Genomic DNA, 72089 nt, shown 5'->3' with positions numbered 1-72089 from the left:
AAAGAAAAATAGTGTAAAAGAAAAGTAAACAAAAGTAACCAATACTTTCAGTTTTACTGTACCAGTTAGAAGAACTTTCTGTAAAATGAGAAGAAAAGCAACAATTTTTTGAGCACCTACCAGGTAACACTTGTCATTAGAAAAACTAGGAATGAGGATGCTCTGCCTAGCTGCCCCTTTGATGAAGGACTTTTTGGCCAGCTGTTGGTAGAGCTGTCAGCAGACCACGCTCTGCGGCGAGTTCTTTCAGGGATGGCCTCAGGTGTAGACAGCCACCCTGCCCATGTTCACGCCTTTCCCAGGGTGACCATATGCAATGACATATTAGCTTTCCATGTTGCCCCACCTGGGACAACTCTGAAGTCAGTCTAGTGTCAGCACTCCCCATGGGATCGGCTGGAGCTTCCACTGAGACAACATCACAGCTCAACATCTTCCTCTGCATATGCTCTCTCTCTCTTCCCTTCCTCCCATAGATCTCAAGAGCATCCCATCGTCAATATTCTGCACACTGAACATCTCTCAGGGGCCGCATCTCGGGGACCCCAGCCTATGACACAATTTCTAGAGTGAAGAAAACATAAGTGTAGAAAGGTTGACTAATGTACTCAAAGCCACATCTATTGAGCAGTTGTCTCCCTCCAGGGCCCAGTGCTTGCTCACACTGGGCTCTACGTCTTCTGGAACTTCATCAAGTGAAAGTCACAGAATAAGGGTCTCATGCAAGGCCACTTTTACTCAATTACCAGAAATTTAAAACACTATTTTTATTTTTTTTATTTTTTAAGATTTTATTTATTTATTGAAGAGAGAGAGGGAGAGAGAGAGATTGAGAGAACAGCAGGAGGAGGAGCAGAGAGAGAAGCAGACTCCCTGCTCTGCCCAGAATGCAATGCGAGACTGGATCCCAGGATCCCAGGACCCTGAGATCATGACCTGAGCCAAAGGCAGACACTTAACTGACTTAGCCACCCAGGAGCCCTAAAACACTGTTTTTAAATTAACAATATCAGAGTAGAGTGTAAAACGCAGTGAGTTTTTACTTTAAAGCATGACCCTTCCAAAAATAATTTCTTATTTATAGCTAGTTGCTTTACCACGTCAGACTACTCGAGTTGGCATCCATGTTTTGCCAGTTATGCAAGTGCTTGCCCTTTTAATCACAGCCTCTCCACCTAAAAGTAAAATCATAAGAATATATATACATACCATTGGGATATTGAGAGAGGTTAAATTAGATAGTCCATGTAAAGTTCTTAGAACAATTTTGATACACTTTAAGTACTCAGGAAGTGCTTAAAATTCATTGAAACCTCATAGCTACATTCTTTTTCCTCTGCGGTTAGAGTACCTGATTAATTAATATACCTGTAGGAATCATATAATAGCAACACGATGCACCACCTCTGCCTGCATTTTAATTTCTAACTTCATAGGGATAGGTTCCTCTCTTCTTCAGTGCACTCCACTGCTCTAGAAACCAAATTGACAGTAAGTTCTTAACCATAAGTAAATTTAATTTAACATTTAAATTTGGCAAGAAGTAAATCTTGAATAGTCTCTTAGTGCCTGACAAATCAAGACCAAACTGAAGGCAGCTTTCAAGTGCTCTCTGTTTGCGGATGAATCGTGTCCACCTAAAATTATATGTTGAAGCCCTGGCTCCTAGTACCTCAAAATGTGGCCTTATGTGGAAATAAGATCATTATAAATGTCATTATCTAAAATGAGGCCATCCTGGAGTACGTTGGGCTCCTAATAGAACACGTCCTTATAAAAATGGGAAATCTGGACAAAAACAGGCACACACTAGGAGAATGCCATGTGAACATGAAGCAGAGATCAGGGTGATATGCCTATAAGCAAGGTGAAGAATGCAAAAGATTTCCAACAAACCACCAGAACCTATGACAGAGGCATGGAATTGATTCTCCTTCACAGCCCTTAGAAGGGACCAACCCTGCCAACACCTTGATTTTAGACTTCTAGCTTCCAGAACTGTGACATGAGAAATTTCTGTTGTCTGAGCTACTCGGTTTGTGGTATATGGTTATGGCAGCCCAAGGAATAACACACCTTCTGTGGTCTGACTTACAACCCCCTTTCCAGTCCATTTCCTGGCTTCCTGTTGTCTATTCCAGCCAAGTTAACATAGTCCTTGGTCCTCCTTCCTTCTGCAAGAATGCATTAACTCAAGCTAGTTTCCATGTTTGAAAAGTCCCCCCACTCTCTGTGTATCACTTGTGAAGTCTTCTAAGCCCAGTTTCTCCATGAAGGTTGTTCTTCCCTCTGAACCTGCCTTCATCTCTGCCCCCACCAGCATGTATTGTTTGGAATAACCATTTTTTCTCTTTTGTTTAAGAACTACGTATGGTTATTGATCATTTTAAACAAGCGTGGCTTCTGTGTAAACTTTACTGTTCATGCCTTAGGGAGGGGGAGTCTGTATTTTATCCCTTTTCCCATAGAAAGAAGTATAGTAATTATTCTTATCATAGATACTCAATAACTAGCTATTGATGTCCTTTGAATGGTAGTATTTACATAATAATTTTTTTCATTGTTGAAAAAAATATCAGCTATAACTTGAACAAAAGTATAAACAGAGAATTTTTGTCTCTTCATTGTGGGATATCAACTCCTTGTGTTTGTGTAGGGATTTGTGCAGTTTACTGTGTTGGCTAAATGTTTGAATGTATATTTACCATAGATTAATCAAGTAATGACATTTTAAGAAAAGCATGTCCCATCTTTTACTGAAATGCAGATGTTATTTTGTGCATGTATTTAAATGGAATATAATTGATTCAAATGAGTCTGAGCTGATTTGACATGAAAATCTTATTTTAGGGTATTAGATATAAATGGAATAAATGGGATAAAATGGAGTATTATATAGGTCTGTGTAGAGGGCTTCAGGACCAGAGAACAACAGGAAAAAAATGAAAGCTGACAAGAGCTGGTAGGTATTAGAAACATGTTTTGATAGGAGAAAAGCCTGCTGGAGACTAAATAAGTTTCTATATTATTTTCTCAGGGAATAGTTTGGTCTTAAAGGTGAAGAAGATTGGATCACATGAAAGTCAAGAGAAGGGTGATAAATTGGCTAGTGTTAGGAATAATTAGCGACGTGCATTGCAAAATGGGAGGGGTTAGTTACACTTGGAAATTCGAAAACTTCCATATTCTTGGCTTATGGTGGTTCCTTGGCTTTGGCAACCCCATTTTGGAGATTCAATAAGGAGGATGATTTCTAATCATCTCTGACTTGCTGCCTCAGAAATGTAATTTCCAACCAATGTTCCTAGGGCCCTGCTGACTCCTGGATGTGTTAGCTGCAGGTAAGCAGTAAAGATTGGAGGTCAGAGGCACCGGGCTCTCTTCTTGTCCATTGCCTAGCCTCGCTTTCTCAGGAGCATCCCTTTCTTTTGTCATGCTTTGCTTTCCGAACAAATGCTACTGACACTAATGAGATGCATGCACTCCTGAGAAATGTCGCAGCTATCAGAGAGTGATAGTAACCTTAATGCCGTGTAATAATTTGAGGATTAAGGGATTACACTGTGAATATTTGGATGACCTATAAGGTTTGGGCATTGAAAACTGATGTTATAAATAGACTGAAACCACGGATAAGAGGGAAGCATTTGTATGTTCTTACTATGCTTAGTTCATATCTACCTAAAACATGCAAGACTGGATCCTAAAATTTAAACCACATAGAACAATGTCTTTATGCTGCTCTGTAAGAAAAAGAAATTGTGCAGGACATTGAAATGGACCAAAAAGATTACTGGATGGTGGGTAGAATCCTAGAGATCATTCTCCCAAGATTCTGGTTTCCTGCTTATGTAATCAACACTAATAGAGGAATTGCTATGAAGATATTTTGCAGTTGTAATTGAAGTCCTAAACCCATTGACCTTAAAATATGGAAATTATCTACATGGGCCTAATCTAATCACAAGCCCTTAAAAGCAGAGATCTTTCTCCAGTGGGTTCCAGAAGATGGAGGCAGATAGATTCAGAGCAGTAGAAGGATTCAAAAAGCCATTGTAGGTGTGAAGATGGGGAGGATCACATGAGAAGAAATACGAGTGGATCCAGGAGAGAGAGCATCCCTGGGCCAACAATAAGGAAGGAAATGGGACCTCAGTCCTACAGCCACATGGAATTGAATTCTGCCAGTGATTGAATGAGCTTGGAAGGAAAGACGTCCTTAGAGCTTCCAAATAAGAGTCCGGCCCTGGGGAACTCTTGTGAAACCCTAAGCAAAGAAGCCGGGTAAGCCATGCTGGCCTTCTGATTGATAGAACTATGAGCTAATAAATGGGTATTTTAAGCCATTGAGTTTGTGATAATTTGTACACAGAAACAGAAAACCAATATACTGGGTGTCAACCCTCAGGCTTTTTATTTTATGGAGTACCTGGGCCTTTCATTTTCCTTGAATTATTGTACAATTCTGTAAGTCATAGATAATTGATAATATAAATGATTTTTGTCCACAGACATGCAAATGAATTTTGTCCATCAGAAATACAATCTCCCTCTACTCCAAGGAATAAGCTATTTTGCATCTATTTGTAAATTCATTTCAGAATTTCTTATCTGCCTGTATATGGCTGATACATTAAATTCTCTTTTGATCCAGTTGTAACATCCTACTGGTTCCCTTATTAATTAATGAGTTAAATGAAATATTTAACATGTATTCATTTTATGTCTGAATAAGAGTCCTAATTTAGAAATGTTTCATTGAACAGTGATCCATTCAGGGGTTTCCAAATGTTATATGGCAGGGACAAATATTTATGGATCTCATATCTTCAGACTAGACCCCCAAGTCTGGCAAGAGGAGTCCCCATTTCTGCTCAGGAAACCAAGATTCAGACATATCACAACATTTATTGGAGAACACACAATTTTGGAGTCTTGGAGCTGAGCCTTTATCAAACTGAAATTTGAGGGTACCTTCATTTCCATTCTGTCATATAGTTTTCTAATGCCAAATGGAGCTCATCTCCTTTCATCATATTCAACACCCCTTCCCCCATTTCCCTCAGACCATTCTTGATGCCAACATCTTCCTAATCACTCAAGCTTCACAACTCAGAAGCACTTTATCCTTCCATTTTTCTTTCTCCCTATATCCAATTGGTTAGCAAAGGCTGTGAATTCGGCATATACCACTTCCTTTGCAGCCACTCCTTATTTCTGTCTCTGCTTCCAATCATCCTCATTTTTTCTTATACTAATAGAAGCTCAAAAAGAGCCAGGTCCAGTTTTGGGTGCCTGGCATTTCTACCATTTGGAGGGCCATTTGGGGAGGGGGTAACATATTAAGAATAAAACAATTAGATAGTCCTTCAGAATGAGATAAAAAATCATAACAAACTAACAAAATCATAAAATTTCATGCCCCTTCTTTTTGAGATCTCTTATGGCAATTCACCACAAATGTTTATATAGAAATGATTCCTGACCATAACTTGTCCCCCTCCCCACTCTAAACTTCCAGCAACTCTGAACATTCATGGGGCCATGAAAATAAGGCTCTAAAACTTATGTTTCTTTAGAGCTCACTGTTAATTCTTTCTGCATTCTTAGTAAAGGCAATAAGTTATACAATGCGAGGTGCCAAAAGTTATCTGGAGCTTCATGGAGATGGGGGAAGTTACAAACCTAGGAGATTTTAAATACATGGAGCCCTAAATGGCAGCTTAGTCTCCTGAATCTGTGCTTTTAAAAAAGTCTCACAGGTGAAATGGATGCAGCTGGCCCATGTATGAAGTTTGAAAACCACTGCTCTAACTCAAGAAGTAACTTGATCCTATGTCTCCAAGCTCAGCTAACGCTCACAAGGACAACAGTCCTCCAACATTTCCTGAGCACGGGCTCGGCACAGTAAAGAATGCAGACGCCATAAAAAATGCAGGTAGAAAGAGCTTTGATTCAAGTCTGAAATTGAAACTTCTTTTCTGTCTTTGAAGTAACTACATTGGCTTTGATTCAAGTAAGGCAATGAGCTTGATGAAAATCATCACAACCCAGAAAATGACCCGGTACTCAGAGGAGATGAGGAAAGAAATCTCAAGTATAAGAGGAGTCCGACAGGACCAGAAAAGAGATGTTTCCGACAGCCACATCCAACTCAAGATTTCACTGAACCCTTAGCTAGAAGAGCTTGGGCATACACATCAGGGCTACACTGTGAGTAGGTCTACGTATCATTTGCGATTTATTGCTTATATCTTTATACCGTTCAATTAGGTATATGCAATCGATTTTAAAGTGTAAATTCTGTCATTCCCAGTTATACACTGACTTTCTAAAGCCCATCATTTAAATAATAATTTCAGATACTGGGAAAGAGAAAATTCCTTAAAAACGGGACACTGATATGAAGAACCCAGATCTGTCATCCAGACAGGGAAGATCAGTCACCGGCATGATGTTTACATTCCCACCACAGACACCCATCCCATATGAAATGCACGTTAGAGGGTCCTCTGTACTTCCAAAACGATAAGAATAAATCTTCCTGTCACTTTAGGTCACAGTCTCACAGTCCTCAAATAACCACCCGTATATAGAGCCCTTGGCAAGTTTGTTATCAGAGGTATGTGTTTACACATGGCAAGTCTCTGAGAAATAATGAAAAAAAAAGACAATATTGTCAGTGAAAAGAAAGTTCTTCCTTCCAGAAACTAATATGATGAGTTTTTAAAACACAGCAGAACATAAAACTATTTTTATATTCAAAACAAACTAGGATATGATTAGTATTAAGTGCAATGAAAGTTGTTGTAAATACATATTTTTTGTTCATTTGCTCTGTCAACACACATTCCATTGTTTCCCACAGCTACTTGGTAGTGCATCTCTATTTGCCCCTCCTTGTATCCTTCTACACTCCCTGCTCTTGTCTCAGGCAGTAGACCAGGAGCCTTAAAGGCTCCCAAACACTCTAGCTTCTGGTTGGGTTCAGCCCTTAGGGTGCCCTGGCTCAAGTTGAGAGGGAGCAGAAGAGGGAGATGGAATGTTTAAGCTGCTTCCCAGAGTCCTGGCTGCAGTTAGGTTCAGTCCTTGACCAAAGGTCACTTCCAACTCTTGCCCTCTGTGCATCCACCCCTTCACCCTCAACACCTGCTAGGTTCCACCAGCTGCTCTTCCTTTATTTCTTTGGGCTTCAGGATTGCCCAGTTGGCTATGCTGTTACTAGCTTGAGAGAGTGTAGTATTTCTTATGGTTTCTCTATATGCTTTGCAAATAGCACCTTTATTAAACTCTTCTCAAATTACCGAGGGTGTGTATTCCATATCTTTCTGACTTGGCCCCTGATTGATATATTAATCGAATGTTATTATACTGGTAAGCCTACTGTTATAAACTCCCTCAAAGTTGCTTAGCTTCTAGCACAGAATTTATCTTACTTTATTATCAAAGTTTTAAAAAGATGTACTTATTTCTCATTTGTTTCAAAAATGGATTTATCGGTTTTTTTCTTTTAGGTTATACATTAGTCCATTAAAGGAAGATGATAGGTAAAATCAGTAATATTTCTATGACTTGTGACATTTTAAGTAATTTTATGCCTATATAAATCAGTAGCAACTTCTTCTTCCAAATCATAGACTAAGTATTACTCAATCTTTTAATAATATGAAAATTTGGGAAACTTGGTTAATGACTTAACTTTTGATGTAATGTTTTTGCTCAATGGCTTAAATCCATGACAATGTTTACATTTGTTATATTGTATTGAAACCCATTAGGCTAAGAAAGCATGTGCTCCTAAACATTGTTTATTATAAAAGAACAATCTATTCCAAAATAACAACCCTCAGAGAGTAAAAACAGAGTATGCCTGAGTCAACAATTGCGAAGATCTTGGACAGAATGGTGAGTAATGGAGTTAATAATCTAGAAATATGGAATATTGACACTACCAAAACCAAATTTGTTGACTAAATTAATGTCACACTTTTCACCTTCCTGCATAACTTTAATGTATTTGATGACATTTAATGTATTTGACGATTTGTTTTGTCTAATATCGAAGTATGCTTACACCATTCCACCATATAATACTTTCATCGAATGCTAATTATTTTACTAATTTTAACATAATTAAATATAAATGGTAAACTTCTGTCAAGATGTATTAATCATTTTTTTTTCCTTTTTTTCAGTTAAAAAAGTATTGTTCCTGAAAGAGAACTGGACCAAATTCAAAATGTGATACTCCAGAAGAAAAAAAAAAAAAACAACAACCGCTAAAGGAAACATTAAGCCAAGAGAAGTGACAAATCACAACAAATAACAGACGATATATCCCTACTGAGAAAGACATTGCAATTCAATTTGCTAAATTATTTTATTTATCTCTGAGTGGCAATATGAATGATCTATTTGTTTTGATGAACACTCAAACTTTGCAGAATGGAAAATTGTACTGCTTCTAACATGTCAAATTTGGATACAGTAAAAGAATGTGTGAATTAAATTGGTTTTGAATATACTGCATTAGAAGATGAATTGTCAGCTTAAAAATATCTTTCCAGTAGCTTTATTTGAACCAAACACTTTTCTTAAGAAGAATCGCATAAGTGTGCAAACTAAAATAATAATTGATTATGCCTTGGTCCCTACATTTGAAATGTTTTTGAAATTCTAAATGCAGTAAAAGGCTAAGAAGATTATACAAAAAGAACTATCTAGTTTGATCAAAGACATTGGCAGTGAATTAGAAAGGGTTTTATAGTCCTAGACTAAACAATTTGGCAAAATCCTAAATTTCAGTGTCTTTCTTCCTTCATGCATTTATGCATTTTAGAAATACTCTGAAGTGCAAAGTTTGTCTTAGGAAGTAGGGATTAGATATGGAAACTTCCCTGTCTTCAAAGAAAAGAAAAATGGTCTGAGGATTTCATGTGAGTAATTGGAACGGTCATATATCTGAAAACGATCTGAATATTCCAGAACTATGTCTTTGGAGCCTCTGCCCTACTGTTGAGGAGCCTGGGAAATGAATTCTAAGTTGAGACCTAAAAGATGCAGAGGAATGACCTAAGTGAACAGAGAAGGGTTCAAGTGAAGGAGTTTCCAAGCAGAGGTAGTAATATCTTCAAAAGGCCAGAAATGAGAGGGCCCTATACCACCTGCAAATCTGAAGAAGTTGAGTTTGGCAAGAACAAAGATGTGAATTTTGACAGAGGACATTGCTGACATAAAGTTAGTTGTGGAAAGAATTTTTAGAATGGTGAGGTGAAAAAAAGTTATTAGTGGTTGTCTCTAAAGTCTTTGTTGGGATAGAAACTAGCTTTGGTTACGGCTATACCCAACTTTGGGCTAAGAAGCAAGACTCTGAGGAAGGCTGGTAGCAAGCAGCAAAGTCAAGAATAGAGAAAGCTAATCAATCTGCATGGGAAATAAACAGGCTTTTATGGTTTGAGGACATGAGAAAATGAGGAGTGGGGAGATAAAAGAGCAGGGATAGAAATATGAGTGGGGACAAAGAAGTGATAAAACAGGTAATTTATTTCTTTCACTGTATTGAAAATGCCCTTTATCACCTTTCCCCAAAACATTCAGTATTGTCTACCAGGAAGACAAAAGACATGTAAGATTTTTACTATTTTGTCTTGTATTTGTTGAAATCAAAGGAAGAGTCCAAGTTCCACATCTATTGTGATACCAGGGCAGAGATGAACAGACCCGTTAGAATCAATACATAGAATAAAACAGTAATTCAATGGAAAGAGGGTGTAGGAGTGAGAGGTGAAGCTGGAAACTGCAGAAATGTGGGAGAGAGTGTGAGGCTGTTCATGAGACAATGTGCAGGAGTTGGAGCCAATCCTTGAAATTCCAGGGACTGGGAGCTCTAGCTGATGCTTAGGGTATACAGAACTTGGGGAAGCTTGGGATTGACTTAAGGATGATGGCGGTGTTAAGCAGAGTAGCACCTGACTCCATTTGTGCTCATAATACATGGTGGAAACAAGCATGGAGGAAGGCAAGACTGAGACTGGGAGGCCAGTCAGGGAAGCATCTACGTAGGGTCACTTGCAAAACCACCCTTGAGTCCGATTTACTGGAAGGGCTCCCCTGACTATGATATCAATTAGCCTGGTCCCATCCTGGGAACTTGGACCAGGTGCTGAGACCTTAGTAAAAGCCATTACCCTGTCTTGGAGAAGTGTCCAGTATAGCTGGGTGATCATGTGTATGTGAATGTATGCATTGGGGAGGGAATTAATTATAAATGGATCAAGAAATAACAATATCATTCAACTAGTTATTATTCCGAGGCAATTTGCGAGTATAAAATTGTGTGTGTGTGTGTGTTTACTCATTCAATAAGAAAATTGTTGAGAGCTCAATTGAATCAAATTGGGAATTTATAAGCCCCATATTCGGTAATTCTGCCCTGGTAGAATAGTAGACCTCAAATCAGAGACTATCAGTCTTAATAAGCAGTTAATGAAGGAGCTTGAAATAAAGGCAATCTGTTCACTTGGGTGCTTTGAAAAGACAAGCCCCAAGCTAGCCATTACTTCTTGTTAATAGACACAGAAGCTAATGAATATAAAATTTATATCCCTGTTACCATAACATTTAAGTTACATCTTTCTACTCATTCTGTATCTTGTCATCATAGAGTTATGTTTCTATCTAAATATCTACTTCCTAAGAAGGACAAAGAGCCTTCCCATAATATTAAAAAGTCTCTTTTCAATAATTGCAAGGACTATATAGACTCTAAACTTAAGATTAGTGATGTGTGTGTTAAAAGAAAGTATCTTTGTTAGAACGATTGCAAGAAAATTTTCTTCCTTAAAGATTTAAATGTAGCTTGTCATAAGAGGTTGACTTTAAATGAATCATAGAGACAATGACAGTATTGATCAAACTCTAAGTAATTCAGTTTGTATGAAAGAACCATGAATATTCTATTAAAATTAAAACAATAACTAATGACTTTTACAGGCTCCCACAACCATATCTGGCTCTTGGCTCTCTGTCTCTGTCTACTCAGGCTGCCACAACAAAATAACATAGATTGCCTCACTTTAACAACAGAAATTTATTTTTCACAGCTCTGGAGGCTGGCAAGTCCAAGATCAGGATGCCAGCACTGTCTGGTTCCAAGGTTCCTGGCTTGCAGATAGCTGCCGACTAGCTGTGTCCACACATAATGGAGAGAGAAAGAGAGCAAGTTCCCTCATGTCTCTTCTTCTAAAGATACCAATTCCATTGCCAGGGCCCCATCCTCATGCCCTCTTCTAAACCAATTTATCTCCCAAAGGCTCCACCTCCAAATCCCATCAGATTGGGGCACAGGCCTCAGCATATGAATTTTGGGGGTGGAGACACAATTCAGTCCATAGCAGTCCCCCTGTGCTTGTATGATAGCCTTTCCTTCCCTTCCTGCAGATGAAGGCTGTGGGCTCCTCTCTAAGCCCACCCACCCCCTTGCCATGGGCTCTGAGGAGTTCTTCCTGCTCAGGGATGTCACTTCCGGTACTCCTTTCTCTTCTATATCCCCAGCGTTCCTTTCTCTGCTGGATTGGTGTCATCAGTCTATACGCTACTGTGAGTTCTCTATCTTTAAAATCGATATAAAAATAAAATCTAGGAACCTTTCCACCCTACATGCCCTCCAAGCTTACTGCCTCATTTCTTTACTCCCTATTACAGCAAATCACCCTAAGTAATGTGCCTATATTCCTTCTCACTAACTTCTCTCCTTCCATCCTCTCAGTTTTCAAAAGAAATAATGCCATGACTCAAACAATCTGAAGAACTATAAACAAAGAAATCTTGCTTCTGCACCTGCCCCTCCCTATCCATATATGAGCCATTCTGTTAGTTTCTAATTTCCTGGTCCTTTCTTTTGCAGAAGTCAGTACACTATACAGTCTGTTCTGCATTTTATTTGTTTTTACTCAGACCTGAGGATTTTTCCACTGTCAATGTTTAAAGAGCTCTTTCATTCCATTTTATCTTTTTAATGGCTGCATGTCATCATTTATTCCCCCATTCCTCTCTTGATGGACACTTGCTTGTTACTGTCATACATACAAAACTACATGTGGCATTTCATATTTATGCAAGTGTCTGTGCAGAATAATTTTCTAGTAGTAGACTGTTCGCTCAAAGGGTAAATGCATCTGTAATTTATGGCCAAGTTTTGTTAGGAGTTGTTCCATTTTCTACTCCAGCTGACAACATAGGAAACTGTTATTTTCCTGAAACCTTGCCAACTGAGTGTATTGTCATAGGTTGTACTGATAGAGCCACAAAACAATCAGATTTAAGTGTGGTTGGAGTTTGCATTTCTATAATTATGAATGCCATTGAACATTTTTTCTGTATGGTTAAAGACTATTGTTATTGCTTTCTCTGTTAACAGGTTTTATAAACAAAGCCTTTTTAACAAAGTCTTTGCCTATTTTTCTGTAGGTTGCTGGTCCTTTTCTTCTCAATTTCTTTGAGCTCTCTATATACTAAAGAGATTACCCAATTATCTGTGATATGAACACATTATTCCTTCAACTTACTCTAATCAAGTTTTTCCCCTTACACATTACTAAAATTTCCATTGTTGAGATCAAAGCTGACCTCTGTGTAGCTAATCCAATAATCAGTTCTCAGTTACTGTCTAACTTGATCAGCTGGCAGTTTTCCCTGTAACTGATCACTCCCTCCTCCTTGAAATACTTTCTTCACATGACTTCCTGGATGCTGAACATGTTATCTATACATTGACACATCTAAATCCTGTCTCTCCATCTTGCAACTCTCTACTGAAAGCCAGTCTTACCTGTTACCTCTACACATGGGCCTAGTATAGGAATCTCAAACTCAGTGTGTTCTGCTGAGTTTTTTACCCCTCCAAATGAATTTCTTTGATAGAATTACCCATTCTCTATCCTTTCAGTAAAGGAAAACTCTATCTTTCCAGCTGCTCAGGCTACAAGTCTCAGAAACATCCTTAACCACCCCCTCTCTTTTCTCACTCCCCATGTTCAATCCATCAGCAAAGTCTGTTATCTTTACCTTCAAAATGTATCTACAACCTGATACTTCTTTCCAACTGCACCTCTACCACCTTGTCCCAGACATCATGTTTTCTCTTCAGATTATTGCATTAATTCCAAACTAATCTCCCTGCTTTAGCCCAGCACACTTTCTATATATTCTCACCATAGCGATCAGAGTGATCTTTCTGAAAGGTCAGCCAGATCATATTGTTTTTCTGTGCAAAATCTGCCAATAGTTTCCCTTGAGACTCAGGGTAGAAGTCAAAATCATAATAATAGCTTACAAGATTTCACATCAAGTGCTAATTTTTCACTTTATTCTCCCTCACTTCTTTTTTTTTTAAAGATTTATTTATTTCAGAGAGAGAGAGAGGGAGAGAGAACACAGGGAGGAGGGGCAGAGGGAGCAGGAAAGAGAGAATCTCAAGCAGACTCCTTGCTCCACACAGAGCCCAAAGTGGGGCTTGGTCTCACAACCCTGAGATCATGACCTGAGCCAAAATCAAGAGTTGGATGCATAACCAACTAAGCCACCCAGGCACCCCTATTCTCCCTCACTTCTTTTGGTCTAATCATGCCAGCAGTTTCCTTGTTATTACTTGAACAAGCCACCATGTATCTTGCATTGGAAATCCTCCCTGTCTTGAGTATTCTTTCTCCAGCTATCCATCTGGCATTCTTAATTTTCTTTTTCTTTCTTTTTCTTTCTTTCTTTCTTTCTTTCTTCTTTCTTTCTTTCTTTCTTTCTTTCTTTCTTTCTTTCTTTCTTTCTTTCTCTTTCTTCTTCCTTCCTTCCTTCCTTCCTTCCTTCCTTCCTTCCTTCCTTCCTTCCTTCCTTCCTTTTTTTTCTCATAGCACACCTTATTCTTGAAACCTTCCTTGACCAGCTCTTTAAAACAGTTAATCCCCATTCCCTCAACACACAAAATTCCTTATCCAGCACTAGTTTATTCTACTTTAGTTTTATGATAACATTTGTCATTGAACATGATATATATTTTTATTATTTATATATCTATTGTTTCTTTCATTGTACTGGGATATAAGTTCCTTGAGAATGGGGATTTCCATCTGTCTTATTGACTAGCATCACCCAGTACGTTCCCTGGCTTGCAGCATGCTTTCGGTAATCATTAATTAGTGAAGAAGTGCACTCCTCCTTATGGTATAGATTTTAAAGTAAAATAATGTGACTCCATATATTTACTTTAAAACAAAAATCCAAATGTCAATTTTACCTCTATCACAGTTGAAGAGCACTAGAGATAACAAGATAAATAAGACATGGCCCTGCCCTTAAGGGAATTGAATACAGTCAGAGTGAATGCAAGTTTATATACAAGCAACACAGAAATTCAAAGAAAAGAGATCTCAAAATATATGCTGAACAGTCCATTATTCACTGTGCTTTCCACCCATTTCAGAATTGTGACCAGTCCTTCAATTTACAGTTCACTTTAATTGCATAAGCATTGTATTATTCACAACTGCTAGGACTCTTACTTTATTGATGTTGGAACAGCAGCCTAGAGAGCTTGAATGATTCATTTTCAGACCTGCAACAGAAATGGATACTTGCCTATTCAACATCTGTCTTTTTAATAACAGAGTGCCAATTTCATTAGGAGTGATAATGCTCTCAGCCAAAAAACCATGTTTTCAGATTTGATGTAGCTGGATCTGGCCATGTGGTAAAGTTCAGTACCATGCATTGTAAAAATAAGTGATGTGTAAGACTTCAGAAAAGCTTCCAGTGCACCTGGATGGCTCAGTTGGTTGAGTGTCCCACTCTTGATCTAAGCTCAGGTCTTGATCTCAGGGTGGTGAGTTGAAGCACTGCAGTGGGCTCCATGTCGGGTGTTTTTTTAAGTGGAGCCCACTTTAAAAAAAAAAAAAAATGACTTCAGGAAACCTCCTAAAACGAACTGTCTCAACTGAAAAGCATGTCCTTCTTACCCTTTCTTCTTTTCTTCTTTCTGCTGCTTGGAATGTAAGCAAGATGGCTGGAACTCCAACTGTGTTTGACCATAAAGGTGAGCTTGTGGGGGCGCCTGGGTGGCACAGCAGTTAAGCGTCTGCCTTCGGCTCAGGGCGTGATCCCGGCGTTATGGGATCAAGCCCCACATCAGGCTCCTCCGCTATGAGCCTGCTTCTTCCTCTCCCACTCCCCCTGCTTGTGTTCCCTCTCTCACTGGCTGTCTTTCTCTGTCAAATAAATAAATAAAATCTTTAAAAGAAAAAAAAAAGGTGAGCTTGTGAATGCAAGCCATACCTTAGGGCAGGGGTTAATAAAGTCTCTGTATACGTTATGGGTTATACCTGGTCTCTACTGTATACTTTTCTTTCCTGTTTTTCTCTGAGCCACCAGGAATGAAGTGAGCCTTACAATTGTCCTAGCTTCCTATCTTGAAAGAAGTTTCAGGTGGTCATGTAGGGAGTGGGAACTCAGGTGATGTTGCTGAGTTTGGGGAGACTGAGGCAGCTAGAATTTACTGGACAGAGTATAAGAGAAAAGAGAACTTCACAGAGAGAACACTCAGATATGCAGAGCCTTCACCTTGATCACTGATCAGAGTTCTGATCATCATATGCATGTGAGAAATGGCCCAAGGGTAGGGAAAGGACCATTACAAAAGATTAGAGGAGGCAGTACTCAGAATGCACACAGGACCAGGTGTAGTGACCATCCTCTCAATTATGAGATTGGGACACCAGATAATTCATGGGGCTTAAAGCACTGGGTAGATTATGCAGAAAGATCTTGACTCAAGAGTAAAAATTAATTACCATAGGCAAAATGGTGTTTTCATTCTAGCCAGCAAATATTAAACGCAAAACCCAGACTGTCTGGGTGGCTCAGTCAGTTAATCATCTGACTCCTGATTTCAGCTCAGGTCATGATCTCAGGGTTGTGAGGTCAAGCCCCATGTTGGGCTTCATGCTGGGGCTGGAGCCTGCTTAAGATTCTCTCCCTCTGCCCTTCCCCACTTCCCTCTCTCTAAATAAATAAATAAATAAATAAATCCCAAAAGAAACAAACTGATTCTAATCAAATTAACTGAATTCCAGAACAAAGCTCAGGAGTATTTACAATAAGGGGAAAAAAAATCCCAGCACACAATAACAAAATTCACAACATTTAGTGTCTAATCAGATTACCAGTTTCTAGACAAGAAACCAGAAAAATACAACCAATAAAGAGAGTAAAAACTATCCCATCAAAATCAAACCAGAACACCACAAGGGTTAGAAAAAGATAAAAAGATTAAATAGTTGTTATAACTGTATTCTATATGTTCAAAACATTAAGTAGAAACATGAAGGATATAAAGACACCTAGATCAAACTCTTAGTGATAAAAACTACAATGTCTGAGATGTAAAATACAATAAATTGGCTTTACCATAGATTATACATTGCAGAAAAAAATAAATTTTAAAACATAATGGGTAAAAGGGTACAAATTTTCAGCCATAAGATAATGAAGTCTGAGGATCTAATATAAAATATGGTAACTATGGTTGATAGCACTGTATTATAACTGAAATTTGCTTACACCTGAAACTATGTAACATTGTTGATTATACTTCAACTAAAAAGATAAATTTTCTAAGAGAATAGAACTTAAATATTCTTACACACACAGAAAGATAAATACATGAGGGGATAGATGTGTTAGTTAATTAGATGGGGGGATCCTTTTACAATGTGTATCAATATCAAATCACCATGATGTACATATTAAATATCTTACAATTTGATATAATAATTATACCTCAACAAAACCGAAATTTTTAAAAATAATAGATAATCTGAGTAACTCTACATATGTTAAAGAGATTAAATTTGTAGTTAAAAATCTTCTCCTATAGAATACTCTAGGCCCATACAGTTTCACTGGTGATTCTTCCACACATATAAAGAGGAAATCATAGAAATTCTAAGCAAGCTCTTCAAGAAAGCTGAAGAAAAAAGACTTTTCTGTACCTTCTGTGATGTCAGCATTAGCCCAATACCCAAGCCAGGCAAAGACATTACAGTGAAAGAAAGCTACAGACCAATATCTCCAGTGAACAGAGAAAAAATCTAAACCAAATGTTAGCAAATCAAGTTCAATGATATATTAAAGTGAGAATACACTGTGATCAAGTAGGGCTTATCTCAGGATTGCAGAGTGGTTTAACATTAAAATCACTCTCTGTAATTTATCAAATCAATAAACTAAAAAAGTGATCATCTCTATAGATGCTAAAAGACCATTTGATAAAACTCCAACATCTTTTTCCCAATGAAAAGTTTCAGCAAACCAAGAATAAAAGGAAACATCCTTAGGCAATCAAAAGTATTCCTGAAGAACTTGTAGCTAACTTATGGTAAGAGAATGAATGTTTTCCCCTAACATCAGAAATAAGAGATGGATATCTGGTCTCACCTCTCCTATTCAACATTATAGTGCAGGTTCTAGCCAATGCGATTAGGAAAAAAGAGAAGGAGAGGAGAGGAGAGGAGAGGAGAGGAGAGGAGAGGAGAGGAGAGGAGAGGAGAGGAAATGGAAGGGAGGGGAGGGGAGGGGAGGGGAGAGGAAGGAAGGGAGGGAGGAAGGAAGATGTCAAGACTGAAAATAAGTAAAATAGTTTTTATTTGAAAATAAAGTGAAAGAAAGCTAATTCTAATAAAATATGCATACAAATCTAATAGAGAGAATAACTAAACTTAGTGTAATAGAATTTCCTTATACTGATGTTGAACAATCAGAAATTAAAATAAAATTATTTATAATAGCATAAAAAATTGAAGACATAATGATATTATCAATTTTTCCCAAGATGACTTATAGATTCAACACAATCCAAATCAAATTCACAGAAGACTTTTTTTTGATACAAAGCAACAAGCTGATTCTAAATTCAGAAGGAAATTCAAAGAATCTAGAATAGCCAAGGAAATTTGTTTAAAAAGTTGAAGAAATAACACTACCAGTTTCAAGACTTCTATAATTATCAATACAGTGTGGTACGGGTGTAACAATAGTAAAATAGATTGATAGAATTGAAAAAGGTCTCTTAGTAAATGGAAATTTGATTTTTAATAACAGTGCAGGCAAACCAACTGAGAATAGTCTTTTTGACAACTGGTACTAAAGCAACTGGATATCCATAAAAAAAATAATTACTTTCAATCCTTATCTCACACCATTTTCAAAAATTACCTCAAAATGTGTCAATTTTAATTTTAAAATTTAAATTTAAATCTAGGAAGATCGGTAGGGGAAGAAAGGGATAAAGAAAGGGGGGGGTAATCAGAAGGGGGAATGAAGCATGAGAGACTATGGACTATGAGAAACAAACTGAGGGCTTCAGAGGGGAGAGGGGTGGGGGAATGGGATAGACTGGTGTTGGGTAGTAAGGAGGGCATGTATTGCATGGTGGACTGGGTGTTATACGCAACTAATGAATCATTGAACTTTACATCAGAAACCAGGGATGTACTGTATGGTGACTAACATAATATAATTTAAAAAATTAAAATAAAAATAAATAAATAAATTTAAAATCTAAATTTAAAATCTAAAATCATAAATCTTCTAGAAGAGGGGAAAAAATCTTAGTGATCTTAGATTAGGCAAAGATTTTGTAGATATAACAAAAGCATAATCCACTAAGGAAAAAAATATTATTAAGTTGGACTTCATCAAATTTAAAATGTCTGGTCTATGAATGACAATGACAAAAGAAAATACTTCTATGGGGTGGGGGCAACAGCTTGTACCCAGAATTGTAAAGAACTCTCAAAACTCAATAGGAAGAAAATAAATAACCAGCTTAAAGAATGGCCAAAAGCTCTGAGCAAACACTTCAGCAAAGATGTACAGGTTGCTATATAAACATATGTAAGATGCTCAATATCACTAGTAATTAGGAGAATGCAAATTCACACCTTAATGAGATACAATTACATTCTTAGCAAACTGGCTAAAATTAAAATTCGAAGATACTATGTGTTGGTAAGGAGGCAGAGCAACCAGAATCCTCAAAAGCTGCTACTGGAATGTAAAATGGTACAACTTCTTTGGAAAACAGTTTAGCTGTTTCTTAAAAAGCTAAACATATATACCTATCATATCACCCATCCATCTCCCTCCTAGGGATTTTCCCAAAAAAAGAAAAAATATATAGGCATACAAAGGCTTGCACATAAATATTCATAACAACATTGTTCAAATAGCACCAAAATGGAACAGCCCAAATATCCAACAAGAAGTGAATGGATAAACTGTTGTATATTATATGGTGGAATACTACTCAGCATTAGAAAGGAATGACCTACAGATACACAGAAGATATCTCAAAATAATTACGTCAAATGTAAGAAAGCAGATAAAAGGATGCACAATGGAAGAATGGACCTACAGGGAATCGTGCTCACTGAAATCAGACAGAGAAAGACAAATACCATATGATTTCACTTATATGTGGGATCTAGAAAACGTACAAATGAATAAACAAACAAAAAGCTGAATCTGACCTATAAATACAGAAAACAAACTGATGGTAGATGATACACAGTTCACAGTTTTGGTTGGAATTATTTAATGGAGCTATATATATAGATCTAAACTTATCATATTAAACATTTTAAGATGTGCAGCTTATTTTATGTTTATATATCATAAGTTAAAAATGTAAAAATACAAAAGAAAAAGAACTATCACTTAGGATTTTTCCTGACTCCAAAAATCTTATGAATGCATTTAACTCTGCTTCCTATCACTTAGCCATTTGAGATCACGTTGGCATGGAATTACTAGGGTCTCTCCACTTACAAGTGCTAAAAATTCATTTTTTTATTATGTGGGCATAAACAGATTATATGCTAAAGGCTTCTTTGCTAATATTGTCTTCAACACTGAAATTCAAAGCATTACTGCTCCTTAAAGATCAAGTTGGTCACTGGTCATCAATAGTCACTTTTATTTGAAGCATATTTATAAAATTATAAATGCATTACATGCTTATGCTTAATAAAAATTATAGTTACACCCAAGAGTACAGAATGCAAAATGCAAGTCCTGCTCACCTCCCGCTTCTAAATATTTCTTTAAGATGAACAATGAGGGTGACAAAGATGATGAACTGCCATTCCCAGTTCTTACTGATGCCTGCATTCACTTATGTTCTTTTGTGAACAGAAAGTACTTGAATAGAAATTATGCAGTGATTCATGGTCCTGGGGAAGACCGCTGGTACTCTGATAAGTCACGGCAATGTCCTCAGAAAATTAATGTCTTACAACTCTGTAGCTATTACCATTATAAATTTGGACTGCTTTTAAGCCACCTTGTCTTCCAGGTAGCAAAGATTGTTTTTAACATAATAGGCATTCCTAAAGGGATTCATTTGTCCATGTGCTTGATCAAAAGAGTATTATTTTTGTTTTAGAAAGAAAAGAGGAAGGAAGGAAGGAAGGACGGAAGGAAGGAAGGAAGGAAGGAAGGAAGGAAGGAAGGAAGGAAGGAAGGAAGAAGGAGGGAGAGAGAGAGAAATGGAGGGAGGGAGGAAGGAAGAGAGAAAGAAAAGAAAAGCAAAGAAAAGAGGGAGGGAGGAAGGGGGAAGGAAGGAAGGAAGGAAGGAAGGAAGGAAGGAAGGAAGGAAAGAAGGAAGGAAGGAAGGAAGGAAGGAAGGAAGGAAGGAAGGAAAGAAAGAAAGAAAAGAAGAGAAGAAAAGAGAAAGGAAAAGAAAAGGAAATAAAAAAGAAAAGAAGGAGGGAGGAAGGGAGGGAGGAAGGAAGGAAGGAAAGAAGGAATGAAGGAAGGAAGGGAGAAAGAAAAGAGAGAAGAGAAGAGAAAGGAAAAGAAAAGAAAAGAGAAAAGAAAAGAAGGAGGGAGAGAGGAAGGGAGAGAGGAAGGAAGGGAGGATGGAAGGAAGGGTTAGTTTCATGTAGTAGAGCAATCACCCCCCCCCATTTACTTTTAATCATTGCCTTTATACCAGCCATGTTTGGTGATGCTATGGGATTGACTGGGAATCCTTCTCTGGGGGCAATGTGCACAAAGAGATGCTTAGAGATGGTGGCAGGAAACCGAGAGTGTCTGTCCTTAGCTCTCCATGAACAGCACTTAGCTTTCTCCATTCCCTTTTGCAGCTTGATGGCTATGATGGACTCTCAGCTTCAGGCACACCAGAGAGAGGTGTCCATTCCTGGAAAAGACTCTTAAGCACAGGTATTCTGGGTCTCTCTCCACTACTAGACCAGGCGGGCTATGGAAATGGCCATGCAAATGAAGGACGGCTTTACAGAAACCATCTAAATTTTTCTCTTATATCCAAAGGCAGGCTTGTTATTCTTAAGTAGATGGAGGCTTAATTTCCCATATTCTCAGAAGAAACTCAACAACCTCTGATAGATTAGGAATAACAGTATTTATTAAGTTCCCATTATATACCCAGCATTATTAGGAATTATATATTTGTAAATATTATATTTCAAGGTCACATTAATCTAGAGAAAACAAAATAGGGTCAAGAGAAGAATCATCAAACAGCATGTCTGCCTTTGCCCTCACTGCCCCCATCTCTATGCCCCCTCTTTCTAACCTGACTTGAAAGTGTTTTGGGGAGTTATCTGATATACCTCACATGGGCTTGCAAATAAAATCTTCTCAGGTACCAGGAAACACCTGACAGTTTCTTTCTATTTGCACACTCTCCTTTTGATCTATGACTGTTATTAGAGCTCGCTGATACTCATAAAACACAGCTAAACCACTTCCACTCTGCCAGTAGCACCAGCGACATTGCGCACAAGCAAATTTATTTAAAAATTCTTCTTTATAAAGAATTGATGTAAGTATGTAAGTCAACCTGTATCTATAGCTTTGAATGCTATGGCCACTGAATCAAGAATTAAAACTCCAAAGGTAGATACTTAAAGCACTTCAATAGTGTTATGAAATTCTACACCGGTAGGCTTTTTGGCAAAATAGATGTTAGAAGTAAGTTTTTGGGGGCGCCTGGGTGGCACAGCGGTTAAGCGTCTGCCTTCGGCTCAGGGCGTGATCCTGGCGTTATGGGATCAAGCCCCACATCAGGCTCCTCTGCTATGAGCCTGCTTCTTCCTCTCCCACTCCCCCTGCTTGTGTTCCCTCTCTCACTGGCTGTCTCTATCTCTGTCAAATAAATAAATAAAATCTTTAAAAAAAAAAAAAAGAAGTTTTCGTTAAATAGAAAGGGACATATGCTACCAAATTTGGCCACAGTCTTGGAAGTTTTTTGTTTGGTCCTGTTTACTTTTATTTTTGGAAGATTATTTATTTTTTAGAGAGAGACAGCTGGGGGAGGGACAGAGAGAGAGAATCTCAAGCAGACTCCCCACTGAGCGTGGAGCCAGATGCAGGGCTCAGTTTCATGACCCTGAGATCATGACCTGAGCTGAAATCAAGAGTTGGACACTTAACAAACTGACCCACCCAGGTGCTCTGTGTCTGTTTACTTCATGTGGTTGTTATGCTTTATATTTGCTTTTTAGGGCAGTCCTCCTCCCACTGGTTTCTGATACAAGAACCTGGTCCTAAATTAAAAGACCTCAGAATGGCTGGCCCCAAGTACTACTCAAACATTCTCTTAGCCTCTGGCCCTGATTTTTATATTCAAAATCTTTTGTGCATCTCTATGTTTTCTTACTTTAAGAGTTATATTCCAGAAGAACTGTTGTTCTCTTAAACAATTAGACCCATTAGGCCAATTTTCTAATGCCTGCAAACATTCCCCCACATATCAAAGAGGAACATCTTTACTTTGTTATCCTGTTCCATAGAGAGAAAAATGAAACTTTATTCAGAGTCTAAGTGACTGGAAGTTCAAATAAGCAGAATGTTTGGAGGGGGAAAAAAAGGTACTCTTGAGATTAAAGCACATTTAAGGAGATATCAAATTATATTTAGTAAAGCTTTACCACCGAGGTTTATGTTTGGGATACTGCCATGATGCCCCAGGCAGATAATAGACTCCCCATTCATGGAGTTCTGTGTTGAGTGACACTTAAAGTCATAGGTGAAACATGGTAGACCTTTCTTCAGTGCCAATCTTATCAAGCTGTTTTTTACAGGATGAAGGGAATTTTTTTTTTTAAGATTTTATTTATTTACTTGACAGAGAGAGAGACAGCCAGCGAGAGAGGGGACACAAGCAGGGGGAGTGGGAGAGGAAGAAGCAGGCTCCCAGCAGAGAAGCCTGATGCGGGGCTCGATCCCACAACGCCAGGATCACGTCCTGAGCCGAAGGCAGACGCTTAATGACTGAGCCACCCAGGCACCCCTGAAGGGAATATTTTTAATAAATATAACCATGAGTATACCATAGAGTAGAGTGCATAATTTGCTTGGGTTTCTAACAGACATCTTTGAAGAAATTTTGTTGTTTGTGGTCAGCTGCTAGTGAAAGCCCCCAGACCTCTCTGGAAAGCTTAGATAAACATGAAAAAGTAATATATGAGACTGTCAAAAAACATAAAATAATTTTACCCAAATATGAAATTTCCATAGTTCAATTTTAAAGCATTAATCCCTGGGAAATGAGTCAGAGAGAAAGCTGGGAAAGAGAGCATCAATGTTTTAAAGAATAGAGTCCATAACGAGCAATATTATAATAAATGTCATTTGAGAGTCCAGTGAAACCTGGACTTAACTGCATTATGATTAGTTGGTATATATTGCAACCAAGTGTGTTTGAAAGTGAATTGCTGGGATTTTATTTGACATGTGGAAAATAAAACACCAAAAACTAATCTAAAAATACACTTATAATACTTATGACAACACATCTATTGCTATATATCAGCTGAAACACATTTTTCACAGATAAAAATAAATTTCCCTTTTTACAGATACGGACGTTTGATTCATGTTCTAATTCTTCTTTAATTCCCTGTGTCAGATGTTTCTTACATCTAAACCTGCTGTATTTAATCAGAGTACATTTAATTTTTAAGTGGAAAATGGGTTGTGAGGTAGGAACGTTCATATGCCAACAATTTGGCTTTCCTTAGCTTTAACATGTATTCTGAGAGTGGTAACATTTTTCAATTCAATTGCCCTCAATAACTAGGGATTCGACTGGTTCAGGTTTGAATTACAAATAAATCTACATAAATGCCTCCATTTTCTCTATTGATTCTTTTCGCAAGCTTCTAATATGCTTTTAGTTGGTTAAATGGCCAAATCCAACTGCATCCATGACAAAATGAGTTTTAGCTAAACCATTTGGGTAGAGGAGAAAATGAGTTCCTATCCTCTAGGAAATTGTCAGCAATGCTTTCCTAATGCAACTGTTAATAAGCCCCTAGACAGATGATGACCTACGTAGATTCGGGAAAAGCACATTCTGCAATTAAAATAGTGTCCCCGGGGCGGCCGGGTGGCTCAGTCAGTTGAGCATCGACTCTTGACTCCAGCTAACGTCATGATCTAAGGGACATGAGACGGAGCTCTGCTTTGGGCTCGGAGCTGGGTGAGCATCCTGCTTAAGATTTTCTCTCTCCCTCTCCTTTTGGCCCTTCCCCCCTTCAAATCAATCAATCAATCAATCAATCAATCAATCAAATAAAGCAGTGCCCTATGCTGAAAAAAGATTCCTTCTTTGTCAGAGACAGATAGCGCATTATACCTATGCTGCTTCTCAACAGATATGCCTAAGGATGAACCACCTCTCAGTGGACACTTCCAAACCATTACACTTTCCAAAATCATAGGCATGAACATGTTTCTGTACACTGCAGAAGTGCAAAATGTGTTTTTAGAAGGGTTGATGGGGTCAAACTTCATTCAGAATTGCTTGATCAGGAGAATCCAGTACTCAAAAAGTCATAGTGTAGGGATTAAGAACATGGATTTAGGGTCAGAAAGCCTGGATTCTACTCCTGGCCTTCCCTTCTAGCTTGGAGCTCTTGATCAAGTTACCAAGCAATTGCTTATTTGCAAAATAGAAATAGTCATTGTTAGCTCCATGTTTCTGGGGAATAGTAAATGTGATAATGCGTGTGCAAGGGGCTTGGATCACTTTGCTGTCAGTCCATGCTCAATTAGTGGTAGCTCTCAGAAGTTTCTGAGACACTGGGAGCTGGCTGGTGTTTCTACAAGTGCTTGTCTCAGTGCTTTGGGCTGTTGGGAACTTGTGCTCTGCAAGCTGCAATCATTTAACCAATACAAATTAACATAGCGATCTCACTTTCCTAAGAGCCAATGTCTAGTGAGTGCTTACTATGTACCAAGCTTTATTCTGAAGGTTTTAATTGCATTAACTCATTTAATATTTACATAAACTGTAAGATAGGATTTGATATATTACTTTGCTGAGAATATAACACAAATACAGGATTGCCTTGTATTGCAAAATTTATGGGAGAGCTAAGTGCTGAAAAATATGGGAGGGGAATACAGACAATCTAACACATAAGCTCATGTTTTACTGTCTCTCTTACTCAGATGTAATGTCCTTAAGGAAAGAGAATTATGAATGATCCTTTGATGCCCTCTAAGGAGTCAGCATGGTACCTTAATATGGCAAAGATATGGTCTACAAGGAGCTCTTCATTTACTTGAGAAGGTTGAATTGAATATGCAAAGTAGGAAAACACAATACCATTTTAAAGTACCCACTCTGTTCCAGGTATTAAGGTCAGCACATTACTGACTTGATTTAACCCTCAAACCAACTTGACACCATAGGTGTTCACCCACATGGAACAGTCAGAAATTCCAGCTGTATACAGAGACCCTGCTGTAGTGAGTTTGAGCAACAGTGGAATTCATTAAAGGCTATTCAGTAGCTCTGAGCATTTCTGAGAGAGCTGCAGTGTCACTCTCGGATTATTCTTGGTCAGGTTCAATGTCAACCACAGCCCCTGGACTGTGGCTGGGAGCAGCACTATAGCCTGCATGGCTAACATGAACATCCAAATCCCCGACACTTCAAGATCCTTGGGACCTGAGTCACTATCACCACCCTTGTCAGAAAATGGATTCTTAGTGGCATCCCGTTTCCTTACATTCAAGTCAAAGTCTTGATATGGCATATCCGCTGGTGGGAGGGTTTGGTCAGATAACTGAGCCCTAGCTGCAAGGAAGGCTACAAACGTGACTGTGTACTTTGAATTGGGAGAGAAAGACTCTTAGGTGGGGGATTCCCCAATCACAGGAAAGGCACTGTTTAAAGTGTTAGGCAGGGGAAAAACAAAAACAAAAACAAACAAACAAACAAACACTTAGAAAATATCCACTACATCTCCATTTTACAGATGAGAAGACTGAGGCTCAGAGATTAGATCATTTAATGCCCATCATGCAAGTAGTAGGCAGCAGGGTGAGCATATAGGCACAGGTCTGCCTCTCTCTGGGTTTTATTCCGCCCCACAAGGCTGCATCCCACACAAAGAACAGGGCAGTATATCCATAGGGTCCATAGAGTCAGCAGGATGGGAGCTCAGAGAAGGAAGGCTCTCTTCTGGCGAGGGTGATTCCGAAAAGCCCCTGGGAAGACACATTATTTGGACAGCTCCCTAGAATCCTAATGAAAGACTGTAAGAAACCAACCTCAGGAATGATGTAGTTTATATTTCTTCCGTGGAGGGGGAAACTGAGGCTCAGAGAAAAAAAAATAGTGCTTTTTCTCTGGTCATAACCGCTTGGTGAAAGTAGCTTAAAACCCAAGCCTGTGACAATAGGTCCAGTACTCTCTGCAAAGAGCTTCTGACCTCAGCTAGGTGAGTTCACCTCCTAAATCACATCTCCAGCAGAATTACTGAATAGACTTTCTTTGACTTGATAAGCAGAATGGGAGAGAAAGTCACATGCTGCAGTCTAAACAACAAAAAAGGAAAAGCTTTTATTTTGTATGTGGCTTCTCACAAAATACTTCTTGCCTGGCTGTACCCAAGGAGGCAAAAGGCTCTTGCTTATGACAGCGAGCTTTTCTTATCTCTGCCCACCCCACTCCTTTCTTGCGAATGCCAAGTATAGAAGGCAAGGAAAGAAAAGGTCACCTGCCTTCCCCCTAATGGAGCACTGATGTCCTTAAGTGCTCACATGGCCTGTTCCAGAAAATGTCAAATTGCACCCTTGTGGCTCCCGGTTGGCAGTTAGTTGAATGGGTCTATTGTCCAGTCAATTGGTCCACTCAATTTTTGCCTCTCATTTTAACAACCACAGTCAACAAAACTTGGGAACAAAATAACAGTACGGTTGACCTCTCAGTTTTCTGGACAGGTTGACTATCTAAGTTTGTCCTCTCTGGCCTTAGGCCTGATAAAGTTTCTGAGGAGAAGTTTGGTATTTGAGGAAGAAAAACAAGGGCTTAGAGGTTAGACAGTCCTTTGGTTGAATCACAGCTCTACCCCTGCTGGTGTTTGACCTTGAACAAAGGAATTAAACTTTCAGAGATTTGGTTTGTTTCTCCGCAAAATGAAAATAATGATACATTTTAGGGAATTAGACATAATGTGTTAGCTACTTGACATTCATTAAGAACTTGTTATATGTGAGAAATTATTAGTTTTATCCTTTATATCATTTACACAATTAGCCAAATTTGGTCTCATCTGATGAGCTCTCATAGGCTCTCCGTTATTTGATAACTGTATGATATTAAGTTCTACGTATAAAATGCATATAATATTAACCCACGTAATTTTCAAAAACGTTCTTAAGATAGGATTTTGTTACCTCCTCTTTACAGATGAGGGCACTGAACGTCCCCTTACCTCCACTAAACCTCAGACAAGTTTCTTCCTGAATATAGGCTCCTGACCTCCCTTTTCTTAGAGTATTTTCTTTAGAAAAGTTGGGATTGTAAATTCTTTCTCTGATCCTTTGAGATGTAATGTTCTATACCCAAAAATATATTTTTCAAAGACCTGACTATATTTCTTTGAAATGTAATTATCAACAAAGAAAGGGTGCCTGTTTCGAAGTCTCTGTGGGAGAGTAGGAGCCTAACTTTCATAAGCAACAATTAGCAAACACAGGTGACCTAGTAACATTGACCAACCACTCCCTAATGTTCTCTAGTGCTTTCCCATTCACTCATCCCAATGTTTAAAATTCAGCCTGCCTTCAATGTAAATTGGTGCAGCCACAATGGAAAACAGTATAGAGGTTCCTCAAAAAAAATTATAACTAAAAATACCATGTGATCCAATAATTCCACTACTGAGTATTTCCCCAAAGAAAATTTAAAAAATAAAACTATTTTGAAAAGATATATGCACCCTTCCATATATTGTGGCATTATTTACAATAGCCAAGATATGGAAGCAATCCAGGTGTCCATCAAGAGATGAATCAATACAATGGACTTATTGCTCAGCCATAAAACAGGATGCTATCTTGCCATTTGTGACATCAGTTTCATGTGTATAACATAGTGATTTGACAAATCTATATATTATGCCGTGCTCACCCCAAGCATAGCTACCATCTGTCACCATACAATGCTATTACAGTACCGCTGACAATATTTCCTATGCTGTACGTTTTATTCCTGTGACTTACTCATTCCATAACTAGAAGCCTATATCTCTCACTCCCTTTCAGCCATTTTCCCATCCCCCCATACCTTCCCCTGTGGCAACCATCAGTTTTTCTTCTGTGTTTATGGGTTTGTTTCTGCTTTTATTGTTCATTTGTTCCTTTTGTTTTTTAGATTCCACATATAGATGAAATGATATGCTATTTGTATTTCTCTGATTTATTTCAATTAGCATAATACCCTCTAGGTCCATCCATGTTGTCACAAATGGCAAGATAGCGTCCTGTTTTATGGCTGAGCAATAATTCCACTGTATTGATTCATCGTTGATGGATACCCGGATTGCTGCCCTATCTTGGCCATTGTAAATGATGGTGCAAAAATGTAGAAGTGCATGTATACTTTCAAATTAGTGTTTTAGTTTTCTTTGGAATCACTGGATCTCATAGCATGTCTATTTTTAATTTTTTGAGAAACCTCCACACCATTTTCCATAGTGGGTATACCAATTTACATTCCCATCCAGCACTGTGTGAGGGTTCCTTTTTCTCCACATCCTTTCTAACATTTGTTATTTTTTGTCTTTTTGATTCTAGATATTCTGACAGGTATAAGGTGGTTACCTCACTCTGGTTTAGACAGGCATTTCCATGATGATTAGTGATGTTGAAAATCTTCTCATGTGTCTGTTGGCCATCTGTATATCTTCTTTGGAAAAATGTCTATTCAGGTCCTCTGCCCATTTTCTAATTGGATTATTGGTGAGTTTCCTGGTGGTAAGGTGTATATGTTCTTTATATATTTTGGATATTACTCCCTTATCAGATATATTATTTGCAAATATCATTTCCCTTTCAATAGGTCGCCTTTTTGTTCTGTTGATGGTTTCCTTTGCTGCACCAAAGCTTTTAATTTTGGTGTAGTCCCAGTAGTTTATTTTTGCTTTTATTTTCCTTGCCTTAGGAGACATAGCTAGAAATCTATGGGCTTTTTTAGTTCTAATATTTTGAGGCTCTTTCAAACCTCAAGACCTCTCCTATGATATCAAAGCACATCCAGCACTCCTCTCTGTCCCCTAGGGTCTGCTTTCAAAGTTTGAGTTATCGCGTATATTAATCCAATACTGTTGGTGATAAAAAGGCATCCAGTGGGGTGCCTGGGTGGCTCAGTCAGTTAAGTGTCTGTTTTCAGCTCAGGTCATGATCCCAGGGTCCTGTGACTAAGCCCCACATAGGGCTCCCTGTTTATCAGGGAGCCTGCTTTTCCCTCTCCCCTCTGCTGGTGCTTTCTCTCTTGCTATCTCTCTCTCTCAAATAAATGAATAAAATCTTAAAAAAAAAAAAGGCATCCAGTGATTAAAAACCCCTCAGTTAATACATCATTTTAGCAGGTCCTGCTTTGGAAATAATTTCCAAATCCATAAAAAAAAAATCACTTCAGCAATGGGAATTCCAGATCCTTGTGCCAGGATGACTGGTATAATTGGCTCAGTTATTCCAATTATTGAGTGCCTACTGTAAGCAGCCTTTGCATAGGGGTTTCACTGTAGAGTAAAAAATAATGTGTCCTTGACTTCATGGACAATGCAATCTAGTGGAAGATATTTGACTTTCCTCAACATTCTTAGAATTTCAAATTTTAAAACATGGAGCTGCTGGTTAGGTTCTTTGGAGTTCTAGTTCAATAGGAATGCTTAAGTATAAACTATGTGTGTGATGTCTTATCAGACCATGCATCTTGGGAACAGGTGATTATGAGATTCCCATGGGCAGGAAAGATTATGTTCATCTTTATATCTATCTCTCTAGTCCTCCACCCTGCATGCACCCTGCACATATCAGGAGTTATAACACAGCTATTAAATGCCTGAATGAATATTTAAAAGCTACCTCCTGCATGAAAATTATGGCACATCTTAAAAAGCAAACTTAAAAAAAAAAAGTTTCCAGTAATTTCCCTCACATTTCACAAGCTATTATGCTTCTTCAAATTAAATTCAGAAAGACCCATCTATTAGCATGCCCCAGGCAGGTTTATCAAAAACATCTTTTCACTATTAAAGCCTCAACCTACTTTGGCTACAAATCCCCATGGACTTAGCATAAGACACTATCATTTCCATCTTTATTACAACAAGTTTTAATTATCTGCCTTAGAAATAAGGTCCTGCCTCTTAATGAAAGTGGTTAGTCTGGGGGCTCCAAAGGGCATAAGACAGCTTCAAGGCTTAATTTTGATTATATATGCAATTAGAAGTTAGAAAATGTGCTTGAAAGTCAATGCAAGTTCTTTCACCTGTTTCTGTAGTTGAAAAACATAAATATTGATAGGAATAAAGGTTTTATTGTCTCTCTTGTACTTCTTGCCCAGAACAGTGTTTTCAAATTTGAGGATGGTGCTTCCACATGTCACCTGGTGTCACCTAATATCACTTCCATTATTGCTACTGGCATTCATATGAGGGCAGGTGGATTTATAGGTCTAGGTTCATTTCCAGGTATAGTAATCATATGTCCTTAATCATTCCTCAAGTACAAGTAAAGAGTAGAGTAGATGGATGGATAAATAGATAGGATGGGATGTTTTGGAAACACGACAAAGTACCTGGGAAAATTTTTAGTCATGAGTAAAAGATCTTAAATTTGTTTTAGGAATCATACAAATGAGTGTGTGGGAGTGTGTACATGTGGCTGTGTTCAGTGAAACAAATTAAATGTTATTTCTAGCTTATGAGATTAGAGGGGACTTTAATTTTCTTTGCATTTCTCTGAATTTTCTAAATTTCTTATAACAAATTTATGTTGCTTTTATAACAGGTGAGAAAGCAATGGTCTTTATAAATGCTTTTTTTGTCCTTGGGTCCTCTTCCAAATGACACCTCATTTATTTTTTTCTTTCAGTTATCCATCTCCTTCAAGTACAGTCTACATTATCTCCCTCTCCTTCTTTCAGCTCATTGACTCTTCAACCTCATGACAATTCATGGAGCCCCCATTAGGGATCATGCACTGAACAAAGTACAGAGTAGGTCACTGAGGTCATGATGATAGTGGTGGCTGAGGAGACTGTTCAGACAATAAATATTTTTTCCATCAAGGACTTGTAACAGGCTGCTAAGAAACCAAGTAGTCTTTCCATTGCATCTAATTAGTCAAGACCCAAGTTCATAAAGAACATAAATACACTGAAATGTTTATGATGACACCATTTTAAATAAATGCCTAAAAGCACAATTACCCAAACTCTCATAAATCTGACTTCTTCATCCTTCCAAAATCTTTGGACAGATAGCTGAAAGCCTATTCCAGATTAATTACATGAATCAGACTTCCGGTTCCAGAGTTTATAACTAGGATCCCAATAATACTTTTTCATTCTCATTGCTGACAAATAAGAAACATTGATTCACAATAACAAATAGTATAAATATCTCTGAGCTTAGAGTTCTACATTAGATGTATTAAAATATATTTTTTCTGATGAAAAAGTAATATACATATATATATATAAATTAGTGAGAACTTATAAACTAAATAAAAATCCAATAAGGAAAAAAAAACACATATATATGATTGAAGAATAAATGAGCAGGAAATTGGAGGTAGTTGACATAGACTGTACTTTAAATGGATAAGAGAAAAAAAATAATGTGTCACTTGGAAGAGAACATAAGAACAACACAAAAATTATAAATACAATATGTATATAACATGAATAAAAATTCATAATCTTTGTATCTCATAGCCCCTATTTTTACAGATATCTTCAAATGGCAAGTTTTTTTCTACTTTTCTGGTTTAAATTCAATAAAGAGAGAAAAAGATAATGTTGGCAAGTGGCGATAGCTTCTGTTTTCTAAGTGTTCCCCTATACCCCTTGCACCCTGAATATATCTAGGCAAATATATAAAAGAATGATTGTATTAGATCTTCACAGACAGCCCATATCAATTAAAGACGCAAATTATCTATATCTATCTATCTATCATCTATCTATATCTATTATCTATCCATCTATGTATCTATTTATCTATCTACCTACCTATTTGTAGTATCTTTATATAGTGAACCATAAAGGGATTATATAGCAACCTAATCTCCTAATTATAAGAATATATTTAAAGGCTTATTGTGGGAAAGAAGGATCTGTTTTAAGTTTGGATTCCAGTCAGAGAGTGACTTCACCTACTAAGAGACATACTAGTTTCAGACACTGAGGATACAACTTGAAACATGACATTTACATAGTAATATTACAGTATATTCTTGTGCAATAGAGGCAAGTGGGATGGGCACTTAACCTACCCGGAGGTGAGGAATACATTCCTGAAGTCAGTGAATCTGAAACCTATGGAGTTAAGCAGGCGGAATAGGTTGCCAAGTTTTATCCTGAACTAATATCATTTGATTAAATGCCCTTGGCTTGCCTGGATCCACACTTCAAAACAGGACAGCTAAAACACAGCATATTCTCGAGACATTAAAGTTGAAGATTCTCTTAAGACTGATTATCAGTGCTATTTCAGTTCCTGACCACAGGTTACCTCATCTGGTTTGATCATCACCAAGGTTCCCTTACAGGGGAGAAGCATTACCAGCACTGCACTCTGACTGTTAAGACCTTTAAATACTCATTTATGTATCCATCCATCCATCCATCCATCCATCCATTCATCCATCTATCCATCCATCTATACACTCATCTATTCATCCCCTCATCCATCCAGGCCTCCCTCTCTCCCTCTTTCCTCCCTCCATCCATCCTTCCATCCATCCACTCACCCATCCATCCAACTAACCACATACATCTTATAAGGTACAAGGTTTGTATCATGCTTGATTTCATGGTAATAAAAAGCTATAAAACTATAAAAAGCTATTTAGGAATTTTTCAGCCTACTAAGTAAGCCTAAGTCAAGCTCATCTGGCAGATACATGTGAAATGCTGAGGAAGTTGAGACACCGTATATTTGAAGAAGCACGTGCCCTGCCTCCTTTTTGACAACGAGACAGCTTTTCTTCTGACCTCAATGCATTCATTACATACCATTACTACAGATGCTGTAATTCTTTCCTTTGGGCCTTTAACATTCACTGTGGGAACATTATTCATCAGAGAGTAAAATCTTGAAACTTAATAAAACAAACATAGAAGAGATTCATGACTAACACTAGTACAATAGTGCCCTTCGGTCAAACATTTGCTTTACTAAATGCCAACAGTCTCCAGTTTCTAGCAATAAAACATGATTTCATTTGCTTTCAGCACTGTTGGAATGTTTCTACTGTAGCCGTTACTCAGAGGAGATATAATTATGGCTATACCTTCACTAATATTGGATGCTGTAAATGGACATTCAGACCAATTAGAAAGAAGAATGTCTGGAAAAGAGTAGTCAACAGAAAGAAGGCTGTTGGCCTTTCAAGGAGAGAATCAGCTAAGGCCATTTGGGATATTAGATACAGGTTTCCTATATGCATGGTGAAATGTTTTGGAAAATACTGTAGAATCTGTGAATAGGGGAAAACCTTTCATCAGAAGCCATCAGGTTGATGAAAGGGACCATATCATTTCCTTGCTCAAGGCTACCCCGTGATGTCTCATTGCCATTAGAATGAATCTCTCAAAGGACCTGGCAGAGTCTGCAGTAGCAGACCACAGATTTTCTTACTCTTTACCTTCACCTTTAAACCTCTGCAGGATCAGGCCCTCGAGACCTTTCCAACTTCGTCTCCTCCACATCCTTGCTCACTACACTCCCAAGTGCAGAAACCGTGTTGCTGCAGCCTGAATCTTCTCAAACATTCTTCCTGCCTTTGCACCTGCTATTCCCTCTTCTTGGGAGGCTCCTCACCCTCAATCTTTGCAGAAAGGATTCTTTCTTATTATTCAGAGATGTTTGTGGTCACTGGGTCTAGAGGAGCCCCTCTAGTCTCACTTCTCTCCTCCCAGATCATCACTCTCTATCCTCATGGTTACATCAGATTTTCTCTATGGCTCATTTTGCTATTGTAAATTATCTTACAATTAATCAGAAGTTATAAAGCAATTATTTGTAATTACAAATTACTGTAAATCTGTTTAATAGTGTTTCTATCTATTGTTGTTTCTCTTGTTCATTGAAAGGTGGAGGTTAAGAAGAGACTCTGGAATTGGTTTGAACCCCATCTCTACCACTTACTATGTGGGTGACCATGAGCAAGTTACTTAATTTCCCTGTGCTTCAATTTCTTCATTAATAAAATTGGGATACAAATAATACCTAACTTCATAGGTTGTTGTGTGAATTAAATGAACCAATCAAGATAAATCACTTAGGGCAGAGCCTGGCACAGGGTAGCATTAAATAAGTTAGTAGCAATAGTAAAAGTAGTAATAGTACTTCCACTACTACTAGTAGCAGCAACAGTAGTGTGAGTAGAACAGTAGCAGTAGTACTAGTAATAGCAGCAGCAGTAGTAGTAGTAGTACTAGTAGAAACACTAGCAGTAGTACTAGTACTAGAAGCAACAGCAGCACTATTAGTAGCAACAGTAGTACTAGTAGGAACAGCAGCAATAGTACTAGTGCTAGCAGCAGCAGTAGCAGTAGCACCAGTAGTACGAGTAGGAACACTAGCAGAAGTACTAGTACTAGTAGCAACAGCACTAGTAGCAGCAGTAGTACTAGTAATAGCAGTACCAGTAATAGCAGTGCTAGTCATAATAGCAGCAGCAAAAGTAGTATTCTCTTCTATCTGAACTGCAAGACTAGAAATTGAATCCTTTAGCCTGATGCTAAATCCCTAGTACCTAGCATAGCATTGGCAATAGTGGATACTCAATCGATATTGGCTGGATAAATGTTTTATAGCAGAGCGGCTAGAGGAGGATAAGAAATTTTCAGGGGACTAGTTCTAAAAAAGCAATTTAAGCCAGTGATGAAAAGAAAGTCATTATTACATAACGATGAGGGAGAGACTGAAGCGTGTTGTTAGCACAATTAGCTGTACTGTAACCTGATATTAATGAGGACAAGGTGATAGGTTTGACACCTTTGTATGTTCCACTTAGGTCTGCTCTCCAGTGCCATCATTACTTGGCATTCCTACGGCTATTAAGCTGCCTTAGGCATCAACATCTGGAATCAGGGAGAAGGAGAACAAAGAAATAAACATCCATCAATCGTGGCTAAGGAGAAGTCATCTGAAAATGCATTCCTAATACATAGTGGGGTGATTCTTGGCATTGGCAACATGACAAGAGGTTTCAGTGCTAGTTTCCACAGAGTTCAAACCACCTAGCACGTGTAGTCCCAGAGCAGTATTTTCGGTGCTTAACATCTCCCTCCAGAGACTGAAGCTGGAATTTGAGCAATTGGGAATGTTTAGTCTTCTCCTTTCCTGAAATAATTTTAGCTGCCACCAGGTGGTACTAGGTAAGCACATCCAAGCAGGAAAGTCCAAGTTTATTATACACAAAATTGCCTAGAGTTGCAAAAAGTAGCTTTCCTTTAGTATAATTTCTAGAAATATAAATATTATGTAAGACAGAATACACATAACTCTTGGTTTGGAATTTTAAAACGTTTGTTTTTCTCGAAAATTCAAATTGTGCTCAGATTTGGGAGAAAACTTCATCTTTCTGTGGCTAAGATTTTCCTATCAGGGAAGCTTTATATTTTACTCAGTGAGTCATACGGATGTCAGGGCTCCAAGGAACATCTACCTTTTCTCTTGGACATTTACCTGGCACTTTGCCAGGAGCTTTTCTTCTACTTTTCTCCCGATTCATAGTTACATGCTTCTGCCTGCCTCCACTTACTCATCTGTGAAATGGGGAGAGAAATACATGCTCTACTGGGTCCTGCATATGTGAAAGCATGTCAAATCTCTGAGCAAAAGGTAGCTAGTCACTACCATTATCATCCTTGTGGATGTTTTCAACTAATCTTTAGGGGCAGAACACTTTCAGTTCATTTTTTTTTTCTTTTATTTGAAAGGAGTTGAATCTCCTTTCTAATGATTTCTACAATGGCAAATGGGTCCACACTAGCCATCTGCAATGCCAGAAGACAGCTATGAGAAGCATCATCAGAAAGAATAATTACCATTGGCTAAACACAAGCTCTTTGTCACTTACCACTCTCTTCATTCCTGACCCTTTAACTATACTGCTACTTGTTCAAAGATGAAGTACATCTCCCAACACAGGCTTTGAAATACAGACTTTCTCATTTAGATAATTAAGTGATGTCTTCTTTCTGTTAGTGTCTTCAAATACAAATAGCCCAACTCTTATTTCCAACTGTCCACCCCTATTTGTCTTCCCGCTCATGAGCCCACTTTTCCAAGTATGCATCTTCAACACTCTTTCTAAAAATGTTATCCTCTCTTTCCTCTCTCTCTGTTCTTCTTTACTCCTCTGAGAATTTTCTGTTCCAAACTTTTATTATCCTAGAGATTATAGCCAAATGATCATAAAGAATCAATGATTTTATGAGAGAAATACATGCTTTGCTCAGCCCAATTGCTTGCACTGAAACACCTAGCAAATACCTACAACTGTTTCCAGCAAGGGTTCCTGCAGTGCCACAGAACGATTGCATTATTTTAGGGGTGCTCTAAACTCCTCTTATGCTGGGGAAGTAGAGAAGCAACTGAAAGTCAAAGCGGGGTAAGGAAGAGATGATGGAGGTAAAATAAATCCTCCTGAAGAATACATATCGCTGTATCAAGCATCTCTTAGTGAAATGGGTTCAAATTCCTAATCGTATTTAAAAATTCAATAATTAAAGAAGGATTTAGATAATCAAACTAGCGCCACTTTATGCACTTAAAATAAAAGCAGAATTTCCCTTCCTGCCTTTCTCAACCCATTTTTTTTAACAGCTCAACTTAATAGGCTCTGGAAAAAGCAGCCACCAAACATCATATTTTATGGTAGTATGCTTTTTATTTTTTTTCTAGACTCCATATGTTTGGCTTAAGGCAACGTGGGTATTTTCTCATTTCATTTTCTTCTGGGCGATATGACAATAAGTAATTCTTTTATTTTGTTTTACCTCTAAGGGATAGCTCAGCTGAAGCCAATAAAAGTCAAAGGTATCATTTACATGGGTATATGGTCCATTTCTGACAATCCTCAGGACCACAGCATGATACTTCTTCTTTAAACATCTATTTTATATGTACATTTAAGTTCCTCATTCCAGACTAAGCAACTACGAAATTCCAAGGAAATTAGCCATGCGTGACTGCACACAATAGCATTCAAATGGGTTTTCTAATGGCTGCGGTAATAAATATATTATCAGATCATTGGTATTTTGGTATTTACTAAGGACGAAAGACTCTCTAAGAGACTGTGGCAAGTTGCAAAGGGCATAACTTCTAGGAGTGAGATCTGCTCATTCGTCTTCACTGAGATTTCTACCTCATTTATTGAAATTCATTTTTGCTTATTTTAAGTATGCATGCTTGTCCTCTGCGAGGGGCAAAGGAAAGGGTGAGAACTTTAATAGGGTTTGGCTTATTTAAAAGAACAGTAGAGTATCAGGTTTCGGGACACGTTGCATAGAGGTTAGTCTTTACCAGGAACCTGATGATGCTGGCATTAGGGCAGTTAGATTATCCTTACGCAATCTCCAGCATTTTCTTCCAAGATTTTAGCTCTGCCTCCAGATTGTGCGCTCTCTGTGCTTGATATATCCTGACAACATACTGCTCCTATTCTAGCTGGGCTGAAACAAAATGACATCAAATAGAGAATAACCTCTCAGCTAAGCTGGAAGGAGCACAGGCTCTGTAGCCCAATGACCCCGGAACTGAACACTGACGGTGCACTTCACTAGCCTTTGACTTTGGGAAATTCACTTAATTTGTCTGAACCTCAGTGTTGCCATCTGTCACATGAGTCTAACCTTACCAACAGCAGTAATGGCACCAATTCCCAGTTCATCAGGTTGATGTGACAGTCAAATGAGAAAACCATTAAAAATCAAGTAGCACCTGCCATATCATTGGCAGCCAGGAAATATTACTTCTCCAGGTGAAGGAAAGGCTTGTCATATTTCATAATTTTGTTAGGCCTTATCTTTATCGCAAGTTTTGAATGGTGACAACGTTGTTCCAAAGAATCCCTGTTGCTATTGCCTTGGAGATGCAGTTTTATAAAAGGGGACATTTTGGCATCGGATCAAAGAAAAACTCAGAAGAGCAAAAGCAAATCTTCAAAGCAAAAACCTCCCGGCTAACCATACCCTGATTTTACTCACTTAAACTGCTAACTGTGAGGCAGCAACCAACCAAGGACCCGAAGTCCCAAACAGGCACTTGAGTCCAACACAACATTGAGCGTGGCTTCTCCTCCTCTCTTCTCAATTGGATGTGGGAAATGTTCAAGTGATACTAATATATTATAGGTAACATGTCTTATGTTCTATTGTTTCTAAAATATATGGCTATCTTATCTGTAAGACAGTTACCAAGAAATTCAGCTCAGCCCTCGACAAAATTAAACAGACGTTCTGAAAAGACTATTTTGAATTGATGATTTTGAAATTTAAGTTTTAAAAAAAAGTTCCCCGACATATATAACTCCCACTTCTCCACATGTAATGTTAGGACTTCTTTCTGTCTCTTTTGAGTACCATCCCCCTGCCCACAATAACATCCTTCATAATACTAAGCATCATGGTAATGGATTAATTGCTAATATTGTCATTTAAAATATAGCTCATTAACTAAAGGGCAAGATCTCTAAGGGTAGGAGTTAAGCCGATTCAGCACGTCATCCTCCAAATCCAGAAAGGAGCTGGGCACAGAATAGACCCTCAAGAAAAGTTTGCAGCGGCAGAACAGACCATGGTAAGGAGCAAACTTTAGACTTAGAAAGGCCTGGATCTGAACCTGAACAAAACTCTATACTCTGCATACTTGGGCAAAATTGTTAAGTTCCCCACTAGGTTTCCTCTTTGATAAAATCAGAATTATACTTATGTTGCAGACCTTATGTATATCAAATACATAGGATTTTACCTCATCCATGCCAAGTGTTTCATAATAATTGCTAGCGATATCAGGATTATTACATAGTGGATACATGCAGAGTTACTTAGTTAATGTGAGGATGAGGAAACCTTCCAGAGACATCTCCCTCCCCCCACCACTTCACAACTCCATCCAAATGCCTTTTTAAACTGTACGTTCAGCTTCCTGGTCCCTTTGAAACTTCAACAGAAATCATTGTACAGCACCAAATATAATGTCAATGAAATGTTACATTGCTAAGAGTCCGTGTCTATATATGATTCCACTCCTATTATCAATTAATATTTTGAAGGACAAAATACATTGTTGTTAACAGCCGTCTATGTCCATCAGGAATATAAAATTACTCAGCTTTGTAATGGTTATTACAGTAATTATTCAGGTTGATAAAATCTTCATTCAAATACCAGAGGTCTAGTAAAACATTGAATTCAGGGAGTTCACGTTCCCCTTCGTTTTATTTCTGAAATTCTCATTCTTTTTGCTTTTTAGGGCCTCAGTGACACCAGGGAGGCTGACCGTCAAACCATTTGTGTGGTCGAGTACCTACGGCTTTGTACTTCAAGTCCGTGCCTGTGGTTAAAAATTAAAGATAAAAAATGTAATGCGGTCTTTCCGAGGAAATACGATTCTTAAGATATATGAGAAAAACAAAAATGCCAAAGAAGATTTCAAAATTCCCGTGTCGGTGTTAATGGCTTTGACCCTTTCACACTTCTGAATACAAATTTTGCTCATTCAAAAACTGCAATTCTCCCAGTAAAAGGATGCACAGAGGGAGGCTTTTGGCTTGTTCTCGTTATTATTATTATTTTTTATTTAATGTTGTTTTATTTTTTTAAAGATTTGATTTATTTGACAGAGAGAGAGCACAAGCAGGCAGAGCAGCAGGCAGAGGGAGAAGGAGAGGCAGGCTCCCCGCTGAGCAGGGAGCCGGACACAGGGCTCCATCCCAGGACCTTGGGGTCATGACCTGAGCTGAAGGCAGACGCTTAATCAACTGAGCCCCCCAGGCGCCACTGTTCTTAATTGTAATGGTTATATTGCTATAACCATTGTAAGTACCATCTACTAAATAATCTCGGGGCATGCCAATCACAGACCTCATGCTCCATCCTTCAGCTAACTATGGGAAACATGGAACCTAATCTGTCTTTGGCTGCAGTGGTTAACAGGATTTCAGGTATGTAGGAAGGCACGGCCCATTAAGAATACGTGTGCCAGGGAGCCTGGGTTGCTCAGTTTTTTGAGCATCCAACTCTTGGTTTTGACTCAGGTCACGACCTCAGGGTTGTGGGATTAAGCCGTGTGTCGGACCCCCTCCCCCCCTTCAGTGTGGAGTCTGCTTGAGGATTTCTCCCCCCTCCCCCAACCCCCACCCTTGCTCGAGCTCTGTCTCTCAAATAGATAAGTAAATCTTAAGAATGCAGCTTATGCCACACTCCTCTTACCATTTCAAAGTGCAATTTCTCTTTGTATCTTTTTGAGGGATTTGGGGTGGGCAGGCAATTCCCACGTTCCAGACTTGGGATCAGGTGCTGGAGATTCAATGATAAACGAGGAAAGATGAACAGTAACCAAAAGTAAAAGGTTAGCAAACAGTTATCCACCAACATCCTAAACTCCACAGGCTTAAAAAGTAAACCTAAGGACATTGTACTTTATTTGCCATTCCAAGGGGGAAAAAAAAAGAAAGAGAGGCTAAAAAAAAAAAAAAAAAAAAAGGAAAAAGAAAGAAAGAGAAAGAAAGAAATCCTAATAGCCAACAAAGATAAGAATCTATTTGCATATTCTTCTACCTAACCAAGTCCCATGCAAATTACATGTGTAATTACATTTAGCTGGTGCAGCTGCTGTTCTTCCTGCCTCACAGAGCTTATTTGTGAGTTTCAAAGGCTTCATAAGGAAACCTTAAAAGGAAAAAGTAAATGTTTTGAAAAGGAGTTACAGTTTGTCAGCAGTAATCCTTCCCTGGATAGGCAAAGAAAGGTAAATCCTGGTAGATCAGAGAATTGTGGCTTTCAAAAATAATAGCATTGCCCTGAAATTCAATCTGCTAGTATCATTTTTCCAAGCAATACCTCTATGAATTCAATTTCTTTGTCATTTATTACAGTAAGAAGCAAAATGGTCCAAAAGAGAATCGCTTGCAGTAAGCACAGAGAGATTCTGAACAAAGGTAGAATTTGATAGCATACAAAAACATGGAGGAACCAATAACACATTACTTATCTGGCATTCTGAGTCACCTTCTCATCTGAGAGCTTTGTGTATTTTATAGCAGAGGAAGAAGAAATCAGGTTTATTGGAAATGTTAAGATGTATGATAGGGTGGATATGATATTTTAAAGGACTTTGAGACCAGCATCTTATGCTTCCACTGGGAGCCTGGGAAGAATTCATAAATGATCAGTTGTATACAGCTTAATGATGGAAGGTGGACACAGGTCTTCTGACACTTTTTATGCTACAAGGAAACCATGAACATGGCACTGCCACAGGCCAGTGTGTCTTAATGGTACCGTGCAATCCCCTTTCTGAACACGTCAGGGAGATGGTCCCTAGTGCTGAAGGATGGTGGTCACCATGCCACAACGGAAAGCTAGTTGACTAGGAAATGAGGACCAGAGATACATTTTCCACAGCCAGTGCACCTGGTAATGAAACATGGTTGTATCGCTCTTGGAACATGAACAATCCTTTACGGAGGAAAGAGATTTTTCCAGAGATTGGTGTAGACTCTTAAATGATGGATGAAACCAATTTAAAGGTGGCAGGGTTAGCCTCAAATAATATGGCTTAAAATACTCAAAAGGAAGCAATGTTTTTATTCCTGATTTGTCAGTTCCATTATGCTCTCCTCCTTGATCGTTTGGCTACATGGAAAGCAGAGGGTCCATAGCCTGGCACATAGTAGGCATATTTTAAGTCCATATAAACAGAACATAAAGGGCTTATAGTAGGCATATTATGGAACGGTAGAAATCTTTATTTTTGTACTTTTTTGATCCCTTTTCTTTACTACAAATGATATGACCTCGACAAATGATTCATTTGTATGCTTCTAGATAGAGATCTTAATTCATTACTCTCCCCAATATTCAACCATTTCACATTGTTTTAAATTATTCTTAAAAATATGAATTAATTTTGAATCCTTTTTTCTAGACTTGTAACTTACAAGCAGCCATCCAATTATACTCTGGGGGGAAATTTATTAAAGTTCAGGAGAGAAATTTAACTGTAGAGTTTCTACCAGTAGGTAACATCATCATTTTCGTATAGGTAAATAGTATCATCAAAATGGTACATTGCTTGAATTCTGGGATCACATCAATTTTCGGTCACATCATCAGTTTAGTCTCAAGTTGTTTTTTTGCTCCTGAGAAAAACACTCCATTTGACATACAGATTAATTATAAATCACTTGGTATTAGAAATAAACTCAAATACACTGTATTTTTTTTTTACATTGAGGAAACCAACAGTAACCTGTGAGTATAAAATAAGTGTACAGAATCTTACATGCTTTTATGTTTTGTTAATACGGACTTAAAATTACAATATCAAAAGAAAACCGAGCCTATCTGCACCCACTTTATTAATGACAGCTCTCATCTTCAATCTACCTTAAGTTCACTCTTATCTTTGTCTACTCAGGCTGCCATAAGAAAACAACATACACTGGGACCATAAACAACAAACATTTATTTCTCATAGTTTGGAGGCTGGAAGTCCAAAATCAGGGTCCCAGTATGGTTGGGTTCTTGGTAAGAGCCCTCTTCCTGGTTTACAGATGATGGTCTTCTTATAGTATGCTCACATTGTGAAAAGAGAGGAAGAGCTGTGTTCCTCTCCTTGTAAGAATGAGAATACCATCATGGAGGCTCCACCTCCTTGTAATTACCTTCCAAAAGTTCCACCTCCAATTAGCATCATATTAGGGCTTCAATGTATGAATTTTGGAGGGGATGCAAAAATGTTGGAGGATTTGAAATAACCAATCCATAGCAGTCTGGTGGACTGCTGTGGATCATATGTTTGTATCCCCCTGACCCCCCAAAATCCATGTCTTTCTCACATACAAGATACATCCATTCCATCCAAAGTGCCCCCAAATCTTATCTTGTTCCAGCATCAACTCTAAAGTCTAAAGTCCAAAGTCTTGTCTAAATATCTAATTCAGGTATGAGAGAGGTTCGAAGTGTGATTCATGCAGGGACACAATTCTTCTCTAGCTATGAGCCTATGAAATCAAACAAGTGATATGCTTCCAAACACAATAATGGGAGAAGCATGGGACAGAGATTTCCCTTCCAAAAGGGGGAAATAGGAAAGAAAAAAGGAGTGATGAGTCCCAAGTGAGTCGAAGATCTAGCGTGGCAAACTCCGTGAGATTTTACAGCTGAAAACCATCCTCTTTGGTCCAGTGTTCTCCCTTCCAGACTCACTGGGGTGGCAATGTCACCTCCACAACTAGGCTGGGACGGCACTCCAATGGCTTTGAATGGCTCTATCCCCAGAGCTTCTGTGAGAGCCTGTCTGACCTACTAAAACCCAGACCATGGCCCTGATGATCTCTGAATTGCCTTCAGGATCCTTCTTCCCTTTTCTTGATAAAGCACCCATTTGTAGCTTTCCTTCATTAGGTCCCATCTCCTTCCTCCGCAGTTCAGATTGAGAGTTTCCTGATGGGGAGGCTGATTAATTCTGTGGTTCACACCCACAGGAATCTCTCTGACAAATGGTCAATTTTTCCATCCCTTTAGTGTTGTCTTCCAAACTCACATTCTCACTTTTTTGCAATACGGACAGGCTGAGCATTTTCCAAATCTTTAAGTTCTGTCTTTCTGCTTAGCAATTCTGTCTTCAATTCATTTCTCTCATCTCTTACCAAGTTGCTCCTTCAACATTTCGCTTAGAAATCTCCCCAGCTGAGTGTCCAGTGTGAGCACTCACCAGTTCTAGCTTCCATAGTCAGTGTGATCTCTGCTTTTCCATAAGCTGTTGTCTTGGGCTATGTACCTTTCTTCTGGAATTGTGCATGGCTTTACGGACAAAGAGGAGCCTGGACTGGCGTTGCCAGGGTCTGTTCTTCTTCATTTTAAAAATCTATTTTATTGGGGTAAAATATACATGACAGAAAAGGTACCATTTTAACCTTTTCGAGTGTAGGATTCAGTGGCATTAAGTACATTCCAAGGGTTGAAGAACACTTGGGTTTTTCTCCTTTTGGGCTACTGTGAAGAATGTTGCTATGAACATCAATGTACATGTATCTGTTTGAATCCCTGTGTTCAGTTCTTTTGGGTGTACACCTAGGAATGGGATGACCAGATCACATGGGCACTTTTTGAGGAACCTCCAAACTATTTTCCTCTTGACACTCCTTTCAATGTGCTTTTCGGTCTCCATCTTTCTTGCAATTGGCAGAGCCTTGTCCTGTTCCATCTCGCCTTCTCATTCTTACTGTTTCTGTCTCCTCTCCTGTTCTCTCCATTCCTAAATAAGAGTTAGCTAAGCACCTGGCTGATTCATCATAGTCATTGAACAGACTCACATGGAGCCATTTTCGCTTCAAGGCTGATAAATGTGAGAATTCTTTTTTTTGGGGGGGGGCATCCTTATATTTTTTATTACAGTTTGGAATTGGGCCTTTGTGTACATTTATTTTCTCACAGAATATTGCTTGTCTATAAGAATGCTTTGATGGTCCAGTTCATCATTATATACAGGGGATGGATTGGTCTCCAACAAATCCAAGAGAATCCACACACGTCCATTATAAACCTAACCTTCTTTCTTGTTTCTTTTTGTTTGTTTGTTTTGGGTTTGTTTTATGTTTTTTTTTTAATTTTTATTTTGTTATATTAGTCACCATACAGTACATCCCCAGTTTTTGATGCAATATTCCATGATTCATTATTTGCGTATAACACCAGTGCACCATGCAATACATGCCCTCCTTAATACCTACATCACCGGCCTATCCCAATCCCCCAACCCCCTCCCCTCTGAAGCCCTCAGTTTGTTTCCCAGAGTCCACGGTCTCTCATGGTTCATTCCCCCTTCTGTTTACCCCCCCTTCATTCTTCCCTTCCTTCTCTTACCGATCTTCCTATTTCTTATGTTTCATAAATGAGTGAAACCATATGATAATTGTCTTTCTCTGCTTGACTTATTTCACTTAGCATTATCTCCTCCAGTCCATTCACGTTGCTGCAAATGTTGGGTAATCATTCTTTCTGATGGCTGAGTAATATTCCATTGTATATATGGACCACATCTTCTTAATCCCGTCATCTGTTGAAGGGCATCTCGGCTCCTTCCACGATTTAGCTATTGTGGACAATGCTGCTATGAACATTGGGGTGCATATGGCCCTTCTCTTCACTACGTCTGTATCTTTGGGGTAAATACCCAGTAGTGTAATTGCTGGATTATATGGTAGCTCAGTTTTTAACTTTTTAACGGACCTCCACACTGTTTTCCAAAGTGGCTGTACCAACTTGCATTCCCCCTGCAGTGTAAGAGGGATCCTCTTTCTCCACATCCTCTCCAACAATTGTTGCCTTGTCAATTTTTGCCATTCTAACTGGTGTAAGGTGTTATCTCAAGGTGGTTTTGATTTGAATTTCCCTGATGGCTAATGATTTTGAACATTTTTTCATGTGTGTGTTAGCCATTTGTATGGCTTCATTGGAAAAGTGTCTGTTCATATCTTCTGCCCATTTATTGATTTGATTATTTGTTTCATGTGTATTGAGTTTGAGAAGTTCTTTGTAGATCTTGGATACTAGTCTTTTATCTGTAGTGTCATTTGCAAATATCTTCTCCCATTCCATGGGCTGCCTCTTAGTTTTTTTGACTGTTTCCTTGGCTGTGCAGAAGCTTTTTATCTTGATGAAGTCCCACAAGTTCATTTTTTCTTTTGTTTCTCTTGCCTTTGGAGATGTGTCATGAAAAAAGTTGCTGTGGACGATGTCAAAGAGGTTGCAGCCTATGTTCTCCTCTAGGATGGGGAAAAGCTAAAAGCCTTTCTCTTAAGATCAGGAGCACGACAAGGATGCCCACTTTTGCCATTATTATTCAACATAGTACTAGAAGTCCTTGCAACAGCAATCAGACAACAAAAAGGGATAAAAGGTATCCAAATCAGCAAAGAAGTCAAACTGTCTCTCTTCACAGATGACATGATACTCTATATGGAAAACCCAAAAGACTCCACCCCCAAACTACTAGAAGTTATAGAGCAATTCAGTAATGTGGGGGGGATACAAAATCAATGCTCAGAAATCAGTTGCATTTCTATACACAAACAATGAGACTGAAAAAAGAGAACTTAGGGAATCCATTCCATTTACAATAGCACCAAAAATCATACATTATCTTGGAATTAACTTAACCGGAGACGTAAAGGATCTCTATTCGAGAAACTACAAATCACTCTTGAAAGACATTGCAGAAGACACAAAAAGATGGAAAAATATTCCATGCTCATGGATCAGAAGAATAAACATAGTTAAAATGTCTATGCTACCCAGAGCAATCTACACTTTCAATGCCATCCCAATCAAAATACCAATGACATTTTTCAAAGAACTGGAACAAACAGTCCTTAAATTTGCATGGAACCAGAAAAGGCCCGGAATCGCCAAATGTGAGGATTCTTTATCTAAAAAGTTTTTTTTTTTTTTTGCTGTTGGACTACCTTTTGTTTGTGTTGTTAATGGAGAGGGTTCTAAACTCTTTAGACAGGTAATTTTTTTCTTATGTTCTCAAGTGGTATGGGCTCTATGCCAAGGTTGGCAAACTGTTTCTCTGAAGGCCAAAGAGTAAACAGGCTTTGCAGACCATACAGTCTATGTGGGAACTACTCACTCAACACTGTCACTGTTTCACAAAAGTAGACCCTGATATGATGGAAATGAATGGGCACAGCTGTGTTCCAGTAAATCTTTATTTACCAAAACAGGTGAGCTGGATTTGGCCTTTGGGCCGCAGTTGTGGATTCCTTGCATTTGGGGGCTGAAACTCAGTTTTTATTCTCAAATTTTTGCCCAATTATTAAGATTAGACCAAAATCAGTTTTTAAAGGTCCATTCACTTATTTATTCATTTACTCAACAAGTGCTTAGAGGTAGCAGGCCCTGTGTTTCATTTTTCCTTGCAGAGACAGTGGAAACCAAGAGAGACCCAGTTCTTGCCCTGATGGAGCTTACATTCTGGAGACAGGAGACAGGACATGGCAATCCAATGTCTAAATTAAAACAACAATCAGGGCAGGGATGTAAACTAAGGCAGTGGAGGAGTGGTTGTTGGAGATTGCTTAAGTCAGCAGTGGCCAGGGAAGTGCTCTCTGAGGAAGGAAGGTTCGAGGCAAGACCTAAAAGATGTACAGAGCTCTACGGTTTTGTTGGGGAAGAGAAAAGCATGTGGGAGGGCCCTGAGACAAACTGAATATTCAGTTAGACAAGCAAGGTCCCGGGACAGCAAGGTAGAGAGAAGGAACTGATGTCATCACAGAAGCAGAAAAATCCAAGTTAAAGAAAGTGCTGCACATCCTGATATTTAATGCTAACCAAGCCAGGCAGACACTTGTTGCTGAGGGTAGTAGAGAGAGCAAGTTACACATGGCTCCTGCTCTGTGCAGCTTAACCTTTACAGGGAAAGACGGCAGCAGTCCCAAGATGATGCTATGGACAGAACCAGCCTCATGGCGGGGCGATCCTCAGGATCCTAAAGGGTCCTCCCCCGCCCCCCGCCCCACTCAGACGGCTTCCAGGCTTGGTCTCATGCTCTGATGTGGCCATTTTTAAATTCTTAATAGTTTCTCAGCACAGGCCTTGCATTTTTATTTTTCTCTAGGCTTGAAAATTATTTTACCTGTCCTATGTACAATGGGGCCTAACCTGAGGCTACAGAAGCCCAGAACAAGTGACTAAATAGAAACTTTGGAAGAAGAGGAGGTAAGGGAAGGTTTCCCATACAAGCCATGGATCATCTGTTAGTTGACATGGGAGCACTGGGGAGAGGAGATGTCCAGGTCACCGGAACAAGGAAAGAGACACAGGTGAGAGATAGTAACCGGAAGAAGGTCCAAGTGTTTGGAATACCAGTGAACATTTGTTTGCAGATTTTTTTTTTTTTTTAATCTGGTTGCTTGTAGAAGAGTAACAGTGAAGACTCATCCATGATCATAGACCAGGCTGTCTCACCAAGTGGCTGCAAATATACTGTTGGTGTTGTGTAAGCTATTTTTTTAGGATCAATTAGTTAATTGCTTGTTGCTTTCATTACACTTCTTTTAAAGCTTTCTTTATGTGTCACAACTGAGCCAAGGATTTGGAAGTAAAGATAGCAGAGAAATTCTTTAAATGCCTATGTGAAATAAGCTAGGATGATTGGCATGGTGTTTAAATAGGGTCCCGCTCATGCTTAGAAAAGTGTTTTATCAGCCGCCTGACTCCAAACAGTCAAAAATATGGAAAAATAGAATATTTTCCTCTGCTTGGGTAATGTCTGAGTCTGCAGATCTCTCTCAAGCAGCCATTCAGTATTGATCGCATACTGCAATTTGAAAATGTGTTTTAAAACTACACGAGGGGAACGGCAAAAATCATGACATGTTTCCTAACATCTTACTTGACAATTAGTAAAGCAAATCAAACCTCTTTTTCAGTACATAAAAGGGGAGGCAGATGTGTGGCAATTTGAGTGACTATGCCTGGGACATCTAGAAACATAGAGCAATCTGGAAGATGGGACAATGGAATTTCATTAAAGATACTTTCACAGATTTTAGTTTATCAAATTTTTTTTTAATGAATTCCCTGCTTTAAAACTTTGTCCCTAATTCTGCTTGTTTTGTAGTCATAAGAATTTCATTTAAGCACCAATGAACAATTACAGCTTTCTCCTTAAATGATTATCCAAAATGTGAAATGAAAAAAAGTTTGCCCATGTCTCCTTCTGGCATTTTTGTTTATAACCTGTCCACCTTATTAATCTCCACATGAAAATGTGGTTTATTGACCAATCGCATTGTATAATGTAGGTACCTGATAAATGTTCAAGGAATAAGTGGATGAAAGAGTAATAAATGAGTAGGAATAAGCCTATATCTCAACTCAGCCACAGTAATAAATAATCTGGGATTCTAATGGTCTCAGTTATAATCTATGAAGCTTCTGACCTATGAATTACTTTCTAAAAACTTTAACCAAACTCTGACCATCCATTGAGGCCATGTTCTTGAGACAGGGTAATTGGAATCTAAGTGGAAATGTTATATGACTTTTCCAGACCTCCCCACACTATCCCCCATGTTTTTTCTCTTGTCCTTCTGCAGCTGGATTGTCAATGCACAAAACGACATTGAAGGTCAATCACTCAAGATGGTGGAATCTCTGTCAGCCAGGTTGCCTGAGGGACTGTGTGATACAGTGCCCCCGGCTGCCACTTTGCACTATGGAAGCAAGGAGTAAACAGCCACGGTGATAAGGGGTTGCTGCTGTTGTCATTGCTAGAGCAGACACTTTATCGTTAACATATTCTCCCTGTCCACCACAAGCTCCCTCCCTCCAAACGGTTTTGCTCCTACTTCTGATGGTGCCCTGTTAATTCCTACCTAATCTTAAGGTCTCAGCACAAGTATTACTTCTGAAGGGGAAAGTTCTCTTCCTGATTAGTGACATCTCTTCTATATTCTCCTCAGCATCATTTGACTTTTCTTTTTAGCACTTATCCAGGGATTGCCACAATGTCTCCTTCCACAAAGTCATTGATGACCTCAAAATGACTTCGGGCATCTATCTACCAGGAGGCCAGGGAAGAAATGCAGGTAAGTACATATGAAACACCTTACTGGACACCCAGAGACGACCAATGAAGGTGATTGTCAATGCAATACAGGTGGGGATAAATTCAGATACTAATATAGGCATACATAGAGATACCGCAAGTTTGTCTTCCAGAACACTGCGATGAAGTGAAAATCTTAATAAAGCAAGTCAAATGAATTTTTTGGTTTCCCAGTGCATATAAAAGTTATGGTTATGCTACAGTGTAGTCTATTAAGAATGCATTAGCATTATGTGAAAAAAATGTACGTAACTTGAGAATACTTTATTGATAAAAAATGCTAACAATCATCTGAATTTTCAGCGAGTTGGAATCTTTTTGCTGGTGGATGGTCTTGACTCAGTGTTCATGACTCCTGAGTGATCAGGATGGTGGTTGCTGAAGATTGGGGGTGAGGGGCTGTGGCAATTTCTTCAGATAAGACAATAGTGAAATTCACCACATCAATTGACTCTTCATGAACAATATGTCTGTAGCGTGCGTTGCTGTTTATTAGCATTTTACCCACAGAACTTCTTTCAAAATTAGAGTCAATCCTCTTGAACCCTGCTGCTGCTTTAGCAACTAAGTTTACCACACCCTTTGTTGTCATTTCAACAGTCTTGACAGCTTGGTCACCAGGAATAGATTCCGTCTCAGGAAACCAGTTTCTTTGCTCCTCTGTAAGAAGCGACTCCTCCTTTGTTTAAGTTTTATCATGAGATGGCAGCAATTCTGTCGCAACTGCTCATTCTACTCCTCTTGCTCTTTCTACCACATCTGCAGTTACTTCTTCCACTTCAGTCTTGAGCCCCTCAAAGTCATCCATGAAGGTTGGGATCAACTTCTTCCAAACTCTTGTTATGTTGATATTTGGACCTCTTCTCATAAATCATGAATGTACTTAATGGAATGCTAATAGTGAGCCTTTTTCAGATGGTTTTCAATTTACTTTGCCTGATCCATCAGAGGAATCACTATCTAGGGCAGCTATAGCCTTACAAAATGCATTCCTTAAATAATAATTCTTGAATGTTGAAACCACTCTTTGATCCATGGGCTGCAAATGGGTGTTGTGTTAGCAGGCATGCAAACAAAATTAATCTCATACATCTCCATCAGAGCTCTTGGGTGACCAGGTGCACTGTCAATGAGCAGTCATATTTGGAAAGGAACCTTTATTTTCTGAGCAACAGGTCTCAACAGTGGGCGTAAAATATTCAGTAAACCATATTGTAAACAGATGTGCTGTCATCTAGGCTTTGTTGTTCCATTTATAATGCACAGGCAGAGTAGATTTAGCATAATTCTTAAGGGTCCTAGAATTTTGGGAATGGTAAATGAGCATTGGCGTTAACTTCAAGTCACCAGGTGCATTAGCCCCTAATGAGAGAGTCAGCCTTCCCTTTGAAGATTTGAAGCCAGGTGTTGACTTTTCTCCAGCTGTGCAAATCCTCAATGACATCTGCTTCCAAAAGAAGGCTATTTCATTAACTGTGAAAATCTCTTGTTTAATGTAGCCACCTTTGTGAATGATCTTAGCTAGATCTTCTGGATAACACGGTACAGCTTCCCCATTAGCGCTTGCTGCTTCACCTTCCACTTTGATACTATAGAAATGGCTTATTTCCTAAAACCTCAGGAACCAACCTCGGCTAGCTTCACATTTTTCTTTGCAGCTTCCTCACCTCTTTCAGCCTTCATGGATTTAAGAGAGTTAGGGTCTTGCCCCAGATTAGGCTTTGGCTCAAGGGAATCTTATGGCTGGTTTGATCTTCTAACGAGACCACTAAAACTTCCTCCATATCAGCAATCAGGCTGTTTTGCTTTCTTATCATTTGTGTGTTCACTGCAGTAGCACTTTTAAGTTCCTTCAAGAAGTTTCCCTTTGCATTCACAGCATGGCTAACCGCTGCAAGAGACCTTGCTTTCAGCCACAGCTTTCAACAAGCCTTGCTCATTAAGCTTAACCATTTCTTAATCATTTCTCTCAATTAAAGTGAGAAATATGCACCTCTTCATTTCACTTGAAATTGGCCTGTATTTAACATCGTTGTGTCTCAGGGAAGAGAAAGACTCCAGGAGAGGGAAGGGGGGGATCGGCTGGTTTGTGGAGCAGTCAGAATACACACGTTTATCGATTAAGTTTGCCGTCTTATACGAATACAGTTTGTGGCACCCCACGCAATTACAACAGTAACATCAAAGATCACTGATCCCCGATCACCATAACAAATATAATAATAATGAAGATGTTTGAAACGCTATGAGAATTACCAAAACGCGACACAGAGCAACGAAGCAAACAAATGCTGTTGGAAAAATAGGACTGATAGACTTGTTTATCACAGGGTTGACACAAGGCGGCAATTTGCTTTTAAAAAATGCAATATCTGTGAAGCACAATAAAGCAAAGCACAATAAAACAAGTACACTGGTACAAATAAAGTCTCTCGTATGCCAACAACCTTGTACACTCTCGGAAGCTTCATGTTAGTCGGAACCCAGGGATGTACTGTATGGTGACTAACATAATATAATAAAAAAACATTAAAAAAAAAGAAAGAAATGTTTGTGAATGAAAGACTCACTGACAATCTAGCCACCCGTGAAAAAGCTAGGAAGACTTTTATGAAAGGTCTCAAGACCCACATTCATTTGTGAACCTCCTCAGCTCAGAGTGACGACACTTTAATTTTAATGGAGTGCCTGCTCTCAGCCACTGGATTTTCAAAAGGTCCTTATTGGGGCTGTGTAGTTGGAAACAAGGCGTGGATATAAATGGGAGCGTTCATTAGTTGTCACTCAAGAAACCAAAGAAAGAAACCAATAACAGCGATTTTAGTTTAGTTTAGCTTTCTCATGTGTTATTCTTCCACATTGATGGTGATTTTTTCTCTGCAAGACAACTTCCTTCACTTGGATTCCAGCTCAGAACAGCCAGGGTGCAAAGCCTCATTGAGAATGTTGTATACAATGAGCGATCACCTCAAACCTTGCAGAACGGCTTGTATCAAATAGACAAGGAATAACAATTGTTGGTGAGGGTGTGAAGAAAATGAACACTTGTACACTGCTGGTGGGAAGTAGATCGGTACAACCACTGTGAAAATTCCTCAAAAAATTAAAAATAAAAATACCATATGATCTGGTAATTGCACCAGCAGGTATTTACCCAAAGAAAACAAAAACATGAATTTGAAAAGATATGTGAACCTCTGTGTTTACTGCAGCATTATTTACAATAGCCAAGGTACGGAAGTAACCTAAGTGCCTGTCAATAGATGAATGGATAAAAAAAGATGTGGTGTGTACACACACACACACACACACACACATACACGTACACTGTAATATTACTCAGTCATAAAAAGGAATGAGATTTTACCATTTGCAACAACATGGATGGACCTAAAGTGTATTATGGTAAGTGAAATAAGTCAAAGAAAGACAAATGCCATATAATTTCACTTAGGTAAAAATCTAAAAATCAGAACAAACAAACAAAAGAAACAGAATCATAAATACAGAGAACAAAGTGGTGGCTGTCAGAGGGGAAGGTGTTGGGACAATAGGCAAAATAGGTGAAGGGTATTAAGAGGTACAAACTTCCAGTAATAAAATAAATATCACAGGGATGAAAAACACAGCATAGGGAATGTAGTCAATAATATCATAATAACACTGTATGGTGACAGATGGTAACTACACTTGCCATGGTGAGCAGAGCATAATATATAGAATTGTTGAATTGCTATGTCATACACCTGAAATTCATATAACATTGTATGCACTTCAATAAAAAAATAAAGAAAAAAACCTTCTGCACAGCAAAGGAAACTATCAACAAAATGAAAACATAGCCTCCAGAATGGAAGAAAATATTTGCAAATCATATATCTGATAAGTAGTTAATATCTAAAATATATAAAGAATTCATACAACTCAATAACCAAAAAAATTCAATTTAAAAATGGGCACAGGAAGTGAAAAGACATTTTTCTGATGAGGATATATAAATGCTCAATCGATATATGAAATGGTGCGCAACATCACCTATCATGTGGGAAAGGCCAACCCAAACCACCATGAGATATTACCTCAAACCTGTTAGAATGGTTATCACCAAAAGGTAACAAGTATTGGCAAGGATGTGGAGAAAAGGAAACCCTTGTATCCTTTTGGTAGGAGTCAATTTGTACAGCCATTATAGAAAACAGTATAGAGGTTATTCAAAAATTGAAAAAAAAAATTGGGCACCTGGGTGGCTCAGTTGGTTAAGCGTCTGCCTTCGGCTCAGGTCATGATCTAGGGGTCCTGGGATGGAGCCCTGCATTGGGCTCCCTGCTCAGCGGGGAGTCTGTTTCTCCCTCTCCTCACTGCCCATGTTCTCTCTCACTGTCTCCTCTCTCTCAAATAGAGAGATAAGTAGATGATAGATAGATGATAGATGATAGATAGATGATAGATAGATAGATAGATAGATAGATAGATGATAGATAGATAGATAGATAGATAGATAGATAGATAGATAGATAGACAGATAGAAGTACCACATGATCCTGCAATCCCACCTTTTGGTTATATATCCAAAGGGAATGAAAGCAGGATATCAAAGTGAAATCTGCACTTTTAATGTTCACTGATGCATTATTCACAATATCCAAGACATGGAAACAATCTAAGTGTTCCTCAGTGGATGAATGGATAAAGAAGATGTGATATATACATAAAATGGAGTATTATTCAGCCATGATAAAGAAGTAAATCCTTCCATATGCAACAACATGGATAGAACTTGAGAGCATTATGCTAAGTGAAATAAACCAGAGAAAGACACTGTGTGATATTACTTAATATGTGAAATCTAAAACAAAACAAAACAAAACCAACCAACCTCCAACTTACAGAGAGTAGAAAATTGTTGCCAAGGGCTGGGTAGCGGAGGGAATAGGAAAAGGTTAATAAAAGAGTACCAACTTTCAGCTATAAGACGACTAAGATCTAAAGATCTTATGTAAAACATGGTGACCATAGTTGATAACACCGTATTGTATAATTGAAATTTGCTGACAGTAGAAGGTGAATGTTTTCACACACACACACACAGATAAATATGTGAGGTGGTGGGTGTGTTAATTAACTAGGTGGGCAGAATCCTTCCCCAGTGTTTGTGTGTATCAAATCACCATGATATATACTTTATATAAAAGAAACTAAATAGAGAAAAACTAAAAGAATGTTGTGACCTTTTTCTGCTCAGGGAGACTCTCACTTTCAGTGTGCTGAACCCTGGTGCTAATCCTAGAGATTCTGTCTCTGAACAGTAGGGGACTGCCTGATGACACCGGCTGGCTGGCTCTCACTTTGTAAGAAGGGAACAAAATCCTGTAAGGAAACAAAGTCCGTGTCCAGCTACCTGGGCATCCCCAAGGCTTTCCAGCCGCCCTTTGTCTCCATGCTCTGTTTTCATGATTTTGTCTTCTTGTTCTCATATGTCAAATACTTCATTATGGAGGCATGAATTTCTCAGAGAATTCTGGTGTACTTCATAATTAAAGTAATATAAATACAGCATCAAGCACTCTCAATTAGTGAAGCAAAAGGCATCACTGCATGTATGCTATTCTAACTTACTAGCATTGTACCATTTCAGCATTTCTCTCCTGGCACGGAGAGCATTGCATGTTTCATTTTCATAGAACACATGTTTCTATTCACAACTCTCATGTAGATTTTCTTCTCTTAATTAAGGCATTGCATCTGATCTCGGTTTTAGCATGTTTTCCCATAATAAGTATTTATCCTGTTGCCTTTTCAACAGAGTAGAAACATGTCTTAGTTATCCACCTCAATGGGACACAACCTCTTTAACCCAAAACTATGCATTCCCTGCAGAACCAGGATTTTACACCATGTCGATGCCTGAACATAGCAAGCCTTCCTCGATCTGAGAATATCTTCTGAGTATCTCTGCGTAGGGCTGGTGTCACAGGTGTGTGGTAGGACCTTCTGCTTAGAAGGTTCCCACGTTCGGTTTAATGTTCAGCCTCTGCCATCATAGAGTTCTTAATATTTAAACATAGGAACAGTATTTTCATTTTACACTGGTCCTATCTCTATGAAAATACTTATAATAAAACAAAAATACAGGTCCACAGGTCCAATGCTCATTATTCAGGAAAAAGAGATACAGTCTTGTTTCTTTATTTAATGTGATATTGAGGTAGAAAACATATAAGGTACACAAATCTTAAATATGTATCTTAACGAATTTTTGTATACACCTACAAAATGAAAACACACACATAAGCACCACCCACCTCAAGATACTGAACATTTTTAACCCATCATATATCCCTCATACTTCTACCCAGTCAATAGCTGCCTATACCAGGAGGAACCACTATTCTTTTTCTTTTTTAAGATTTTATTTATTTATTAGAGAGAGACAGAGAGTGCACAAGCAGGGGGAGGGGCAGACAGAGAGAGAAGCAGACCCCCAACTGAGCAGGGATCCCGATGCAGAGGTCCATCCCAGGACCCTGGGATCATGACCTGAGCCAAAGGCAGACGCTTAACCTCCTGAGGCACCCAGGCACCCCGAGGAACCACTATTCTGACATATCACCAAAATATTCGTTTTGCTTGTTTTTGAACTTCACATTAATGGAATCATACACAATGAAGTTTATTGTGCCTTTTTTTCCCCTTTCATCATTCTACACGTGTGATTCATCCATGATCTAGCAGTGATGTGTGGTTTTTTTTATTGCTGTGTCATATTCTGTTATATGAATACATCCATTTTACTGTTGTGGGTGTCTGGGTTGGATCCAATACTTGGTTATTATGCATATGGCTGCCATGAACATCCTTTCACACATCTTTTGGTAGATGTATGCACTGTTCTTTTGGATAGATACCTGAAGTGGAATTGCTCGCTCACAGCGTATACTTATGTTTCACATTAGTAGATACCAGTCCTGACTTTTGCATACTGAAGGTGCTAACTTGTTGTAGTCTTGTATCCATGCCTTCATCATTTAAAACATATTTTGATTCCAGGGCATGTTGAATTCTATCAAATATTTTAGATCTTTTAAACTTTTTGAGCTAGATCACTCTTTGAGATAAAAAATTCTCTCGATCTTCACAGATTTTTTTCCATGTTGAGATTTAGAGAATCTACAACCCAACCAAGGTCTGAGATAGTCAATGGCATCAGATCTGATACGAGTTTAGTTTCTATTGATATGCAACCTATCTGACTTCATTACACTTATATATTAAAGAATAGTCATAACTCTTTAGAAGTTGTAGAAAGAAAGTCACAGAAAGGTCCAGGAGAGCACCAAATCAAATGCCTGGCACATATTAAATGCTTACTCAATATTCCATAAATATGTATTGAACTGTGACTATCCTACCAGTTAGAAACAAAAACGTATTAAGCAATCTATATCCTTCTGAACATTTTCCTTTCAGTTACTTATCATTCACAGCTCTAAAAATATCTTAACTTTGGATTCAATAATCCTAGAGACACAAAAACGCTTGAGTCTCACCAGTAAGGAAAGAAAATCTCAATATGTGGCTTCAAACCATAGAGTGAGGAATCAACTTCAACCACTTCATTTAGTAAGTCAAGATGTTCTCGCAAAACATTTTTAAAATGATATGTGGCACTTTATAGAAACTTCGTCTTTCTCATTCCAAATGTGGATTTTCCCCATGCTCTTCTAAAAACTTTAATTATGTCACCTCATTTTACTAGGGAATGTGCTTTGAGGATTTACATAAGACTGCGGATGCCTGTATCACAGTCTCCAAATGTGAGCTCCATGAAGCCCTCTGTTCTAGCAGTATCTATTCGTGCCTAATATGCTTTTAACCTGAGGCAGTAATGCAGTGTAAGCTAACTCAAACCTTTTAATTACCGCAGTCCAGAGGTTGGCATGCTTTAAAAACATTCAAGTTAAAAGGACAACAAGTAAAGGATGATGAAAGAGGCAGATATAAAAAAGGGGATGGAAAACATGATTAAATATCAGAGAAGAATTCAGAAGTAATGCCCACAGGACCCTGAAGTGCTCACACACTTTCATTAATTACGCGGCGGCACGATGCTATCAATTGTGAGCACTACTGCCCATTTATCATAGTCTTTTTAAAATGAATAAAATGCTTTTTACTCAATGTTGCCAAATCAATTTTCTCAGAACAGAAATATCTATTCTGTTTGACATTCAGTAGGTGTCATCTTCCAATTAATCTAGACCTTGCTGAGGTCAATAATCCCCACTTCATCCTAGGTCTTTTTCTACGTTGCAAAATCTACTTCCTCATTACCCTTCACTGCTATAAAAGAACTACCTTTATAAAATGCCTACTGTGTAGGTGAAGTATCCTAGTGTATGCCATTCACATCTATACTCACCATCGTAATTCTAGAATGTAGGTAAAATTTTGTTTTTTAAAGGTTGGTTTATTTATTTTGAGAGAGGGGGGAAGAGACAGAGATAGAGACAGAGCATGTGGCAGGAAGGGACAGAGGGAGAGGGAGAGAGAGAATCTCAAATAGGCTCTTTACTGAGCAGGGAGCCCGATGCAGGGGTTGATCCCATGACCCCTAGATCATAATCCGAGTCGAAACCAAGAGTCTGACACTTAACTGACGGAACCACCCAGACGCCCCTGTAGGTAAAACTTTAAGTCTCATTTTACAGACATGATTCAGAGAGCTGAAGTAATTTGTACAAGGTCCCAGATCTAAGAAGTGGCAGGTCAGAACCCAGTGGTCAGATCTGTCTCAGTTGAACCTGCTCTTCCCACTTGTTTATATTGCTTTTTCCATCATATTTCTTCATTCTTCCTATGCATCTACTTATAAATCCTATAACAGGCTAGGTAGGTGCCCTACTTGCCACTACTTCACTACAACTTAGGGAAGGTGCTTGCTCCTTCACCAAATACAAAACAAAGGGGCAAAATCTAAAAAAGCTGCTGGGCCCACACCTTGCGTTTGTGGGCCATGACAAGAATACAATGGAGCTCTTGGCTGATGGCCTGTTCTCTTCTAGTCTCACCCCTAGCTCAGTTCTGCACAGTAAGGAGCCCTGCATACATATGTGTGGATACCCTGGGCCATAAGTCCAACCTCACTCCACACCCTCCACAAATAACCAACATTGGCTATTCTTCCAGGCTAGAAGAGCACATACTTTTGTGCCACTGACCACTTATAAGTTGAACTCAAGAATGTGGCTCATGCAGGTCCTAAAAATATCACTTGGGTAAGAGATTGGGTCACTTGGGTAAGAGATTCTGAGGTGCTGGGTACTCAGAATGTGGAGCAGAAGGCAGAGCATGGACTCCAGGTGATCAGGTTTGCTTGGCCCTAGGCTGGAAGAGACGTCCGGAATAGACCCCTCAAATTCGTGGTGCCTGTGAGTCTTTAGATGGTGCTTATTGACTAGCTGCTTGGCAGGAAAGAGGAGCATTGCAATAAATGGGATCATTCCAGAAATCAAAGAAAAAGCCATAATCATAGTTTTACTTTATTCCTTGGAGTTGCTAATTATTCACCATCTACAAGACAACTTCAGCTTACTCAACTTTGATTCCAACTGAGAACAGCCAAGTTGCAATGCCTCATTAAGAATGTTGTGATTTCTTTCTGCCTGGGCAGACACACATCTCCAGCTTGCTGAGCCTGCATGCTAGCTCTAGAGCTCCTGCCTCCGAAAGGCAGGGAACTGCCCTGTTCACACCCCTGCTGGCTCTCACTCTGTAGGGAGCAGGCACCACTTCTGCAGGGAAGCTAGGTAAGTAATCATGCATCCTTCTAAGAACCTTATGTCAAATATTATACCTATGAGGCAACCTCATATGTATTTCTTCTGAATGTCTTAAAGCATTTTTGCGATACAAGTGATATATAAGAGAGCAGGAAATGAGAGGGGGTGGATTGATCTAAATTTATTAATTAGATATCTCTCAGTTTTCTCTTTTGGGTAAGGAAAATTATCCAAAGTTCAACTCCCTGCAAGGACTGGTTCTCTTTTTTTCCTGTTTTCTATCCCAAGATGGCCCCTAGATAGAGGGAAATATTGCTTTTCTCTCATGCATCAAGTGAGGGGAGACTTGCTTCGTGCTTACGCTTGTGTTGGTTTCCATTTTTCAGTGCTCAGTTGTTTTGATCCCCAGAATTGTCCAGTTGGTATTTAATGATGGGAACGGGTAGGAAATCCTTTTGGCTTTGACTATCACCACCCACTTTGGTACACCTTTATTTTCTCTACCCTTCCCGTTGTAAAGATATCTCTATTTTCATATACATTTCCTTGATTTGAACTACGAAGAAAAAACTGAGTTGAATCCGGGTTCTGTCATGGATTTACTACTCCCCCGATGCAAGATGTCCTTGGACCTCTTGAGACTTCATTTTCCTCTCTCTCTGAAATGTAACAGCATAACGTGTTCTTGCTGTGGCGTAGATTTAAGGATCAAAAAGCTCTACGGGTTAAAGGGACTTTGTAAATTAGAAAGTGCTTGCAGAATGGTAGGAGGGAAATGTGAGATTAAGAGTCATGTGACCCAGGCTTAAGCCCAGGCTCTGCTAATGATTGGTTTTGGATTCACAATATGCAAAATGACTAGACAATATTGACTTTCCTTAGAGGTCTAATAATCCATGAAATTAAAATGTCAAGTATTAAATAAACCCAATCTAAATTCAACCCTTGAATCAGGAAATAAAACTGATCTCTTACAGATTTTAAGATTTTAAATGTGATAAGTTATACATAAACAGAAGGAGAGATTGATTTGGGAGATATTTCACTTAAAATAAGCTAACTTCTCAGGAAGAGAAATATCATATGGGATCTCTGATGATTTAATTCACTTGTTCAACAAATATTTACTGAGCATCTACTAGGGGCATAGGAATATTCTATACGTAGCTGGGAGGCAGAAAAATGAGAAAGTCAGTGATCCTTTATGCTTTATCTCAAAGGACTCACTGTTCAGTGATGGAGATAGGCTCAAAACTAACTACAATAATGAAACTTTGTCATGGTTACCAAAGAGAGCCCTTTTTAAAAGTTCCACTGGGATGTAAGAGAAAAGGGAATATATCTGCTCCATGAAAGACTTGATTATGGATTATTGGAAGTTTCAGTGAGAAGCTGGAGAGCATCTGTCAAGGCTGCAAGAGAAAATATCCATGTGCTCTGTGACAACCAGATCAAACCGCATTGCTTCATCATTCTCGGAGGATAATTCCAGGCATACCTTACAAATCTTAGTGAGTATCCATGTGATTCTTTTCGGAGGGCATGTTCCAAGTTTGGGCCTGAATGTGCCTCTGTTACTGTATATGGAGTATTTTATCTGGGTCTTTGTATCTTTTTGTTCTTTTCACACACAGTAATGAGGAAAGCCTTGAGGTGGACCCAAAGAACACGATAGAACATCTGTTGCAGGGAGCTTCTGGTCTAGTTGGTGAAATAAAAACCAAGATAATAATTCTTTGACTGGTGTATGCCAGGTGCTATGCGTGCGTGATCCCACTTAGCTTTCCCAACTGTGTAAGCCAGAAGCTGTGCCTAGACCCATTTTCCAGGCGAGGTGCCTGAGGCTTAGAAAGTCTAAGTACCTTCTACAAGGGGTGTAGCAAGGACTCAGGACTATATTTAATACATACTTATATAATGCTCACCCTGTGTTTTACAAACAGTAACTTTTTAGATCTTTAACTTCTTGAGTAGGTACTAGTATTATCCCTACTTTTTAAAAGAGGAGAAAGAAAGGGACAGAGACTGGGTGACTTGCCCGAGGTCACGCGTTTAATAAGTGGTACATAGCTGGTGTCTGAAGCCGAGTGGTCTGGCTCCCAACCCTTGGGGGCAACCACTCTGTGAGCTGCTTCTCACACGCAGTGAGGTCTGAAAGCCCTACCAGTTAACCACCACACTGAATGGCCTCTTTCTCTTGTGGGCTCTTTTCTGAAGACAAATCATTGTCATGTAAGATCAGTGACACCAAGGGAGCTGTGAATTAACTGTCCGCACACGGATTCTGCCCATTTGTGCTCAGCCAGCCGGCCTCCTTCAGGCACCAACACACCTTTCTTTCCAGCCCCACCCAGCTCTTGGCCATTCTTTTCCAGTGGCTTTAATTAAATGTTAACACTCATTTGCCCTTTTCCATTGTATTCGAGATAACCTTTGCTTCCTGTTGCCGCTAGATAAGCTTCACTCCTTGACAGGTACCAAACAGGTTCATCTTGATAGAAAGTAAAGAATAGGGACTCTTTGATCTGCTCCACTGACATATTTTAAAATGCCAGCTGGGATATTTGTTTGTACTTACTCCTTTTACGTAATGTCAGGATAATAAATTATTTCTACATACTGCAGTAACTAAAAGATTTGAGTCCAAATTAGTCATACTAAGTGGCTGTGACCTTTCCGAACAGTCAAACAGACTATGTTGAGAGGGGATTTTTTGGTTGTTGTTTTGGTGTTTTTTGTTTTTGTTATTTATTTATTTATTTGCTTTAGGTAGTAGTGGATACCTCATGGAGAGCGGTCCCCGTTGGGGTGCAGCGTCTCACAATTCACTGACCCGGGGAATGCTATAATGAGGTTCTCTGAATGTCTACTTGAACATTCTCTCCCTCTCTTGGAATGGAAAGGCTTCCTGCTCTAGCAGGAGGAGAGGTGGACTGAGAGCCAGGCCTCCACATGTCTGGCTTTCGCCACTGACGTCTTACGTGACCTGGAGCCCGTCTCTCACTTTCTCTGAAGCCCGCGTGCTTTACTGCTCTGACAGCTGTATTGCATCAGCACCGCATCATTGTTCGGACTTACTGAAGGATGACATTGCGTCAGGCACATAACACAGCTGACTTCCTCTGCAGAACCAACCTGTGAGGGGGTATTTTATTCACACTTTATGGAAGAGGAAACAGGTCCTTAGAGAAGTTAAGCAATAGGCTCACATTCCCAACACAGCTGATGGGAGGTGGAGCCAGGACTCCTTGCCAGGGCTTGGCCCGTTGGGAAACCAGTGGCAGTCAGCTCTACACCTCACCGACGACTCATGGTCCCTTTAGACTTACTGCGTTTTGGTGTTCCACTTCTTCCCACTGATAACATCTAAGGAGGGACCAGGTGAGAATGACCGAAGGCAGCCATCATATGTGCATTCCAGACCACCTGCACTAGACAACTCCACAACAAGACCCTTGGTTCCAGGAAGTAACACCTGGGCCTTCAGCTTCACTCTAACCAGGTCCTGAATGCCTGAGGGGATACATGCACCAGACCACCATCCACAATAAAAACCCCCAACACTGAACAAAGACAAGACTCGTGCTCTTTTCCTTTCCGACTCTCCCAGACACTCTGTATCTGCTCTGTCTACAACTTCCATAAACCCTGCTTTGACCTCCTGCTAGCTTACATTTGATTTCCATCCTATGCACAGCCGAGGAACCCTTTTGGCTGGTCCTGTGGGACCCCCTCTGGGTCCCTGGACAGGCCTGATGGCATCAACTTGAGTTCCTATTTCCCTGACAACATTTGCTTTCCCAGACTCTGAAAATTCAACATATTCCTGGTTAGCCTGATTGTCACAGGCTGTGTCTATAAAGGTCTCCTGAGGTTTCAGAAAATAGGGGACTCTGTGTTTCCATACTGTGGGACTAAGAGATATGTTTGATTTTTTATTTTATTTTTATAAGTTATGATGATTTAGAGTAAGTGTATTTAAAAATAAAAGAGACAAAAAGAGAAAACAAGAATTAAAGGTAAGCCAAACAGACATTACTCTTAGCAATGCTTCTTACAACAAGCAAATATATTACACAGAGGATCTACAAGAACAGAATATTCTAAAACGCTGACATTATTCATCTGTGCGTGGTGGGACTGCAGAATATCTCCCTTTTCTCTTTTTAAAACTCGTTAGCTTTTCTACAATAAATATGTGTTATTTGTGCGCTTAAAAAAATGAATATATACACATATACATGGCTTGTTGCAAGGAAATCACAAACCACCAAGCAATCTTGGACTAGCTAACATCCCAGACAGCAATTTACTTTGTGGCCGATTTCTAGAACAGGCTAACTTCACAGGCAATGAAGGCATCGAAAAATTTATGTCTTTTTATTAATATCTCCGGTGTCATCCATTATTTTTAGCCTTCTTCCGTACAAATCATCAATGTGATGTTTTCCTAAAGTAACGTAACTCTTAAATAACTATCTTACAGGAAGTCTTCATAGGAAGATCTTATTTCAATCACTTAATTTCATTTTTAAAAGTTCTATTGACTTTCTATCAATTTAAATGGATCAACTTAAAAAAAAAACATGCAATTTGTAAAGTGCATCCTCTTTATTTATTCTTGTTTTGTCCTCCATGTTATATGCCTAGACCTCTTCTCCCCATTCCTGGATTTTTATACAGTTTCCTAAATGCCCTCCCTCCTCATGATCTCATGATTCTTAACCACAGACACAGTGCCCCTACACTGCCCTCCAGGAAAGAGGTGGGTCCATGCAGTTGTGAGTATAGATGGTAATTTTCCCACGATCTACAGAACCTTTCCAAAATAGCAAAATAATCTCTTCATAATCTGGTTGTGCTACTTTGACACCAAACCACGTTTCCCTGGAGTTTTAACAGGTATCGACCTTCCCAGTCTTTCTGCTGCATGGTCACACTTTGCTCGGTCTCTGGTCTTGTGCTTTGATTCTTAGTTTTCTGGTTGATGACAGTCTTTGTCTTCTCTGCTGCTTATCTTCTTTCCAAGGGGATCTCTTCCTAAAGCTTTCTACAATTACCCTGAATACTGAACTCACTCTTTTTTATTATCCTTTAATAATGCCAACCTTTACCACATATTTTATCATTTGATAAGATTTATTGTATTATTAGATATTATGCTTTGTGTGTGTGTGTGTGTGTCTGTGTGTGTACTTTGGCTCCCTAACAAAACTGTACACTTTTGAAAGTAAGGGAAGTAATCTAAATTTCCTTTGTGTCCCTATCAGTGTCCTGTATGGTTTTGAGAATATAGCAGGTGCTTGATAAAATTTCCCTAAATTATATTGAGGTTCATGATGACTAAATAAATTTAATCCTCCACCAAATAAATGCGATTCCATCATTTGTAAATTAATTTTTAAGTACAAGATATTTTTGAATTAAACAAAGTTTAATAATCAATTTCTCCTCTACTTTGTTTTCTCTATAAACAGAGCATTGTGGATGCCCAAATGTTTAACTAGTTGAAATAAACTCTTCCTCTGACAACTTCCTGTCAAATGGTTATTTAAAACTCCCCTGTGTATTGCTTTAGGAGACTGACACGCTGGTGATTTAATATGGAATGAAGCCTAAATAATGGATGACAGAAGAGCTATTAATAAAGGAACCTATATTGTAGTGCCCTCAAGAACTTGTGAATAATGGGAAAGTTAGCTTAAGTCGACTAGCTGACTGGTAAAGACTGTTGGCTCATTAAGATTTGTTGCCTCTTTCCTTTTACTGCTCTAAATACTTCTGAGCAGTTTTGTACTTAGCTCCCATTCTTACTAAACTGCCAAATCCAATATGGAAGGACAGGTTGTGCTTTTGGAATTTAGTATTCGGAAATGCATTCTCTCTTGGTGAGATTTTCCACCATCACAATAGTCTAGAGAATTAACGTATAGATGAAAACTAAGCTCTGAATGCCAGTGAAAGCTAGAAATCTGTTATTTGCATAGATCCAAACACAGAAAGGAAGACATCTTATATAAAATAATTACCAGTTACAATATAATTAGCATTGTCCTTTAAAGTAAAAGTATTTTTAAAGGGATTTTCAGAAAATAGAGATAGGCTTTATCTAATAACTTAGGTGATATGAAAAAAATAAATTTGATCATTATTGCCCAGGACTGCAGCTCATGTGCAAAACTTTGTAAGTATCATTGTAAAACATTTCTTTTAGTATTTCTTCAAAGTACCGGACAGAAGGATTACAATTTTCAATTCTTCCACCTTAAGCCCATGAAAAGAGATACTATGTTCTCAAATCTCTTCTTAAATGGAGAATTAAACTGAATTTCAAACATTAGTCAAAGAACTAATGAGATCTCAATGCAAGTTAGGGATGGGGTCACATGTAAAACGCACAAAAATTTCCCATTTACCAATGGAGAATTATTAAAATTGAAACAGAGTGAAGCTTACTCATAGATTTTTAAGAACTTTAAAAAATTCACTAGATTTTATGCTTGAGAAGTGAGGATTTATAAGCAATTTTAGCAACAGTGAAGTTTAGCTCTAGATTTAGAATCAGAGAAATTGGATTTGAATCCCAGCTACATAATCTATTACTATGTGACCTTGGGTTGGTCACATGATATCTGAGTTTTCTGACTTTTAAATTGGGGATAATAATGCCATTAACTTATTTCAGCAAGTGATCTTGCAGAATATGAATGTGATAATATTTTATATCTATGAAGTACTCTAGAAATGTAAGCTATTATTATCCTCATATTTATTGTTATATAAAGACTGAACTTTTAATCCCTTGTGTATATGAAATATTGTATCCCATGGCATCTCAGATAGCAAAGCTGCTTGGAGAGAAAACAGAGTAAATGATGTTGGGTACTAAGTATGTGCTAGGCATTATTCTCAAAATAATCCGACTCAGGTGTTCATTTTAAATCCAGTTTACAGATCAGGAAACGTTTAAGATCTTGTCCAGGTCAGAGTACAGATAGCACAGGTAACTTGAGCCTAGATTTTCTTTGAATAGTGTTCTCTTCTTCACCACACAACAATGGAGGTCTTTTCCTCCATGGCAGGATTAATAAAAGTGAGAGCCTACTTGGACTAAAGGCTTGGATGGTACCTGTCCATCAATGTAGAAACAGAGGACTCAAATTACTCCTTCTTTAGACAACCCTGATGGTACACCTCTCTGTAGGTTCCCTGGGGAGGATGTTGCTACTTCTTCCATGTAATAAATCCTTCTGGGTTATTCTGCCTTCTTGCTTCTACCCACTTGAACAAGAGAGAAAAATCAGCAGATGAAAAATGCAGTACGAAGGCAGAGTTTGAAAGAAAATATGCATTGGAAACAGGAGAAAGTTGTATTTTCTAATTATGTCTTTGCTTCTGATTATCTCATTTAATTTGTTAATAAAACTTCCCTAGGTACATATTATCACTATCATTTTTCGCAAAAGAAATTTGCATGAAGGCAGGTTAGGGAACTTGTCTTGGAAGCTAGTTTGATTCCAAATTGTCTGTTTTTGACATTTCCTTTGTCCCAATAGTATCAGAGTGCAAACTAGGCAACAAGGTATAATATAAGGCATTCGTTATCATCAGGGGCTTTAATCAGTCCCAAGGGGATGAGAACTGGTTCATGATAAAAAATATCTTACTCTTTTTATGTATAAAGCACAGATTTGCATACAACCCATGAATATACAACGTATCTGGGTATTAAAATTTAATTGGTGGTGATTAGACAAAAATTTCTAAAAAGGCTTCTTAGAAGAACAGTAATGAAAAACAATTGAGAAACACTGGCATAGGAAGAGAAAAATATAACTACAGTGAACTAAATTTACAATGGCTTTGGTTCTCATCAAGGTCAGAAGTAAAAATCATTGTTTTCAGCTGTTTCAGCCACAGAGGATGGTATCATCATCGTATATTATTCTAGAACACAGGGGGTAGAGTAAGGACAATCCTGGCGCAGAAGTGCTGAAATGTTACCCAAACCAGTGGAAATCAGGAAGAACTGGCAAGATCAAACCACTAGTTCTCTAAACAATCAGAGAATCAGGGAGAACTGGTTTGGCCCACATAGGAGTAAACCATGTCTTCAATGTACTCATCTTGCCACACAAAATGCCCTAATATCACACTCTGCCTTCCTTCCTTCCATCTGCCAGGAGTCAGCCCTATTTCATACTTCCAAGAAATCTTTGACCTTCCCAATTTACATCTACCTTTCTCCTCCAGAAAGATTTCATGTCTCTGCACATGGCACCTTACAATGCAGGCATTGCACTTACAAGGACCTGGATCTGAATGCTGACCCTGAAACTTATGATTGGGTATAACTGATTTATCTTCTTGCTGTGCCTCAGTTTTTTCTATCTGTAAAATGGAATGCTGATGTATACTCTCTCTACAGCCATGAGGAAAACATAGGTAAAACATTTCACACTGTGCCTGGCTGTTACAAAGTGTTTACTTGATGAGAATTTAAGCATTTCAACAACCAACTTATTCTCTTTAGATCTGGAACAACACAAAGTGTGTGACACATTAAAAATCATGAATCCCAGCTCAGATGTCATCTCCTGCAAAAAGTCCCACCTGCATCCCTGCCTCTTCCAGTTTGACTCTGCTCCCGGCTCCTGCTTCTTTTGTTGTGCTAGTTATACTGTGTAATAAATGATTCATTTATTTGACCATCTCCTTTACTCTACTAACTTCCTTATGAACAAGGCTTTTGTTTTATATAATTTTCTATTTTCAGTATCTAGAATAAAGATTTTTGATAATTTAAAAGATTTTTAAAAGATTATTTATTTATTTATTTATTTATTTATTTATTTATTTATTTATTTTTGAGAGAGAACACATGTGATAGTGCTTGAGTGTGGGGAGAGGTAGAGGGAGAAGCAGATTGCCCGCTGAGCCAGAGCCCGATGCTGGACTTGATCCCAGGACCTTGGGATCATGACCTGAGCCAAAGGCAGATGCTTAACCAAATGAGCCACCCAGGTGCCCAAGATTTTTGATAATTTTTGTTACATCAGGAATATAGAGTGTTTCCACAAATTTGATTATTTGTGTTACACGAATATAGTCCATCTTCTAACCTATATATAAAAAATGAGGGACACCTGGGTGACTCAATTGGCTAAGCCTCTGACTCTTAATTTTGGTTCAGGTTATGATCTCAGGGTCCTGAGATTGAGCCCCACATTGGGCCTTGCACTCAGTGCAGAATCCACCTGAGATTCTCTCCCTCTTCTCCTACCCCTGCTCTCTCTCTCTCTCTCTCATGCAAATAAATAAATATCTTTAAAAAAATGATAACAGCATCCTATCCCCTTATCTTGAAGTTAAGACATAAATCTTTACCATTGTATATAAATGTATCTTCCATTAATTTAAAACTCAACTACCTTGTAACCATTCAGATACATACAGATACATACACGAAATCTACTTTACAAAAGAAAAATCTACCAGTCTTCCCCAGTCTGTACTTGTTGCTTTCTTCATGCTGTTTTCTTGTTTATTATCAGCCATTTTCACAAATGGAGGTTGAGCTTTGGGGACAAGCAAGAGGTGATTCATTTACATAGCCTTTCCAGTGCTAACGGTCTAATTTTTAGCAAATGCGCTGGGTGGACTTTTTCAAAAAATTTATAGTATTTGTCTTGTAACCTTCTGCTATGAGTCCCAAGAGCACCTGCATCCTAGCGTCAGTGAGAAGAGTATGCTCGGATAGCCAGCCACGCAGTGTGCACTCGTGGCCCTTAGCCACAGAATTGCAATAGCGCTTAATCCTATATGTACATATTGACAGCCAATTTACCTAATTACTCATGTCCACAAATTAACTGAGTGATAACAGAATATGCTATCCTCACTCTGGCATGTTTTTGGAGCTCTTCAGGGAGACCTATTTGATCATTTCAAGGAGGAGCTCAAAATAGTGAAAACATCTTGGAGTAGTTTAAAAGGACCTCGTTTATAAAGCCTGGCTTATCTTCGTTCCCTCGGTGTATTTTTTTTTTTTATTAAATAATGAACATAACTCAATTAGCAAGTGGTGCAGCTTTGTGGTAATAAAAAAATGTAAGCCTTTTCATAGTTAAGTTCAATAGCCAATGTTATAATGGACATTTCTTTGAGATTTAACTAAAAGGCACATTTACTCATTCAACCAAATAAGTGTTCTTTTCTTGGTGCTGCTTTTTTTCTCCCTTATTTTTTGGAAACTCAGTGCATCCCACCCTTCCTGGGATCCTTAACTATGTGGAAGGCTCCTTCTCCATGCTACCCTGAAAGTCTTTGCATGCCAGGGGCATAATTATACTTCATCACAATCTCCTATCTCCTCAGTTCCTTGAGGATCAAGGCCTGTTGCCTGGCACATTGTACAGGCTAGGTGCTGTGTCAGGGCCAGGGATGAAAGACAAATAAGAGGGGAGCCTCTCCTTGAGGGATCACAGTTCAGTAGGAAAAACGGAAATGTAAACTTACAATTATAATCCAAGGGTTAAAGTCTATGACCAAGGTATCTCCAAAGTGCAATGAATACAGAGACTAGTGAAAAATTATTTCACAGTGGTGATGATTTTACACAAATCAGTTCTCTAGACTAGTGGTCTGTATGAGATATTGTGAGAGAGAACCCCAGGGATAATTCTAATATGCAGTTATTCAATCACAAGAAGAAGATAACATTATAGCAACCACGTGCACGGTGAGTATATCGATATTGTGATGTGTCCTCACAGTTTATATTCCCCTTTGCTATCACTGGATGTAACAATAATTTAGTTTAATTGGTAATTTTCTAAGCACCAAATATTTCTAAGACAGAGTGCTAACTGCTGTGGAGAATATGAGGCTGAGTGATTGTATTTTCCTGATGAGAGTGTAAGAGGAGACTATTCTGAACTGAACCCCGCCTGCGTTCCAGACACTGTACCAGGTGTTCTTCCTCTACTAGCTTATTTAATCTTCACAAACACACCGGGAGGAAATATTAGTGTTCCCGTGCTAGAGATGAGAAAACTGAGGAACAGAGAGCCTGTGTAATTTCTCAATGTCTCACAGCTAAGAAGAGGTAGAACCAGACTCCAAAACCAGGTCCTTTTACTTCAAGCCTTGCTTCTTTCTATTCTACAACATGGTCTCCAGAAGGAATTACTATCCAATTGAAGAAGATTAAACATATATGCAAATATCCCTATTAGGTGAAGAATACTATAGATCAGGTGTAAATAATGAGTAGTGATATTTAAAGGAGAAAAATCAATTCTAGTCTTTGTGGAGAAGGTTGCAAGGAACCTGCAAAGATTTCTGACATGCTGAGATGGGAATGAGGTTATCTAACAGAAGAATATGCAGTACCTCTCCTTCCAGTAAGTCTCACACAGGAAGAGAGAGAATAAGAACGATTCTGAATCCTTGTCATGAATTTTAATGATGATAGTAACAATCACCACTCACCGAGTGGTTACTGTACACCAGCAAGGCATGAAACCACATGATCTTAACCCCTCCTCACTACAGCCTATGAACCGGGTGTTATTATATCTCATTCAATAGAGCAGGAAACCGAGGCGTAGAATTTCAGCAACTTGACCAAGTTAAATAAGCTGCAGAGCGGGCATTCAAAGCCCAAATTCTTAGCACTGTGTTACTTGAACTGCTGATCATAAACGCAAAGTACTTAGCCCAGGGTCAAATCCCGATAAATGCACAATAATTATCAAGCCTACTATCACTTACCAGTCATATTATTGTCAAAGGTATAAAAGTGAGACTATCCAGAACAATGTCAGAGAAGTCTTCCTAGCGCCCGTGG

This window comes from Ursus americanus, chromosome 8 (assembly GCF_024610735.1).
Source record: "Ursus americanus isolate L20-20 chromosome 8, mUrsAme1.1.p, whole genome shotgun sequence".
In the NCBI taxonomy this organism is placed as follows: domain Eukaryota; kingdom Metazoa; phylum Chordata; class Mammalia; order Carnivora; family Ursidae; genus Ursus; species Ursus americanus.
The sequence above is the reverse complement of the archived record's forward strand: the minus strand, read 5'-3'. Positions refer to the sequence as shown.